Raw genomic sequence first — 72089 nt, forward strand, 5'->3', positions numbered from 1 at the left:
GGTATGAAACATTGTCTCAACATCTATTAGACAATAGCTTTGTTTTTGGAACCGTTGATTGTACACTCTTCACAAAGGAAGTAGATGCTCATTTTCTGATAGTCCAGGTCTACATGGATGATATCATCTTTGGGTCGACAAACGATGTTCTGTGCAAAGATTTTGAGGAAGTTATGAAGTCTAATTTTGAGATGAGCGCTATGAGAGAATTGAAGTTTTATTGGGTTTGCAAGTCGAACATATGTCTGATGGTATTTTTATTCACCAGACAAAGTATGTCAATGATATCCTCGAACAGTTAATATGGCTAACTCAATGCCAATCAACACTCCTATACCGCTAAATCGAGGAATTGGTCATGATCCCACTGAGGAGAAGGTTGACGAAACACTATACCGTTCTATGATTGGTTCCCTCATGTACTTAACTGCTTCCAGGCCAGACATCATGTATCCAACTTGTTTGTGCACCCGATATCAATCCAGTCCAAGGGTCTCTTACCTAACGTTGGTGAAGCGGATACATCAATATCTTGAGGGTTGTCCAGGGGTCGGTCTTTAGTATCCTCGAGACGATGTATTTGAGCTGAGAGCGTATTCTGTTTCGGACTATGGTAGTTGCAAGCTGAATGCCAAACCTATCACCTCTGGCTGTCAATTATTTGGTAGCAGTTTGGTTACATGACAGTGTAAGAAGCAGACGACTGTGTCGCTATCTACCTGTGAAGCCGAGTATGTAGCTGCTTCCAGCTGCTGTTCTTAGGTTTTATGGATACAACAACAGATTTCCGACTACCGTTTGAAATTTCTTACTCTCCTATTTTTTTTTTGATAATATTGTTGCTATATCCACAATGAAGAACCCGATAATTCACTCTAAAACTAAACATATTGACATACGATATCACTTCATCCGTGATGGCTATGAGAAGAAGTTGATTAACGTAGACAAAATTCACAATGACGAACTGATCTTTTTACTAAAGCTTTCGATAAAAACAGATGTTTGTATTTGTTGGGGCTTAACGGTATTAAGACCATGGGAGGTGGGAAAGTGAGTGATCCCGAGGTTATGGATTCCGACGTTTGAGTATCCGTTCACTAGGTCAAATTTCTTTGTAAATATTTTTTTTAAATGGTTTTTGATTTTAGGGGGACAAATGGTTTAGGAAAATACAAAAACATTTGAAAATCCTAAAAAGCTAAAAACATTTGAAAAAATATAAAATCCAAAAACATTGAAAAATGTGAAAAATAAAAAAACAATAGAAAATGCTCCTCAAAATGAGTTTTGAAGCATAAAAGGAAAATGATAGTACATTGATCATATCGTTCCAAGTACCGGAAACACTAAGTATAAAAATCTATTGATTTTCGGTGCATTGGTAAGCTTTTAAACAAACAAGTAAGGGAATAAGTGATATAAACATAACTAGCCTAACTGAAATATGGGTTAGCATTCTAGCAAAAGTCTTGGTAATGAAAGTAGAAATGTAATAGTCTGTCATACTTAAGCCTTATGTTTCGGTAGATCACAAAAATAAAGTGTTAATAAAGTGTTTTAAGAATCTAGTACACAGTCTTCATTTCAATGGTGTATGGTTCTATGGCCTTAAATCATGTATTGATGGGATGCACTAGGTTTCTGGAGCCATTGAGGTCTTTGTGCAGTTTATCATCTGGGTATTCATTTTGGTGAATATTTAAAAATGTGCTCAAAAGAGCGAACCCTGAAAAGTCACTAAACTTTGATAACTTTGTACTTTGTACAAATTTTACTACTGACTTGATCAAAACATACTGTCAGTCATACATTGTTCCTCCCTTCGTCTTTATACCAACAAGAAACGGATCCCAAGAAATATAATGTCTGCAATCCGACTTATGAAATGGTGCATACTCATCCTTGGTAAAAGAAACTTAGGGCATGCCTTGTTATGGAAAACTGTTTCTATGATTGCCACATTAAAAATTTTAAATGTTTTGATCTGCTGGTTCTAAGATTTAAGTCAAGTTGGGGTGACATGATAAAAATCAAAATAAGCCTGAATCAAGATTAGAATCTAATAATGTTATGATATTGTGTGCTTAATTGAACCTTAACCATATCACTGATTTCTCTTAACCTTTTGTAATAAAAGTTTAAGTGGACAACAATACTAATGACCGGCTTAATATCAGACATAATAAAACTGAACTAAAAAACTGTGATGGAAGAACAGATCGATCAATAAGATTCCTTGCTCAACTCACACAAATATGTTTCTTTATATTCTTAGTTTTTAATATTTTAGTTTTGATTACAACATATAAACCAAAAAGATTGTACATTTCTGTATTATTTTTGATTTTGGTGAATGGTGAATCGGGTCTGGATAGCCGAGAATCTGAATCGAGTGGTTGTTTTTGGCAAAGATATTCAAAATTGGGATTTAATGTTCAAGTGAATTTATCAAGGTTATTAATCTGGACTTGTTTAAGTTCGAAAATATGAAAATGGTCGTCTATAATCAAAATTGTTCAAAATTGTGGTCAAACTATCAAGAGATTTCATCAAGGTCATTAATTTGGACTTGATTGAGATTGAAAGTGTGAAATTTGTCATGTTTAAATGTTGTTTGAAAGTTTCAACGTATAAGTATTTAACTTATACGGCGTATAAGTCAAATAGTTATATGGGCGTATATTATGGTTTATAATATAATATTAGTTAGGTGGTTCTAGTGGGTTATTGTAGACGTGCGTCTCGAGATGTGCCTACAAATAAGTAGATTGTATTAATACTCAGATATGATTGATGAAACTCACAGTTTATATCTTCTACACCTTGATCAATCTTTAAATAAACTTCATATCGGTTTCAATTACAAGTAACATCTTCACTGAACTGTCTATATCGAGGTATGTTTATCCGATGCATTAATCATATATTACATTTCACGTGTGATGAATCATTGAAATGGGTTTTTCGGAAGTTGGAAAGTGAGGTGTTAAAGCTGTAATCATTGTTTGAAAAATTGATGTAGTGCAGTTCTTGTTGATTTTGTTGAAAATAATTGTTAGATCATATATTCAACAGCTTGTGTATTAGTCAAAATAGGGTGAAATTTTTCTTTCTTAACTGTGTAAATGTAAAATTTAGTTACTTATTGTGTTTGTTTGGAACTGCAGATGGCTATTGATGATTCAAATGATGATGATTCGGATGATGATGAAGATATGGTTTACTTAAGGGTTTGCAAGGAAAGGAAGAAAGGATGGTTACTAGAATCCGTTTCAATTCTAATATCCACAAGATGGTGGATTACTTCTCATAATATTATCTGTTCGAGTATTGGATAAATGATCTGAATCTATGATGGTGTTTTCTTCAAAATTTAGTTCTCCATCACCACTATAGATTCGACCAATGTCAACAGAATGAGTCTTCGGGTTCCTAGGGTGCTGTCAAGAAGCAATGGGTAATTTGATAGATCCAAATTTTGAATTTGATATGACCGAGGTCTACTTTATCTAAAAATCTTAGAAATCGGAATTAAAATTTTGGAATGCAGTTATTAAGATCTAGCATTATCCAAGGGGGAGTTTGTTAGAGCATTATTGTATAATGCTAGGTCTTATGGGCTTAATCTGTCATTATTGAATTGTTAAAGAGTTAAAAATGTCAGTATTAGAATTCTATTAAAGAGCCATATAAGTAAGCTAATGTAGACTTATACTCGGCATATAAGTCTTATACGCCAGGCAGCTTATACGCCTCTATAGGTTATTGTGTAAATAGTCTTTAACTTGTCATATTTGATAGAGTTTTAGAGAGAAATCAATTTGTACTTGGAATGTTATATCAATATAATGATGTTTATGAATGAATGTGTTAGCAATTCCTTTATTATATGATTCCGCAATATGATATAGTATAGTAAACACAATATTATCGATCCGTATCGTATTATTTTACACGTATATGATGATGCATATGATCCAGAACAAGGTCTTTCACAGATGATTGTCTATATTTATCTCTCACTGAAGCGAGTTCTTTCAGAAGTGATTCATTTTGAGCATGAATTAAGACATATTTCGACTTAAATTCCTCACAAACATCACAAGATGCAGTTTCGGATAATTTAACTTAATTAGCTAGTACATTTTTAGAAACAGTAGAGACAGAGATAGGACAAACCTCATCAATCTTGGCTATACATGCAAAATTTGTTTGTTGCATGTTGCATGAGATAACAGAATCTGAATCAGTCTCTGATTCGCTCTCGGTAATCAATCCATCTCCTTGAGCATCTTTAAAGTCCTAAGCAGGTTCAAACATGGAAAGATTAGCTTGATTGCCACTACCCAACAGCCTTTGAATCCAATCAATCTCTTCAGCTGTGAGCAGAGCTTGTGAACCAACAACTTTAGAAGAATCACCCCCATAAGCTTTTTCTTTTGACTTGTTATATGTCTTACCCGAGCTTCTATCTTGATTGCGGGGTCCATTGTATTCCTTCTTTGGCTTGTCACACTCTTTGGCAAAGTGACCAAATTATTGGCAGTTATAACATCTCACTTTAAGCTTATCAAAACCAACACTCTTGTTCAAAGTAGGTAGATTTTTACCCGTTCTCTGCATGATCTTCTTTACCTTACGCGCTATGCCATATTCCAATTCAAATCCATTAACTCCAAATCATCTGGATCGATCTGGTCATAGTCTTCAACAGTAAGTTCACCTGTGGCAATTTTACCACTCACCAAGTTTTCATAAGAACTCATGAAAGCAAAATGTTGGTCAGCTTCCTTCATGTTCTTGAGCTGAAGCATTACCAATACCACCAGAACATTTGTTTGACCCAGATGCCATGAAAAAAATATTAGCCATTTGTTCATTTACTGAAAATGGCATTTCTTGTGAAGTCTGAGATAGGAAACCAGTGATTAGAGCTGTAGAGCTTCTTAAAGGTAAAGATCCTCCATACAATGATTGCATTTGGATGATTTCTGACACTTCATGTCATATTCCATTTTCTCTATTTTTTGCATGAATTCCATTCCCGTTAATTCCTCAGATTTAAAGAATGCATTCTCTTTTAAAACAAGTACAAAAGTGGAATAAGAACTCGGCAAAGCGTTCTAGATAGTGTCAATATGGTTAGACTGAGAAGGTTCCATCTTTTGTTTATTCATCTCAGCAATAAGATGATTAAACCTGGTCAACATCTCTTCGACCATTTCACCCTTCAATAAACTAAAGTTCCCGAATTGAAACTTTAACATGGCCTTCTTACTCTCTTGTGTGTTACCCATGCTTCTCATTCTGATGTGTTGAAGCAACGAAGCACAGCTTTTAATACTTCCCACCTAGTGGAAAATATTATTTGGTAAGGCCATTGTCAAAGTCGAATAAGCTTTGGTTTCAATTTCTAAGGCCTTTTTCTCTTGTTGAGTATAAGAAGAATAAGCCTTTCTTCATAACCGGTAGTTGCATGACCAATAATTGGATATAGACATCATCAAGACATCTTGAACACTCAGGATGCAAGGATCCCAAATGTGCTCGAAATCTTGGTTCTCGCTTAGCAAAATAACTGAATTTCATAAGTCGAGGACACTTAGAATGAGAACCAATCTCATCATCTAAGTGGAGCATTTGTTGCATCACCATATTTTGAGATGCCAATGCGTAATAGTTAGCCATGTAAAAAATATAGGTTAAATGATCAACAAATTCAAGTTTTAGGTTAAAATGTCCAAAATGAAAACCTAAGGGTTTAAAGTAACACGAATAAATAGGTCTTGGTAACGAATGAGGAACTGTAACATGAATGAGTTATAAGGCTTTGGTAATGAATGGAAACGATTACGGTAATGAATGGTATCATGAATCACTGTAACGAATGACACCACTGTAGTAACTAATAGCTATAACGAATGATGATTCAATTGTAACGAATCAGCATACGAATAATGTGACACCCGGTAATTATTTCACACTCTAATCTATATACTTGATTTAAATTATGTGTTGATTATATAAGTTATATGACGTATAAACCATAGTATACTTGAAATGTGAACGAGAACAGTCGTAATGCCTATAGGATTGTATAAAGTGCCGATGAGAACGACTATATGATAAAGACAGCCTAGTAATAGTCAGAGGTGACAAACATATCAAGCTAAATATATACCTATGATCCAATATAAGGGGTAATGGTAAGACCATGCCCAGTAATGTTCTAATACTCTAATTAGGACCAAAACGCCATAAACGTTTAAATAATGGAATATAGTCGCCGAACCAGCCAAATCAATGATACATTATACAGTGAGACGACCAAGATATGAAACTATGAAGGAATTAAAGGTATACTAGTCAAAAATAATATGAAGTTAATAATTTAAACAATCCATAAAGGATTACAATATGGAGCACTATTTAACCAAATATAACTCCGGGCTAAATTTAAATATACATCATACCGGGAACCAAAATAAATACGGGTTCCATATCATCTATAATATACCCAAAGTTCAAACAGAAGAGTGGAAAAACTCTGCGTGACATTGGGAAACCCGTGGGAAGAATCCTTGCGAAAAACCCTAAAAACCAAAAATCCTTTTCAAAGACCCTGTGCTCAAAGACCCTGTGCTCAAAGTGCTCAAAGACCCTGTGCTCAAAGTGCTCAAAGACCCTATGCTCAGACCCTGCGGGAAGACCTGCGGGAAGACCTGCTGGAAGACCTGCGGGAAGACCCTGCGGAAGACCCTGCGGAAAGACCCTGCGGGAAGACCTGCGGGAAGACCCTGCGGGAAGACCTGCGGGAAGACCTGCGGGAAGGGAATACTTCCGCCCAAAATGAGCCAGTCTATGCTTTTGGAAGATCTTATCTTTTACCTACCAAGGTATGGGCACAATATTGAAAGTACTACAAGATCAAGCAAAATCTTCCTAACCATTCCCTATGGCCGCCTACCCCCATTCCATCAAATAAACAACAATAAAAACCATGCTTTGACCAACTATTTCACTTTATGGTGTAAGATTTGACACCCTTAAATCAAGGGATTGTAATCTTTTGGATCCCCCAAATCAAGGGATGTGTTCCCTTGGGTTTGCCTATAAATAAGACCAATTATTTTGATGAAAAACACCACACACAAACTCATACAAACCCTTAAACACACTCCAAATTTCTCTCTTTTCATGGCTGAAGAACAGCAGCAGCGCAACACCAAGCAACCGCCTCTTTGCAACCCAATTTCTCTATAATTCTGCCCTGAACCCTCTGAACCCTATATATCGTTGGAAAGCTAGAAGAAATCCTTAAACCGTAGTGGAAAGCCTTGAACGGATCTCTGCCCGGAAAACTCGGTAAGAAGCTTTGAACCTTCGAAGGTCACTGCTGGGAAACTGCATTTTCCAGCAGTACCCACCTCTCTTCTTTTGTTCATATCTCACAAACTACTTGGTATTTTTCGGTGATTCTTGTTTAGAAATCCAAGGAAACTCGTAAGGATCACGAACCATCTTTCGAATATCCATTTCCGGCTTAATTTCAGCACTTGGTAAGCCTAAAAGTCTAATTGTTCTTCATAAAATACTTGCTGGAAAATGGTTCTTTTCTGTCCAGCCAACACACACTCGTTTCCTTTGATTTTAACACTTGTGTTCATGTTTAATAAACATATTCTAGAGCCTACACTACAAGACCATCATCCAAGAGCCTAAACACGCTCAAGAACGTCTCGAAAAACCAACATTTCCAAGGTAATAAAATCATATTATGTTTAATAGAAAAACATGGATTAAGCCTAAGATACATATATTTAATGAGGTGATAAATCATGAATATAAACTTGAAGTGTGACATATAAGTAAGGATAAATCATGTTAAGTAAAAGATATAAAGGATTTAAATGGGTGTTTAAGGAAGGTTAAGGTAAAAATGATCTTCAGTAGTAAAACCCATTTATAAATAAACAAGATGATCTAAATGTAAAAATGGAATTTTGGTTATGTTAAACTTTACAAAGGATATAACTAACGTATTAAAAACCGTATCGGGTTCGTCATAAAAGTAAAAATAATAATAGTAATAATAATAGTAATAATAATAATAATAATAATAATAATGATAAAATATGAGTACTAGTAAGATATATATAATATATGCTTATAAGATTTAAAAAGGATATTAATAATACTTATAATATATACATAACAAAATAAGTATACAAGTCATACACATATATTCCTATATATGTGCAATAAATATAAAATACGGGTTTTTGTGATGGACATTGCGAGTAACTGGAAGGGTGGAGGTGCCGGTAGTCGGGACGTCCTGTCTAGGCTGGTAACTGAATATATCATAGATGGGCCCGTTACCTACCTGGGGACTAACGATGAGAGCTCCAAAACCTATTAGGCCAAAGCATGTCACGAACGTCATGATTACCGACTAATAATTTGTATCGAGCATTCCCTAATGCTCGAAGGATATATATATAAAGAGAATATAACGGGCATATATATAACAAGTATAAGACGTTGTCTAACGTCCATATCGCTAAGGTATAAAAATACATATATACCGCCACCTCATAAGTATGTATCGGGCTAAGTATTAATAGTAGTATAAGTATTATGTACTGAAGAATGTACGTATACGATATAATACAGGAAACTCACCAAGTATAACGGAACATTATTCCTCGATTTAAGGTGAGTCTCACAGCCCCTATTTTCACTATTTTCACTATGTTTTAAACTGTTTTCGGGGCGAGGGACACGTGTTTAAATATGTTTTATCATGGTGTATATCTTGATTTACAATGTGCGTGTACATGAGATATTTGGCGCGCTCATGGTACATAAAGACCCCGGTATATATTGTAACCATAAACTATAGGCAACTATAGCCGAGGAACTCTACGGGTAGTACTACTGGTCTGACCAACCCACTCGTAAGTGGTCGCGCCACTTTATAAGACGGGTGCTTAGTTTTCCGATTTATTTATTCCCTCGTGGACTCGTGGGATGTTATGTGGGGCTTTATGGTGTATATATATAGTCAAGGAATGGTTACGAACTCATGTATTCACGTTACACTGCAAGTCATGGATATTGCATTCAAGACGTTATGAGAATTATATTAGAAAGCATTTTATCGAGTCACAAAACTTGTGAACTCACTCAGTTTATACTAATTAAATTATTTTACGTGTCTTTCAGGTATTTAGCCACGTGAAGAGGTCACGGTGTCTCACTACGATTTTATGTTTAACTATGAAAATTTCATGTATGAGGATTTTATATTTTGGAGTTTTCATGGTTTTATTCCCCCTTCGGCGGGACATAACTGTGAAATCTCAATATGTTACATGTAAACTTTATTATTTTGTAAAACTTGTATCATGAATGAAATCCTCATGTATTTTTATCATATAGTTGTTTGCTTAACCGCGCTCTCGAAAAACCTTTCATGAGTCGCACACCGGTTGTTTCCGCCTATGGACCGGGTGTGACAGACTGGTATCAGAGCCAAGGTTTTAGCGAACTAGGATTCAACCATGAGTCTAGACTATAACCCCTTAGATTCCCTCGTGAAAACGTTTTTCATGCATGACATGTTTTCAAAACTTGCATTACACGAGAGTGCACGTGTCTTCACGACACCTTTATCGCAATTAATGGTCTAGTATGGGAATGACCAAAATAAGGGATAGGAAAAACATAAAGCGATATTATCACTAATTAAACCTTAATCCTTTCAGCGATGGCCTTCCCGAACAATGATCCATATCATGGCCTAGCCATCACTGACTCCGACTCCGGCTCTGACTCTAACACTGATAGCAGCAGTGTCCATATGAGCGACGTTGTTCCAATTCCTGATGATCCTATAGAGATCTCCGATGACGAGCCTACCGAGGTAATCAGGCTCGATGAGGACGACAAGGTAACCTATGAAAACGACGACCTTGAGGAGATGGAGGAGCTGGCTGCAGTGCCCTCCGAGGAGATACGAGCCGCCGGGCTGAAAAGGTATGCCACGGACTCCGACGATGAGGTGCCCCGGACTATACATGAGGTAGGCGAGTCCTCACGCCCCCAAGGGCGCGCTACCTCCGATGATACAGAGGTCCCCGTACCACCGACCGCAGCAGCCGCCGAGGCTGAGAGAAAGGCCCTTAAGGAATGGCTCATGGATTGGGAGCAGAGGGTCGAGGTGTTTATGGAGAGCGTGAAAGGCAAGGCCTGTGAGACCAGTCTCCGCCTTGATAATCACTATGACTTGATCTCCGATGCAAGGATGAGGATACTGAAGTTGGAGCATATGGTAGGGGATGCATTGCACTTAGCTGATGTGGGAGCGAGGCGGGCCGCTGCCGCCGAACAAAGAGTGATGAGATTGGAAAATGAGGTTAAGACGATTCAAGCCTTTTTGGGAGACGTGTTTCCACCACCGCCACCACCGATGCCATGAAGCGACTATAGACTAGTATTAGCGGGTAGTAATCATATGTATGGGAAGTAATATATTACGGGCTACGACCCGATCTTTTGGCAAAACGCTTGTATGTTGTAGGAGTTTGTAGTAGACTTAAACATAAACTTATGTAATCAAATCTTTTGATGTAATGAAGTTATGTTTATGATATATGAGTATGAGTATACGATGTGGTATAATGAGATGTAATAATAAAATCTATGTATGCGAGTATATGATTGATAAGTATGACTATAAGCAAATATATGGGTGTGAATGTAATAAGTATCGAACCCTACAACTACTTACATACAAGCGTGATGCCAATACTAACCGATCCTTCTTATTCTCAACTTGAAGGAAAATGCCAAGGAGAAGGAACGACAGTTTACCTAATACACCTGCGCAATTACAAGAAGTCATAGCGCAAGCGATAGCCGCCTACGAAGCCAGTAGGGGCGACTCAAGTCAAGAACGAAGGAATTCCGCAAACACTGAAAATGTAGTTCCAGAGACTGGCGGTGAGGAACGAGGATGTTCCTACAAAACTTTCATGACATGCAAACCGTGGTCCTTTAAGGGAACGGAAGGAGCCATAGGAGTTATCCGTTGGATCGAGAAGACAGAATCTGTGATAGCAATCAGTGGATGCACAGAAAAACAGAAAGTGTTGTACGTGACATGTATGTTTCAAGATGAAGCCCTATCGTGGTGGAATTTACAAGTACAAACCCTAGGCCGAGACGTGGCCTATGGTAAGACCTGGAAAGAGTTAAAGGAGATGATGGAAAAGAAATATTGCCCAAGGACTGAGATGCAGAAGTTGGAAAATGAGTTTTGGACGCTCACCATGAAGGGAGCCGACATCACAGCATATAACACGCGATTTCACGAGCTATGCCGAATAGTTCCTCATATGGCCACCACTGAAGAAAAGAGAGTTGAAAGGTACATCTGGGGATTAGCAACAGTTATCAGGGGACCAATCACGGCCACTAGGCCTGCGACCATGGCCGAGGCTGTTGAACTAGGTCTGAGTCTGACAGAAGATGCAGTACGAGCTGGCACCCTAGGAAAGCCAACTTAGAAGGAAGCAAGCCAACCATTCTCCCAACGCAGCAACAGCCGCCATAGCAATCACAAGAGGAGCTGGGCCTCTCGTAATCAAGGGTCAAGTTCCAAAGAACCCCTGTCAAGAAACAAGAAACTGTGAAATTGTATGCCGCCCAGACCACGGATCAACCACGGAAGACGTATAGCGGGTCAAACCCGTGGTGTGACAAATGCAAGTATTATCATGTTGGTGACTGCTCAAGTATTGTGTGTAAGCATTGTCACAAGAGAGGACATGTGGAAGCTAAGTGTAGAATTAAGAATAGTGCAGTAGTTGTAAAGCAAGAACCGGGGAAAACGACACCACGAGCTTGTTATGGGTGCGGAAATACGGGTCATTTTATCAAGAACTGTCCGCAGATGAAGAATACAGCTCAAGCTAGGGCTTTTGTTATCGGGGCGGGTGAAGCTAAGGAAGACCCAAATGTCGTCACTGGTATGTTCCTACTTAACAACCACTATGCGTCTGTGCTATTTGATACTGGTGCGGATTTAAGTTTTATATCCACTGAATTTAAAGACCTACTTGGTTTAGCACCTAGTAAATTAGCAACGCCCTATACTATAGAATTAGCTAATGGCAAACAGTTACGATCAGACGATATAGTGGAAAGTTGCGTACTAGTGATGGGAGAACATGAATTTAACGTAGATCTGTTACCGATAGATTTAGGAAGTTTTGATGTCGTTATAGGCATGGATTGGTTAGCAAAGAACCATGCTGAAATTATTTGTTATGACAAGCAAATCCGCATACCCTTGGCAAGTGGTGAAACGCTGACTATTCAAGGGGAAAGACGTGGCACTGTGATGAAGCTAATTTCGTGTATGAAAGCACGAAAGTGCTTGCGAAAGAAGTGTCAAGCTTTCTTAGCCCACGTGGTGGAGAAGAAGGATGAAGAAAGGAAGATAGGAAGTATACCTATAGTGAGAGATTTCCCCGAAGTCTTTCCAGAAGATCTACCAGGGTTACCACCTCAAAGACAAGTGGAGTTTCGAATCGATCTAGTACCAGGAGCTGCGCCAGTAGCGCGAGCACCTTATCGATTAGCTCCCTCGGAAATGCGAGAACTATCGAATCAATTACAGGAGCTACTAGACAAGGGTTTCATACGCCCGAGCTACTCACCTTGGGGAGCCCCGGTACTATTTGTCAAGAAGAAAGACGGTTCGTTCCGTATGTGTATTGATTACAGGGAACTTAACAAACTGACCATCAAAAATCGGTACCCTTTACCGAGGATTGATGATTTGTTTGACCAATTACAGGGATCTAGTTTCTATTCCAAGATAGATCTACGATCCAGGTACCATCTGCTGAAGATACACGAGGATGATGTACCAAAGACTGCGTTTCGAACGAGGTATGGTCATTATGAATTTCTAGTCATGCCTTTTGGGCTAACTAACGCACCTGCCGTGTTCATGGACTTAATGAACCGAGTGTGCAAACCTTACCTAGACAAGTTCGTGATAGTGTTTATAGATGACATATTAATTTATTCCCGAACGGAAGAGGAGCACGAGCAACACCTTCGATTGATTTTAGAATTGTTGAGAAAGGAGAAGTTGTATGCAAAGTTTTCAAAGTGTGATTTTTGGTTAAGAGAAGTACACTTTTTAGGCCATGTCGTCAACGAAAAGGGAATTCATGTTGACCCTTCAAAAGTAGAGGCCATTAAAAACTGGGAAGTGCCGAAGACACCGACGGAAATACGACAATTTCTAGGGCTAGCAGGCTACTATCGGCGATTTATTGAAAATTTCTCGAAGATAGCACAACCCCTTACTGCGCTCACACAGAAGGATAAACCTTTTAATTGGGGAGATAAACAAGAAAAGGCGTTCCAGTTGCTAAAACAGAAGCTTTGTAGTGCGCCTATCCTAGCTCTACCTAAAGGGACGGATGACTTCGTAGTTTATTGCGATGCCTCGCATCAAGGACTTGGTTGTGTCCTTATGCAAAGAAATCAAGTCATCGCGTATGCGTCACGACAACTCAAAGTGCACGAGAAAAATTACACCACTCACGATTTGGAATTGGGCGCAGTGGTGTTTGCACTTAAGATATGGCGTCATTACTTATACGGCACCCATTGCACAATCTACACCGATCATAAAAGCCTACAACATATATTTGATCAAAAAGAATTAAACATGAGGCAACGACGGTGGGTTGAATTATTGAATGATTATGATTGTGTGATCAAGTACCACCCTGGAAAGGCGAACGTTGTAGCAGACGCTTTAAGCAGGAAAGAAAGGGTGAAGACATCACGTGTTAAAGTCTTAGGGCTAACTATAGGTACGAACCTCACCACCCTTATCCACGAAGCCCAACGAGAAGCTTTGAAACCTGATAATATCAAAGACGAGGGTCTCCGTGGTATGGTTGACAACTTAGAATCCAAAGAAGACGATACCCTGTACTTTGTCAACCGAATATGGGTTCCTCTCGAGGGAGGATTACGTGAAAGAATACTTGATGAAGCCCACAAGACGAAGTATTCCGTGCACCCCGGTGCAGATAAAATGTATAAAGATGTAAAGGGATACTATTGGTGGCCTAATCTTAAGGGTGAAATTATGTGGGAAAATGTTTAACTTGCGCAAAAGTCAAGGCGGAATATCAGAAACCATCCGGATTATTACAACAGCCCGAGATTCCCATGTGGAAATGGGAACAAATCTCGATGGATTTCATTACGAAGTTACCTAGGACTCCAGGAGGTTATGACACCATATGGGTGATAGTCGACCGGCTAACCAAATCCGCGCATTTCTTAGCTATCAAAGAAACGGATAAGATGGAGCGGTTAGCTAGACTATATATAAAAGAGATCGTGTCAAGACATGGAGTCCCAGTCTCGATTATTTCTGACCGCGACAGTCGATTTACGTCTCATTTTTGGAAGTCGTTACAAAAAGCTTTGGGCACGCGATTAGATATGAGTACCGCCTACCATCCCCAGACTGACGGCCAAAGCGAACGAACTATACAAACATTGGAGGATATGCTAAGAGCGTGTGCAATTGATTTTGGTGGTAGCTGGGATGTTCACCTTCCTTTGGTGGAATTTTCATATAATAATAGCTACCACACGAGCATAAAGGCTGCACCGTTCGAAGCTTTGTATGGTCGTAAGTGTAGGTCGCCCTTGTGCTGGGCGGAAATTGGCGACAGACAAATGACGGGTCCCGAACTAATTCAAGAAACAACTTACAAGATATTTCAAATAAAAGAACGACTGAAAACGGCCCGCGATCGACAGAAAAGTTATGCGGATGTGAGACGCAAGCCTTTGGAATTCCAAGTGGGAGATAAAGTTCTTTTAAAAGTCTCGCCATGGAAAGGAGTTCCAATGTTTGGAAAGCGGGGCAAGCTCAGCCCAAGATATACCGGACCGTTCGAGATCCTGGAAAGGATAGGTCCAGTGGCCTATAAGTTGAAGCTACCGGAAGAACTTAACGGGGTACATGACACATTCCATGTGTCGAACCTTAAAAAGTGTCTATCCGATGAATCTTTAATTATACCTTTAGATGAAGTACATATTGACGATCGGTTACATTTTGTTCAAGAACCGATAGCCGTTACCGACTGGAAAGAACAAAAACTACGAAGAAGTCGGATTAAGTTAGTGAAGGTACAGTGGAAATCTAAAAGAGGACCCGAGTTTACCTGGGAAAGAGAAGATCAAATTCGAAAGAAGTACCCACACCTTTTCCCGGACCCAACTATAACGGATAACTAACAACAAATTTCGGGACGAAATTCTTCCAACAGGGGGAGAATGTGACACCCGGTAATTATTTCACACTCTAATCTATATACTTGATTTAAATTATGTGTTGATTATATAAGTTATATGACGTATAAACCATAGTATACTTGAAATGTGAACGAGAACAGTCGTAATGCCTATAGGATTGTATAAAGTGCCGATGAGAACGACTATATGATAAAGACAGCCCAGTAATAGTCAGAGGTGACAAACATATCAAGCTAAATATATACCTATGATCCAATATAAGGGGTAATGGTAAGACCATGCCCAGTAATGTTCTAATACTCTAATTAGGACCAAAACGCCATAAACGTTTAAATAATGGAATATAGTCGCCGAACCGGCCAAATCAATGATACATTATACAGTGAGACGACCAAGATATGAAACTATGAAGGAATTAAAGGTATACTAGTCAAAAATAATATGAAGTTAATAATTTAAACAATCCATAAAGGATTACAATATGGAGCACTATTTAACCAAATATAACTCCGGGCTAAATTTAAATATACATCATATCGGGAACCAAAATAAATACGGGTTCCATATCATCTATAATATACCCAAAGTTCAAACAGAAGAGTGGAAAAACTCTGCGTGACATTGGGAAACCCGTGGGAAGAATCCTTGCGAAAAACCCTAAAAACCAAAAATCCTTTTCAAAGACCCTGTGCTCAAAGTGCTCAAAGACCCTGTGCTCAAAGACCCTGTGCTCAAAGTGCTCAAAGACCCTGTGCTCAAAGTGCTCAAAGACCCTATGCTCAGACCCTGCGGGAAGACCTGCGGGAAGACCCTGCGGAAGACCCTGCGGGAAGACCTGCGGGAAGACCTGCGGGAAGGGAATACTTCCGCCCAAAATGAGCCAGTCTATGCTTTTGGAAGATCTTATCTTTTACCTACCAAGGTATGGGCACAATATTGAAAGTACTACAAGATCAAGCAAAATCTTCCTAACCATTCCCTATGGCCGCCTACCCCCATTCCATCAAATAAACAACAATAAAAACCATGCTTTGACCAACTATTTCACTTTATGGTGTAAGATTTGACACCCTTAAATCAAGGGATTGTAATCTTTTGGATCCCCCAAATCAAGGGATGTGTTCCCTTGGGTTTGCCTATAAATAATACCAATTATTTTGATGAAAAACACCACACACAAACTCATACAAACCCTTAAACACACTCCAAATTTCTCTCTTTTCATGGCTGAAGAACAGCAGCAGCGCAACACCAAGCAACCGCCTCTTTGCAACCCAATTTCTCTATAATTCTGCCCTGAACCCTCTGAACCCTATATATCGTTGGAAAGCTAGAAGAAATCCTTAAACCGTAGTGGAAAGCCTTGAACGGATCTCTGCCCGGAAAACTCGGTAAGAAGCTTTGAACCTTCGAAGGTCACTGCTGGGAAACTGCATTTTCCAGCAGTACCCGCCTCTCTTCTTTTGTTCATATCTCACAAACTACTTGGTATTTTCGGTGATTCTTGTTTAGAAATCCAAGGAAACTCGTAAGGATCACGAACCATCTTTCGAATATCCATTTCCGGCTTAATTTCAGCACTTGGTAAGCCTAAAAGTCTAATTGTTCTTCATAAAATACTTGCTGGAAAATGGTTCTTTTCTGTCCAGCCAACACACACTCGTTTCCTTTGATTTTAACACTTGTGTTCATGTTTAATAAACATATTCTAGAGCCTACACTACAAGACCATCATCCAAGAGCCTAAACACGCTCAAGAACGTCTCGAAAAACCGACATTTCCAAGGTAATAAAATCATATTATGTTTAATAGAAAAACATGGATTAAGCCTAAGATACATATATTTAATGAGGTGATAAATCATGAATATAAACTTGAAGTGTGACATATAAGTAAGGATAAATCATGTTAAGTAAAAGATATAAAGGATTTAAAGGGGTGTTTAAGGAAGGTTAAGGTAAAAATGATCTTCAGTAGTAAAACCCATTTATAAATAAACAAGATGATCTAAATGTAAAAATGGAATTTTGGTTATGTTAAACTTTACAAAGGATATAACTAAGGTATTAAAAACCGTATCGGGTTCGTCATAAAAGTAAAAATAATAATAGTAATAATAATAGTAATAATAATAATAATAATAATAATGATAAAATATGAGTACTAGTAAGATATATATAATATATGCTTATAAGATTTAAAAAGGATATTAATAATACTTATAATATATACATAACAAAATAAGTATACAAGTCATACACATATATTCCTATATATGTGCAATAAATATAAAATACGGGTTTTTGTGATGGACATTGCGAGTAACTGGAAGGGTGGAGGTGCCGGTAGTCGGGACGTCCTGTCTAGGCTGGTAACTGAATATATCATAGATGGGCCCGTTACCTACCTGGGGACTAACGATGAGAGCTCCAAAACCTATTAGGCCAAAGCATGTCACGAACGTCATGATTACCGACTAATAATTTGTATCGAGCATTCCCTAATGCTCGAAGGATATATATATATATAAAGAGAATATAACGGGCATATATATAATAAGTATAAGACGTTGTCTAACGTCCATATCGCTAAGGTATAAAAATACATATATACCGCCACCTCATAAGTATGTATCGGGCTAAGTATTAATAGTAGTATAAGTATTATGTACTGAAGAATGTACGTATACGATATAATACAGGAAACTCACCAAGTATAACGGAACATTATTCCTCGATTTAAGGTGAGTCTCACAGCCCCTATTTTCACTATTTTCACTATGTTTTAAACTGTTTTCGGGGCGAGGGACACGTGTTTAAATATGTTTTATCATGGTGTATATCTTGATTTACAATGTGCGTGTACATGAGATATTTGGCGCGCTCATGGTACATAAAGACCCCGGTATATATTGTAACCATAAACTATAGGCAACTATAGCCGAGGAACTCTACGGGTAGTACTACTGGTCTGACCAACCCACTCGTAAGTGGTCGCGCCACTTTATAAGACGGGTGCTTAGTTTTCCGATTTATTTATTCCCTCGTGGACTCGTGGGATGTTATGTGGGGCTTTATGGTGTATATATATAGTCAAGGAATGGTTACGAACTCATGTATTCACGTTACACTGCAAGTCATGGATATTGCATTCATGACGTTATGAGAATTATATTAGAAAGCATTTTATCGAGTCACAAAACTTGTGAACTCACTCAGTTTATACTAATTAAATTATTTTACGTGTCTTTCAGGTATTTAGCCACGTGGAGAGGTCACGGTGTCTCACTACGATTTTATGTTTAACTATGAAAATTTCATGTATGAGGATTTTATATTTTGGAGTTTTCATGGTTTTATTCCCCCTTCGGCGGGACATAACTGTGAAATCTCAATATGTTACATGTAAACTTTATTATTTTGTAAAACTTGTATCATGAATGAAATCCTCATGTATTTTTATCATATAGTTGTTTGCTTAACCGCGCTCTCGAAAAACCTTTCATGAGTCGCACACCGGTTGTTTCCGCCTATGGACCGGGTGTGACAAATAACCAAATGAATAGCATAATGATTGGCTTAAGGAATCAGATAACGAATCAGTCTATCACGAATGATGTTTCTGTAACGAATGAGTTTATCACGAAAGGGATTTTGATGACGTATGGGCTATAGTACACGAACGAGTAGTTGTAATAACCTGCCACGTGTCAATATACGGTTATAGGTTGATAACGAATGACAACTACTGTATAACGAATGGATCGACAGATCATTACATGTAACGAATGGTATCTTCAAATCTTCAAACATAATTTCCAGATCTTCAATTACAGATCCAGACTTGAATCCAAACAATCAATTTACCACTTAATAGCTTAATCAATTCTTAAAATCCCCGCGAACAAACCCTAATAAATCCAAACCCCCAGTTCTAAACCAAACTTGTCTGAAATCCAATTAAACTTCAATCAGAAACCTTTGTTTCATACATTACCAATTCAACTCAATTATGCTCAATTCACCACTCATAATCAATTAAAACAAAAACGGAGATTTCTGATCTGATTACGAACTGAATAGTAATCAATTTAGCCTCAATTATCCATCTCACCAAGATAAATGATTCAAAATCAATTCAAATAGTTTTAGATCTTGATCTATAACAATTACTCAATTTTTTTTCATTAATTCATCATAACTAACACTTTAATCACCTTAAAAATCGAACGCTCATCTCCGATACCATTTGAAAAAGCTTGATTGAACATATACGAATCAATTCATATCGTTATACATATGGATCTAGTTCTTGATATGTTAAAGGTGAGTGAACGAAGAGTGTGTGTGGGTTGAGAGGGAAATTCGGCAGAGTAACGGCACATAGAAATAATAATAAACACACTTGTTAACTTATGTTTCAGGATACATCTATATATAAAAGACGAAGTCCATTCGTTATACAAGTCATAACGAATGGGACTCATTCGTCTTCATTCCCTAATTTAACTTAACAGTATAATGAATGACTCATTCGCTATACCTCATCCGTTAACATTCCATAACGAATGGTACAATTAAAAATAACGATTAGGCTCATTCGTCAAACATCCTTTACGAATGGCTAATAAAGATAACGTATGACTTCATTCGTTAAACATCCTTAACGACTGAGCACAATTACATAATGCATGGATTGGTGTAAAGACCAAAATGCCCTTTACAGTAATAACATAAATTACAATAAATACAAAGACCGAGACGACTAAACCAATGCACTAATAGTGAAGCACTAAAGAAGGGTTGATCTCAAGCACTATTGGTCTTACTTCTACATGGAAAGATAATTTTTCTTTTTTTTCATATTCTATGTTGTCGTTTACTACAATGTGGAGAAAACATGAGCTGGCTTTGAATCCTGCTGAGCCTAAGGTTGAGGAGCTTGATGCTACCTTTCTTAAGAACCTTCGTTCTGTGTCAGTTAGGATGCGGACCTTCCTAAAAGAGTTCCTTGTTTATCTAGGTCTTAGCGTAAAGTGGCCTAATCCTCATATTGAGCCCAAGATTTTTAGGTATGAAGAAGGTATGTTATAAGCTTCTAATGTTGCTTAGGTTTAAACTCTTCTTCCTTTTTGCAGAAATTGGTGCTTCAGAATTTCTTGATCTTGATGATTTTTCCTCTACGACTTTCGTGTCTACTAAAGTTTCTCCTGGCCATCCCAATATTGTTGAAATTACCAATTATTTTCAACAACCAGGAAACTTTGTGACTTCCTCGGCCTCTGCTAACCTTCCTCTCAAAGGTGTTGTTAGGAAGGCCACCACTGCTTTCCACCGTAGTCGTAAGAGGTTTAAAGCTACATCTGATCCTAGTTGCACTGCTACAAATCATGTTGATTTGGATGAGGATGATACCCTGGTTGTTTCTATCACTGGTTTCGCTTAGTTTGGGGAGAAGCTCCCTAGGTGTTCTACTCCTTCCCCATTGAAGGTTCCTATGAAGCCAAACATCAAGAAGGAGGCTGGTGATGCAAAGCTCAAGAAGATTGCTAAGCATATTGTTAACCAGTCTTATGCTGCAATTATTGTTAAAGTGGTAGAGAAAAACAAGAAGTCTGTTGATGTAGAGCCGCATGCTAAGGAAACTATTGTTTTAGAGAAGGTAATGGGGAAGGGTGTTGCTTCCCAAGCTACTGATGTTGAGGGTGCCTCTTTTGACGAAGGTACTTCTGTGTATGTTCCAGCATGGAAGGTTCGTAATTGTGATACTTGAAGAGGGCACATGTTTATTCAGGACTTCTTCTTCATTGTATTCCCCTAGCAGAGTAAAAGATTATTGAATGGCTAACTGATGGCGAATGATGGGGGGAGATTGTGCAATATCTTGCTAGATTGGTTGGTCTCATTCCGGATAGTTTGGGACGATGGAGTAATGCTCCAGGAGATATCAAAAAGCTAGTGGATGAGAAGGTAAAGTTGGAGAGCACCTTGGCTGAGGGGATCGAGAAGGTTGTGACCTAAATTTTTCATGAATAGAGTTTGGTTCATGATCTTGCTTCTGCTAGGGTTTATGCCGAAGATGAGTGGAACAAGGTGGAAACTATGCCAAGGACCTTAAGGAGCAACGTCTTAAGGTTAGTCACGAAAGGAATTCTTTGGTTGAAGAGGAAAGGAAAATGGTCGATGAGCAAGGGAAACTACAAACATGGAAGGCAGAAGCTTTCCGACGAGAAGCTTGTTGCCAATGTTACCGTTGCTGATCTTCAAGCACATGTCATTGAGCTTCTTTAAGACCAACGCTTATTGTTTAAAGAAGGTAGTCCTCATGTTTTTTCTTATCTCTTGCATAGTGGTGAATTCAACTCTGCTCTTGGTGAGGTGTATACAAGGGTGGTTGCTCATGGCCTGTCCATTGAATTCGAGGCAGGTCTAGCTGGTCGTTCCCTTGAGGGACTTTCAGCTTACCAACCACATGTTGCTGCTGACTTTGCATCTTCCGTGAGAGCTATGGAAATGAAAACCTTTCCTTACCTTGAGATTGTTGCTCGTTGTTATGATCTGCCTTTTTCAACTTTTCAAGGTATTGAGCCAGAAGGTCTTAAAAAGGAACTTGTGCATAAGGTAATTCAAGACATCGTTGACACGATTTTCGGGAAGGTCAATTCTGATGGGGACCATCCAGAGGATGTAACTGATGACGGGAAAAATGCTGAAGGAGCTACTACCGTAAATCCCATTGACCAGCTCGCTGATGATGAAGGTGGGGAAATTGAGAATGCTTCTTCTTTGAGAGAATTTGAGAATGCTTCCTCTCCCACCCACTCTGAAGCTTACCCTGATGCGTTTGATGCTGAAGTGAACATGCTGTACAGGGACGATTTTGGTGAAGCTCCTAAAGTTCCTTGGGAGGGGGATACTACTGTTGATAAGTAGCTTTGTTGTTTGTTATTACGCTTCATATGTGACGTTTCTTTTATATTTGGGTGTGTAAGCCTTTGTTTGCGTGAACAATTAATGACTTATTATGTATGGTGTTCGGTAGCACCTCCTAAGGTGTCTTTTTGTTTGAATCTATTTCGTTGTTGTTTACTTTGTTTTACTTGTGTTTTTCATGCTTGTTTGTTGTTTTTCCAGTGTCTTTGGAACTTTTCTATGGAGTGGTGCTACATACACCCTTCCTTAGCTTAGTAACTAAGAACCAATGCAAAGCATACCCTATCTTCTTATTAGTCCACAAAGTTTACTCTAACTTGTTTGTGGAATATTTCTGCATTAGTCTTTAGCTTTTTGAGCTTGTCAACTTGATAAGCTTCTAGTACTTATGGAGCAAGTTGATAAGAGATGCTCAGTCTCGTTTCATGGATATAACTTAGTTCTAAATGTTCCATGGAGTTGTATTGTTTTTGGGACTCAACCTGTATATAGGAAGATATAGCGTCTTGTTAACTGTTGAGCGCTATGGCCTAGGATCTCAACCCTGTACATGAGTAGGAACTACGCCGGACCTCACGCAACCTAGTTTGGAGGGTCTCACCCTTAGATAGGATAGTAAACAAGTTTGTTACTCAAAATATGATATCATTCATCGATTTTCTACTTTCATTAAACCCAAACAACTATTACAAGGACCTTAAAATGATATCCTAAACTAAAAACATCTTGAGGGGCTTGTCATTCTAGTGATTTGGCACCTTTTTCCCTTCCATGTCATTGTGCTTGTAAGATTTGCCCCTGTGGGCCTCTTTAATGACATAAGGACCTTCCCACTTGGGTCCCAATTTTCGCATGTTGGATTGCTTTCTGGCCTCGTTTTTTCTGAGGACCAGATCTCCAGGTTTAAACACCTTCTTTCTTACCTTCATGTTGTAGAAGGCTTCTAACTTCTTTTTGTACTTGCCTTCTTTGATGGCAACCTGATCACGAGCTTCTTTTAGGAGGTCAAGTTTAATTAAAACCACAAATTCGTTGGCTTCTTGATCAATGCTTCTTTCCCTTCTTGTATTTATTTCTAATTCGATAGGGATGACAATTTCTGAACCAAAAATTAAGCCGTAGGGCGTTTTTCCATGACTTGTTTTCTCCGTTGTTTAGATAGCCCATAGAACGCTTAGGATCACTTTTACCTATTTTCTAGTCATGCCTGCCCATCATGCCTTAATGCCTTCCATGATGCTTCGGTTCATTCGTTCAACTTGGCCGTTGGACTGGGGGTACGCAACTGAGTTGAACACTTTCTTGATTTGCTACTCCTTGCACCATTGGCTGAATGGCTTCTCAGCAAATCTCTTCCCATTGTCGGTGACTATCTCCCCTGACAGCTCATATATGTAGATTATAGTTTCCCATACGAAGTTTATCACATGTTTCTCTGTTATGGAAGCTAGGGGCTTAACTTTTGGCCACTTTGTGAAATAATCTACGGCTACTAGCAAGAATTTCATCCTTCCTGCCGCCTCGGGGAAGGGACCAACAATGTCCATTCCCCTTTTGTAAAAGGGCCAGACAGAAGTGACATGCACCAAGTTGTGCTTCGAATTGGTTTTAATGGGAGCATGGAGCTGACAGGCTTCACATTCGTGTATTACCTCGGGAGAGTCCTTTTGCATCATGGGCCAGTAGTATCCCAGGTTCATCAGCCTGGCTAGCACTGACCTTGAGCTAGAATGGGTTCCACAAATGTCTTAATGAACTTCCTTTACAAGATAATTGCTTTGATCTGGTCCCACGCATTGCAACAGAGGGCTCAAATACCCTTTCTTGTAAATGACATCTTCCTCCACAACATACTGCCTTGCTTTGATCCTCAGCTTCATGGCTCTTCATATTTTTGCTGGAAGCTTACCATCTTTGAGGAATTCTAGAATAGGGGACATCCATGTGGTTCCCTCTTCTTCAATGATATCTTGTATCTCTAGTTCCTCAATAGAAGGGCTTTTTAATACTTCTACCAGAACATTCTTTGTCAAATGAGCGAAGGCAGCTTACTAAGGGCGTCAGCCTGCTTGTTACTAGTTCGAGACACTTGAGTTAAGGAGCAGCTTTTGAATTCCTTATGAGCTCCTTGAACTTATGCTTGTATTTCAACGTCGAAGGTTCTTGCAATGAACTTGTTGTTTACTTGGTTAGCCACCAGTCTTAAATCAATAAAAGCACTTAGTTCCTGGATCTTCATTTTTTTTTTGCTTAACGGAGCCCTGCGATCAAAGCTACGTATTCTGCTTTATTGTTAGTATATGGAAACTCTAATGGGAGCGCATAAGTACATTCGGTTCCTTGGGGGTCTATAATTATTAGACCAGCTCCGGAAGCTTCTATACTTGAAGCTCCATCTGTGTAGAGTGTCCACTTCCACAAAGGTATAGCAGTTTCATCTTCTTCCAACCCATTTACTTCCATAGGCTCTTCTAATGTTTCAACTAGAAAATAGGCCAGGATTTGACCCTTGATTGTCTTTCTGGATTCATACACTATGTTGTGTTCACCTAACCCGATTGCCCATTTGGCTAGCCTTCCTGCGATTTTCTGCCTTTCCAAAATGAATCTTATAGATTTGTCAGTGACTACCTTCATTTGATGAGTTTGGAAGTGTCTTCCTTGCCTTTTGGCTATGTGAACGAGTACTAGGATTAACTTTTTGATGGGCGTGTAATTGAGCTCAACTTCTCTTAGCGCCCTGCTGATGAAGTACACTGGAATTTGGACTTTGTCACATTCCACAATAAGCACTAAGCTAATAGCTTCCATTCTTGCAGAGAGATAAATTGTTATTGAAATACACTGGAATTTGGACTTTGTCACATTCCACAATAAGTACTAAGCTAATAGCTTCCATTCTTGCAGAGAGATAAATTGTTATTTCTTTTCCTGCTAGAGGAGCTGCTAGAGCAGGCAAGGAAGCTAGATGCTCATTTAGGGCTAAGAAGACAACTTATGCCTCACTAGTCCATTGATAGTCTTTTTTGTCATTGAAATTCTTTAAAATTTTGAAGAAGGGTAAAGATTTTTCTGCTGATTTTGAAAGAAATCGTTTAAGTGCAACAATCTTACCATTGAGGCTTTGAACATCCTTCTTTGTTTTTGGAGATTTCAAGTTAAGAACCGCTTGTACCTTACTTGGGTTAGCTTTTATGCTTTGCTTGTCAATTAAGTAACCCAAGAATTTACCTTCTTCGAACCCAAATGAGTATTTAACTGAATTGAGCTTCATGTTGATGCTTCTAAGATTTTGGAATGTTTCTTAAATGTCATCGATCGTTTTTTCCTCACTTTGCTCTTTATAACCAAGTCATTTGTCACACCCCAACCTATGGCGGAAATGACGGGGCGCGAACTGATTGCTCACAGCTTTTCAAAGGTTACTATCAAGCAATAATATAAGTTTCAGTATCTGTTAATTAAATTACATGTAAAACAAAATCCATACAATATTCAAACAAATATAAATCATAAATAATATTGTCTCGTTAATATTTTCTTCTAGCATACATCATTAAGTGATCTTCCAATTACTTCACATCACATGAATACCGGCATATGCGTTGAAAATAAAGTAGTTTTGTCAACAAAAGGTTGAGTGAGCAACACACCAGCTTAGATGCACATATAGTATATATAAAAATAAGTAATTGCAAAAAGTCATATGAGTATAAAAAATTAACCAAATGAGCAAGTATAACTGAGATGCCGAGAAGCACAAAGGCTATAACTACTGGCGTATGATCATACTATTTTGCGATTATGTTGGACCTCTCCGAATGCAGAAGCATATAAAGCAAATAAGCACATAAACAAGTAAGGTATAAGTTGTTAACACATAAAACAATAGTTGCAGTTTTGAGTATTAAGTATATATGAGAAATATAATTTACGCATATGTCCCCAAAACGTGGAAAAAGAAGTAAAATAGGGGAATGTGGTACTAACCTCAATAGACGAACAAGAGTGAATAGATAACAATAAGAATGATGAAAGCAGATCACGCGCATTGACGATAAAGCCTAATAAGGAAAACAGAATGCGGATATGCTAAGTTAATGAACAACATCGGATAAGCGAGTTCGATAATTATAATGTTATTAAGTCATATTATATTCTTTTTAAACATAAATAATATTATTGGAAACTTAAAATACATTTAATATCCTTATTATCAATAAAGATTAATTTTGAATAATAAGTTAATAATAATAATATAAAGTAAAACCGTTTATAAAATACTTGAACTTAGACTGTATTCCAATATGTTAATTAGTGTGGTAAATTTTAAATATATTTAATAGATTAAAACCCTTTTTAAACTCCTTATTATGTAAACCTTTAACAATTTTTAGTAACTAAAATATATACATATATATCTATGTATATATATACGTATATATATACGTATATATATTTAACTTAAGTTCGGTAAGATAACTAGTTAACATGATGGTTTTGTAAATATAATGATTTATCAATATTTATAATATAGTTTAAATAGTTAAATACATTAACATAAAGATTATTTGAGTATTTAACAAAAATAACAAAAACAATCGGGTCTGTAGGGGGTTTGAACCTGCGACCTCCGGCCCCAACGTTTTGCACAAAATCACCCTAGCCATCTGGGCTAGGGTGTTAATCTGATCAAGCCCGATTCTAAAGTTAAATAAACAGAAACAGACACAGCTTATAAACAACATAAACCCTAGAACATCAAATTGATCAAATCGTTCATAGATTGCTCAATTAACGTTAGGGGTTTTGTTGATTAACGAACAGCGAACATAATAGTGTGTTTAATTACCATAGTTGAAGCTTAATCACAGGTATACGGATCAAAAAACCCGACGGCAGGGGGGGTCCAAGAACACGATACAAACAAATATTATAATTTAATTAGATGGGGGGTTATTGACAGTGATGGGTAGGGGATAGTTACCGGAAGATTAATTGCATTATTATGGATGATTATGTGTATATGATTTAGGGTTAGGGTCGGTTGAACGAATAAGTAATTCATAAATATCTTGTTGCTGATTTCCCTAATTATTCATGTTGGTTAGGCCGATTTACCAAGATTAACAAAGATCACAAATAAATTCCAAGTTAAGTGCGAGAATTAAGGTTCAAGAAACGTAATCGGGTCATGGGTGGCTATATGGGTTGGGTTTGGGTCCTGGATAACCAGTTTGATGATATGGATTATAATAACATTTACAAAAAGAACCCTGGAGTTAGAAAGTGGGTACATAAGAGGCAAATCTTTATGTTTTGGGTTAAATTTGTCATAATGTGAAAGTTCTAAATATATATATATATATATATATATATATATATATATATATATATATATTATATATTTAGTTAAACAATAATATTTTAATAATAAATTACACTCGATAAACGCGATAAAAAACTTCCTGGACATCGAAATGAGTCGGGTATTTTAATAAAAGTATTAATTCGGAAAACCCGAGTTGTTACATCATTAACATAAGCTTCCATGTTCTTTTCTATTTGATTGGAGAAGGTTTTGTGGATCAGACGTTGGTATGTGGGTCTAGCATTCTTCAAGCCAAAGGGCATCTTTTTTAATAGAAGATTCCCTATCGGTGTGGAATGTCATTTTCTCTTCGTCTTCAACTTAATTAAGAATTGGTGGTAGCCCTTGTAGGCATCGAAGAAGTACTTGTATTGGAAGCATGTAAGGGAGTTTACCTTCTAGTTGATTTTTGGCAGGGGGTAGCTATCCTTTAGACAAGGTTTGTTAAGATCCTTGAAATCCACACACATTCGCCATGATCCATCAGATTTTTTTAACCATAACTTGGTTAGCTATACAAGAATGGTACATTACCTCTCACAGTATGTCGGCTTTAACGAGCTTATCTACCTCATTACATGAAGTTAAGCTTCTTTAAGCAGCCAGGCTTCTCTTCTTTAAAGCGAACGGTTTATGTGTGGGTGAGATATTCAAGGAATGTTCAGTGTATCCCCTAATAACACATGTCATATCATTTGGACACCATGCAAAAACATCTTTACTTTTTTGTAATAAAGTTATGATATTACTCATGGTTTGTGAGGGAAGCTTACTATTGACTTTGATAGTTTGTTCAGGGTAAGCTGGGTTAATGCTTATCTCCTACACATGGTTATCCTCCATCTCTTCGTTAAGCTCCCATGACCCTTCTGCAGTAGCTATGAGTAAAGCTTCGTGTGTTGGTACCATCGTAGCTATTCCTCCCGTGATTGGGAACTTCACCATGCCATGAGCCGTAGAGACTACTACATCGAAAATAACAATCCCAGTTCTTCCGATGAGTATGTTATAGTTAGATGGGTACCTGACCACTATGAAGGTAAGCTTCTTAGCTCGAGAGAGATCCTCGTCTCTCAATCGAACATCTAAAGTGAGCTTCCCAAGATGAACCACCTTCTCTCTAGTGAAGCTTTTAAGAGAGTTGTTGGTTTGTTGGAGTTGATTCTTGATTTCTTGAGGGAGCTTTAGGAAACATTTCTCATACATTACCTCCGTTATTTCCCCCACAATCCATGTAAGCTCCGTCTATGAGGAAGCTAATAAGCTCAGCTTCTACAATGATTGGAGTCGTGACTTTTTTGTGAGGGTTGGTTGGAGGGAAGCACATGCTTTGTTGGTTCAAGGCGAGCATTCGCTGCCTCTTATTGCAGATTTGAACCATGTTTATTCCAAGAACCTTCTTTCTGACCTCTTTTTTTGGGTCTTTGAGCAGGTGAACTAACTCACTACTTTAAACAAAGTCTTCAATATGCTTCTTCAATTCGAAATAATCATTAGTATGGTGTCCAATGTCGTTGTGAAAGGCACAAAACTTTCTCTCATCATGTTTGCTTTCGACCTTTATGCTCATGGTGATTCTGAGGGTGTTTCTCGACAAAAGACTGGAAGCGAGGTTTCTTTCCTTCTATGGAGTGGTTTCTCCATATTCTGTTGTCATGTTTCCTTGTTTCATGGTTACCCAAGGCTGCCTCTTCTCGAAGGTAAGCTTCTATTCTTTCGAAAGCTTCCTTCATGGTTTAAGGAGTATTTTCGTGGAACCTTATCTTTAGCTTCTTGGCTTTTATGGCGTTCATGTAACCTGAAACACGCATCTTTTCCGAAGCACCACCGTAATTTAGGCATTCTTTCTTGTATCTATCCATGAAGACTCGAAGGTCTTCATGTTCTCTTTGCCTAATTTAATGTAGGACCGCCGCGTCCTTGGTGCACCTTCTTTGCTGAGTGAAGTTGGTCAAGAAGCTTTGGTATAGATCATCAAAGGAAGCTATGATTCTTGACGGAAGAGAGTTAAACCAAAGTTTAGCAGGTCCTATCAGGTGTTGCATGATCATGTTCCAACACTCAGTGTTGTTCTATCTTTCTACAGTAGCTGCTCCCATGAAGATCTGAAGATGATCTTCGGGATATCCTGTTCCATCATATGTCTTTACATTATCCGACGTCTTGATCTTCGTTTGGAACAAAAAGTTTGTTGTCTGTTCAATGAAGCATGACAAGGTTGAGGGCTTGTAAGGTTGGTAAGGTTCCAAATGTGTTAATTCACTTGTGCTAGTAGTGATAATATTTGGAGCTTGGGTTACCACATGATGGCTCATGGCTGGGAAGCCTTGCGAAGCTTGCTATTGTAAGCTTTCCGTCCATGGTTGGCCATATCGAGACATCATAAGTGCAGCCAGCTTAAGGGTGCGCCATACCGGACAACATGAGACCTGGTTACATAAGCTTGAGGCATGGAGCATGCAACTTCTACCATTGGAAAGGTCACCATGTTTCTTGCAAGAGGTAATGACATCAGGGCTTCTGCTAGAGAGGTACTCATTGGGTGAGATACCACAGCAGGTGAGCTTTGAAAAAGTTGTTCCATGGTGTACTCTCCTATTCCATTGGGGGTTATGGGTGAAGCTATGAGGCTTACCCTTTCCCAAGGAGAGATTGTGTTCTCATATTCTCCTATCTGCGAGCTATTGGGTCCCTTAGCGTTTTTTTCTCGACGGAGAAGGTGTACTCGTGTTTATTGGACCAGACATGGGGGAGAGTGTGACCTCAAGTTCCTCTGCGTAATCTAACCTTATTTTCTCCCCCTTAGCTCGCTCTTCCTGTGCATAAATTTTTATCAGCTCCCTGAGCTGTAGGGAGTTCCATTTAATACCCTCTGGCTTCATATCTATTCTCTCAACTGGATGTAGAAAATCATTTCTTGGAGAGAATGTTCCACTTTTAGACGAGAGTGGTGTTCGGAACTCAAAAGATTGTGATGACGTGACCAACGGCCTGCTCATTTCTGGCGAACTACAGCCAATGTTTTCCTCCGGCAAGGATTTATTTTCCGACCAATCATCGTTCATAGGAATACTTTAATTAGGATTACTCTTTTCAGCCATAAGAGAACAATACTTGAGAATAATGGAGCGCTAGCACCATGGTGGGCGTAACTTTTTGCTACAAGTATAGCGGACAATAATCGTATGGTGGTTTTTAGAGTATGTGCCTAACCAGAGCATCCTAACCTGCTAAGAATCAAAGAAAACACGAATGGTTAGTCTCCCCGTAGGAGGGGCCTCCTACGATCAACCTCCAGCGTGAGAATCAGCTATATGATACAATAAAGAGATTTTATGAGTATGAAGAGATCGTAGAGAGAAAATATAGTGAATGAGAATAAGACAGAATTACAGAAATTGTCCTTTATGTTTGTACACAATTTCACTGATTGTCCTTTATCTTCAAAATTGTTTTCTTTTCATTCTTTATGTTTTCAAATCCTACAGTGTTTGTCCTTTGACCCCAACCCCGTTAAATTTCATCGTTAAGTTAGGTCATTAAAGATCAAGTGAGGGCATAACTGTATTTTCACCTCCCTTTCTCTTTCCCCCTCTTTATCATCACACCATCGTCGTAGTTAACCAATTTCTCCCCCAATCACAACACAATCAAACCTACATAACACACCTCAATTTCTTCGGCTTAAACAAATCCATGGCTCCTAATGTATCATCGCCTAACTCAATTTCTCATTATTAACCGCCGAAAGAATCTCGAGACGGTAATTAACCCGAAGCTGGAGTGTGTGAATGCAAGAAGCAACATAGACTACGACCTTCCCTCCATATCCACTTCGTCATCAATTGAAGAGTCTTATTCATGACGGTCATCGGCGTTTTGAAGTATGCAGTTACTTGACTCCGACGAGCTCTGGATCGACGGAGTGATGACGGATCTTATTCCTGTTGAACCATGGTAAGCTAATAGATTTTCTCTAGTTCCGGTCTTATTCCGATTTCGAATGTAACTCCACAAATTGATCATGATACGATTGGGATTCAACTTCATCATGTTTAAATTAGGGATTCGGATTATGAAGTTGAAGATATTGTTGTGGTTAAGGCTAGTGGCTGTAACAGAATTGGGATTGAACGATTGGGTATTTAGGGTGTTATATTCTGGTGAAATAACAATTGAGGGGATTGTTGATATTGATAATTGAAACATGGTTAGATTTGATGGTAAGGTCCATGGTGGTGGATAGTGGGAGGTCAGAGAGAGACAAATAAGGTATTATGTATATGGTGTGTATATTAATGAAATTATTTAATTTTATTTTTGTTTGCTTTTTAAAAATATTTTTTAATTAATAGGGTAAAATGACCTGTTTGCCCTCTTGTGCATGTCACATGATCTGAGTTAACGAGAAAAATTAAATGAGTTAGGGTCAAAGGACAAACACTGTTGGATTTTAAAACGTAAAGGACGAAAAAAAATCAATTTTGAAGATAAAGGACCATGAGTGAAACTGTTTACAAACATAAAGGACAATATTTGTAATTCTGTCATGAGAATAATCATACCTTTGGCTAGGATGTTCCTTTTATAGACAGGTTGATTCTCTGAGGGATACTTAAGTTTTTTAATGGAAAATGTCAGCTCTACTTTCAGCTTATGCAGACTGGGTGCATTCCATTTTAGTGCAACATTTGTCCAGCCCTCATTTGTCATGTTGCTACTTTTACTTTATAGTAGTCATGTCTTTTTGGCGGTTATGACGTTTTCTGCCATTTACTATAGCAGGAGCTTCCTGGTCAACTTAGGAGTCTTGCTCTCCAAGTTTCAAGCTTCCCTGCCTGGCAGCTTGTGCCAGCAGATTCTTTATTCCTGTGCTTCCTCAGCTTATGAGCTTCGGCTTGTGGGTGGGTAAGGGTACCCACGCCATTATAGTTAAACCTTAGAAGTTTCTTTTGCAACAAGGCTTCCTAGATGGTTGAAACATATTACAACTTATATGCAAACTAAGAAAAAATACAGCCCAAAAACTTTATAAAAGACTACAAAAGGCAGTAAACGAACAAAACAGTGTCATATTTTTAGTAAATAAACACAAACAATAATAGTTGTTTGTTTAGTGTACAGCTATGAGGTACATCAGATAAACAACCTTCACTTAATTAACCTATTTTACTGGTTAAAGTTAAGCGAACAAACACAAACACCCATTTTCTTAATGAACGAACACGAAAAAATTCATTTTTCCTAATTAACGAACGAGCACGTACTTTTTATTAACAAACGAACACGAGCACATTCATTTTCTTAACGAACGACAAGAACATGTTTATTTTTATCACGGAAGAACACATTTATTCTTTTACAAAACCCTCTGAACTAGTTCCTATAATTAACACCTGATGCAAAAAAATAAATCTTCATTAGCTCACTAATTATTAGGCCTGAAAGCAAACTGGTCGTAAAATGTCCAGCGAGATGTTAGTTTACATTCGTCTAACTAATAAAAGAATGAACATGTTTATGTTTGTCTAACTAATACAATGTAATTTATTTTTAATAACGTTTTAGGTCCAACCCACTGTGGTTCACATCTACTTTAATCTTTAAAAGTAAATGAGATTGATAAAATTCAACTTTAACCTTTAAAAGAAATGAGAAACCTTGAGGTTGTAACATCCCATGAAAGCTCGTGTACTTGTGGATCGTTAGGTTGTTTGGTCAGCACCTAGCGTGTTAACGAAACTCATTTAGGCTCATTAGTCTACTCGAGCTTGATAAGTGAAGTTCAGGTTTAGACTCAATTATTAAACAATCTATTTTTTTGTATAATTCATAGTTTTTAAAAATATGTAATTCATATATTTTTTATTTTATTTTATTTTTTATTTTTTAATTTTTTTATAAAACTTCTTTCATTTTATAGAAACATAGATATTATATAAACATAGCAGGTAGGCGGGCAACAAGCTGCGCCACCACCCCTTTCTGAATTGCAAACCCTAACCTGCTAAAGACATATCCCTGCCCCTTTGGAGTCGACACATTGCTATGCACAACCCGTTGAACCCTGGTTAGGAAACGGATAGCTTCCGGTGCCAAGGAGGCAAAGGTATCAAAAGCCAGAGGGACAAAAACATGTTGGTTCTCTTCGCAGGCTTTAGCATGTTTCTCCACCTTCTTCATATATGTAAAAAAAATAAATAAATAGTATCCTAGTTCAGGCTCGTGAGCTTACTTGAGCTAGATAAGTGAAGCTCGGGATCAGGCTCAATATTAAACAAGCTTATCTTTGTATAAATCATTACCTTCACGAGTACGTTCTCCAACACCAGCAAATACAGAAAAGCCTGTTGGGTTCCGGTGGTGATCATTAACGGTTTAACAATTAAACCCGGTTCTAATAAATGTTTCATATTTATTACTCCCATTAATTATAATACGCAGCGGGATAAATAAAATGAGTAATCATCACCTTTATGTAGGGATGACAATGTGCCGGGTTTAGGTACTCCCAAACCCATACCCGGTTATAGCCCGTCCCAAACCCGTCGAATTATTGTCGGGTTTCAGTTTTCCAATCGGGTTTCGGGTTTTGACAAAAAAAACACGTCGGGTATACCTAGACAAATCCCGTCGGGTTTCTATTGGGTTTTGACAAACTTATTGAATACGTAGAAGTTATAAGCCAAACAAAGATATTGAATATGTACTCATGTCTTAACGCACCGAATTATTGCTTGAATGTCTGATGTGTATGGAAAAAGCCGCCAAGCAGAAAACAGAAGATAGTAAAATCAATGTTTGCAAGAGAAGGTTGGATGAGTGGAGACCGGTGTTTAGGTTTAGAAACACAGAAGGTCGGAGCGGTATTGAGAATTGATATAATGAGATTAATATAGTATATGTGATAGGCGTGATTTTTGATAGACACAGATTTAGAGAATCTAGAATGGAAACTCAAAAATCTTTACTTTTTTTATTAATCGAAATAAGTTTGGTATTTACAATATAACAAACATATTATATATATATATATATATATATATATATATATATATAATATACATATATAAAAAATTTATGTCGGGTATATAATCAGATACGGGTTAAATGTTATCGGGTAATTAGGGAGGGTAATCAGGTATTTTCGAAATCCCAAACCCGTCTCAAACCCGCGAAAAAATTCAAACCTAATCCCAAACCCGTCCCAAACCCCAATGGGTCGCATATTAAACGTTCCAATCATGTCGGGTTTCGGGTTTTCCCATCGGGTTCAGGTTCAGTGCCACCCCTAATTTTATGGAACCTAATAGGATCCGATTACAAACAATACGAGAATAAATTAAATAACCCGTTAAATATAAATAAAACACGACAATATTTAATTTTACCTAGGATAATAACTTACCGTTTGAGACCCGATGGATGACAAGTTTCGCTAGGTAACAATACGAACGAGACCCGGTGGTGGCGGTGGTCAGCGGAGGTGACGGCAGTGTGGTGGCTGGACAACAGCGGACAACAGAGAAGGCATAAGACAACGGCACGACGAACTGTAGCGGCAGTGACCTCTTTAGGTTTCCGACATGTATGGTGGCCGACGGCGTGGAGTAGAATGAGAGATAGTTTAGAGAATTTTGGTGGCTAGGGTTTTTCTTATGATTAACTTATCATTAGGTTAACTAGTTATAATAAACTAGTTTATCCTAACCGAGCCACCAAGCCCATCTCTAGCCTAGTCCATAACTAATACCATCTCGTTATTATTATTAGTTAATACCGGCTAACTAACTTAGGTGGATTGTGTTCGTTACCCATGGTGTAACTCTCATTGGGTCATTACTCAGTCGGCCGTATTGACTTAACCGAACCGGTCCACAATATCCAACAGTCTTCCACTTTGACGGGTTCTGGTTAAGTTCCTCAACACTGACAGCCAGCGGTGCTTTAGCTATACATGGTTGTGCCCAACAAGTTATGACACTTTTAAAGTCATTAACCAAAACATATTGGAATACACTATGCAAGGTAAATGAGCTTATGACAATCGTTGCCATCTATCCTCTATGTATAGGATATCAGTGAGACAATGAGTCATGGATCATATTTAATCTCATATGGCGTTCAATTATTATTGTTCTTGATCTAGAATCAAAGTGGTCCAATCAGACACATATTAAGTTTGGGTGAGGCCTCACACTTCTCCAGTTTGAATCAACGAGGGCGCCACAATGTCTAACTATTACATATAATGTAAGAGTACATAATCCCATCTTGATTACATACAACTCCCAAAACTTCGGAATATTCCCAACCAATGCCTTTATAGCCGGCAGTTACACGACAGCGGTTGGCACTGATAAAATAATAGCCTTTAGTAAACGAAAGTTCTAATATGTATCTCACGTCTAAGGATACTAAATGAGTATAATAATATAAAAACATCTTATGACTAAGATCCATGAAGATGATTTGATACGAGTTACATCTTACGTCATTCATAATGAGGTTTGTGAGTTTGGAAGTCAACTCCTTGAGTCCAAATTCAGAATACTCTTAGTTCAGAATCGTTCCCACGAGTCTGACCGACTACGGATAATTTAGAATACAATATTCATGGATTAAACCTATTAAAATGAACACAATTATAATATTCAACGTTTGCATATAACTATTAAATCAAAAGTGAACTCAAAGGTATAATTGTTTAAATGTTCATACATCTGAATACTAAATCGATTCAAATGACTAACTAATCTGATACCGATAACATCCCTGTGTTGATCATGCTTGTCCTGAGTTATCGGCTTAGTGAATGGGTCTGCTTGGTTTTGATCTATCTCTATTTTGGTTATTACGATGTCTCATTGTTCTAGTATTACCCGTATAAAGTGGAACTTCCTTAGAATGTGCTTGGCTTTGTGGTGAGATCTGGGCTCTTCGGCCTGATCAATATCACATGTGTTATCATAGAACACCTCGACTGGTTTATGACATCGAGGTCAGTGATGAAATTCTTCATCTAAGCAGCCTCCTTTGCCGCATCTGATGCGGCTATGTATTTAGACTCAGTGGTATAATCCGCCACCACACTCTGGTTGGAGCTTATCCAGTAACTAGCTCCTCAATTGAGAGTGAATACAAATTTTGATTGTGAGCGAGAATCATCTAGGTTAGTTTGGAAGCTAGCATCAGTGTAACACTTTATAGTGAGCTCTTCTTCCACTCCTCCAAACATTAAGAACATATATGTGGTCCTTTTCAGGTACCTTAGAATGTTCTTAACTACAGTCCAATGGCAGCGCCAGGACTTTGCTAAAAACGACAAGTCATGCTTAAAGCATACGAGAGGTCAGTTCTAGTTCATAACACAGCGTACATGATATCGCTGAATCATATGGAATAGCTTGCATGTGCTTAGTTTCAATGTCTGTTGCCGGAGATTACGATTTGTTCAACACGGTTCCTTTATAAATGGGAACACCTCCTTTCTTGGAGTTATCCATTGATAAGCGTGCCATTATTTTGTCTATGTATGTACTTTGACCTAAACCTAGAAGCCGTTTAGACCTATCTCGGTAGAACTTGATTCCTAGAACATAAGCAGCTTCACCAAGATCTTTCATTGCGAAATAAGATTCCAGTCAGTGCTTAACTTCTTTAAGCATAGAAATATTGTTACCAATGATCAGTATGTTATCCACATTCAGGATGAGAAATGATATAGTGAACCCACTAGTCGTTCGGTAAACATAAGGATCATCTTCATTTTTTGATAAAACCAAACTCTTTTACATTCTCATCAAAATGAAAATTCCAAATGTGAAATGATTGTTTGAGTCCATAAATGGACTTGCTCAGTTTGCACACCCTATTAGGATATTTGGGATCAATAAAACCTTAAGGCTGAACCATATTGACATCTTCAGAAAGGTGTCCATTAATAAAAGCGGTTTTAACACCATCTGTCATATCTCTTAGTCATAACACACGACTATGGCAAGTAATATCCTTATTGATTTAGTCATAGAAACGGGAGAGAATGTTTCATCATAGTCAATACCCTGAGTTTGAGCAAAATCTTTCGCAACTAGTCATGCTTTATAGGTTTGCGCATTTCCATGCATGTCGGTTTTTCTTTTGAAAATCCATTTGCTCCCTACTGCCGACGTTCGGGGGTCACTCAACCAAGTTCCATACTTGATTATCATGCATAGATTGCATCTTGGCATTCATAGCTTCTTGCCATTTCTCATATTCCGGATCTAAGACAGCATATTTGTAGTTAGTAGGTTCGTGATTTGACTCAGATACTAATAGGACCTCAGGATCATCTAGATGCCATAGGTATCTATTTGGTTCTTTGCGTTTCCTAATACTTCTGCAATGCTCGTATTTATGTCTGATGTATCGACAACAACATCTTGTTGATTAGGCGTTCCAACTTCCTCAAAGGTTGTTTGTGGTTCTTGATTTTCTTCAAGATCGACTGTTATTTCCAATTCTTCGGTCGAGAATTTCCTTCTCGAGGAAGTGACCTTTCCTTTTTATATAAATTGAATTTTTATCAGGAAGAAATAAATAAGTATCCGACGAAAACAACTTTTACGCCAGAGGATCAAGTTTGTCACCAAAATTATTGGTGACAACGCATCACATCCCATACTCTAAGGTAATAAAAATTGGGTTTACGCCCATCTCATATCTCATATGGGGTTTTGTTTACCTTTGTTGTTGGAGCCAGATTGACAATGTGGGTGGCGATCATAAGAGAAAAGCTCCAAAAGGAGGTAGGTAAGTTAGTTCTATACATCATCGATCAGACCATGTTTAAAAAGGTTTGATTTCTCCTCTCGCTCACACCATTATGTTGGGGTGTACCGAATGGAGTGAGCTGTGAAACAAATCTACGCTACTCTGAGCTGAGATACTCTCCACCTCGATCTGATCGAAGCATTTTAATAGTTTTTCCGAGTTGATTTTCCACTACGTTTGGAAACCCTTGGAACCTTTCAAAATTTCATGCTTGTGCTTCATAATATACACATAAGCATATCGGCTGTAATTGTCAATAAAAGAAACAAAGTATCTTTCATGATTTATTGACATGGTTTTGATAGGGCTGCAAACACCAGTATGTATGATTCCTAGCCGATACTTTGCTCGTTCACTTTTATGAGTGATGGAGCCTTTGGCGATTTTGCCAACTAAGAAAGACTCACAATCGTCAAAAGACCCTGGTGCTGTTGATTCAAGAATTCCTTCATATTGGAGTCTCTTAACTCGTGCCTTGCTTATGTGACCAAGTCGGCAATGCCATAGAAATATATCATTGATGCCAGAACACGTTTTGAAAGATTATATACATTATTGTTTATTTGAAGATCAATCTCATAAATACCATTTCGTGGTGTAGCCTTAAAAAATAAAAGACATCATTCAAGTAAGCAGAAAAAGCAATACCATTAAAAGCGTACTTAAAACCTTGTTCAAAAAATATAACTGAAATCATGTTTCTGGTCAAACCATGTGCAAACAAATAGTTATTCAAAGTAACTACAAGTCCATATGGATATGCAAAACGAAATGTGCCAGTTGCAAGAACTAGGACTCTCTTCTCATCACCAACGATGAGCTCCATGTCGCCTTGTCTCAGCTTCTTCTAGTTTCCAGGTTCCTGCAAGACATTAACGATGTGGTATCCACTTCTGGTATTAAATACCCATGTGTTGCTAAAACAGTGAAAAGTTTAATAAAGTAATTAGAAATACCTTTAGAGGAGCTTTCACCATTGATCTACTTGTTCTTCAGCTCGACAAGATAGTTGGGGCAGTTACATTTCCAGTGTCCCATTTTGTTGCATTTGTAGCATTGTCGCTCCTCAGGAGGCGGCGGTGGTACATTTGCAACATTTTTGTTAGACTACTCCCATTCATAACCTAACCCAACCAAACTATTCATTAAATAACTAATTTCTCTCTCTTCCATCTACACAACCCAACTAAACCCAAACTTTCCACTCCCATTAACAACCCAACCAAATCATTTTTTTTTTATAGAATATAATTGAAACTTCAATGTAAGGTATAAAAAAATATAAAATTTTAAACTATAAATAAAAAGTGATCGAACCCGAACGTCAACCCCTTACTCTCGAAATACATATTCATGTGTTCAAATATAACTTTAAAAAAGTTACACTTCAAATTCAAGCACAGTGCGGTCATCCTGCACATTTGATAATCCAATATCTCCTTGTAACCTTCTTTATGCTGACCTAAACAATGAACGATCACATGATCCAAAAACTTATACGGTCTCGATAATCCAGTCTTCAAATAAGCAACCCTATTCAAATCATTCTGATAACCCATTCATAACAAGCACCCCTTGACCATCCTTTCATCCAATGCTGTTGGGTTAGGTGATTCATCACCAATCTCCAGTACGTCACGTAAGACTTGTTCTGACACAATATATTCCTTCTTTTGTACCACATAATTTATACATTCTTCCTCTAGTTTGGCATTCTTCCAAAACTCCTCCACAATCTCCTTTACAACAACAGTGTTTGCTATTATCATCTTTAAAATTCTTGATCGTTGAAAGAATATGTAAAAATGTGTCATTTGTTAATCTTAGTCTAATGACCACAAAAGCAAATAATTTCCTAACAATCTAACAAGTAAGATATCGATCTGAACGGTTCCATCTTCTTACTTGCTCCGTCAAAAAATGCACATATGTTGTGATTCACATCATAATCATTCACCATCTTCACACACAATCAAGCAATCATCATTTTAGAAATTTTAGAAAAATTTAACAGTTTAAAAAATATAGTCCGTATAAGTATTTCTCAATGTGTATGTGTACATTAACGTGTGAGTGTTTATGTCCGTATATGTATTTTAAACGTGTAAGTTAATTAACAACGTGTAAGTCCTTTAAAAACGTATATGTTTTAAAGTGTAAGTATTGGATGTGTAAGTCTTGAACAACGGGTATGTTTTATAACATATATGTTCGTGTAAGTATTCAACCCGTATAAAATTTGCAGTTTTGTAACCTTTTAGAAATTATACGCCGACTTATACGCCGTATAAGTATCTAACCACTTATGCGTTTGAAGAAACAATTAGGTCAATCCCAATTTGACAAAAACAAACAACAACTGATTGTCAAACATGGACAACATGGTCGTTTAACCCCAGATAAGGTTTGTAGATCAAAAAAAACCCTACGATATTATGTCCAACACAAGTCCAATTATGAAGTATATGTCCGACACTGTTCATCGGCTATAAAAGCTAAAAAAAAATCCAATAGATTTGAAGCAATTGATTACCTTCAATAACCTAGGTGGTGTGTAAATCAACCAAAAGAGTTAACAATTTTAATTATACGGAGTATAGAAAAAGTTATGCGGGCAAAAGATCAATACCAGTTTCGGCGTATATGTTGCTCTAAGGAACGTATAAGGTTTGTTAAAGAACAGTCAGCGTATAAGACTCCTTATATATACACATGACTTATATGCCCGTATAAGTCTTTGACTTATACGCCCGTATAAGTTCTAAAACTTATACGTTCATATAATTTGAAGAATTATACGCTGTTAAATTCAAACAACGTTCAAACCGACAAATTTCACACTTTCGAAACCAATCAACTCCAAATTAATGACCTTGATTATTACACTTGGATTTTAATCCTAATCTTGAAAATTTTTTACAAAAACAAATGTACGATTCAGGTTCTCAGATATCCAAACCCGATTAACCATTCACTAAAGTTAAAAATAATAAGTAATGTAAAATCTTTTTGGTTTATAAACGAAAGTTGTTATGAAAACAAAAATTAATCAATATAAAACTATTTACAAACACTAATATATGAACAATAAGAAAAATATTTTTGTGAGTTAAGCAAGGAATCATATTGATCTATCTGTTCTTCCATCACGGTTTTATATTTCAGCTTTATTATGTATGATGCTAAGCCAATAATTGGTATTGTTGTCCACTTAAACTTTTAAACAAAAGATTCAGAGACATCAGTGATACCAATAAGGTTCAATTACGCACAAAATATCAGATAGTGATCAGATTCTAATCTTGATCAGGCTTAATTTGATTTTTTACCATGTCACCCCAACTTGACTTAAACCTTAGAACTAGCAGATCAAAACATTTTTAAACTTTTGATTTGGCAATCTTAGAAACAATGTTCCACAACAAGGCATAACCTCGTTATCAAGCAATACCCTAAGTTTCCTTAACCATGGATGAGTATGCATGATTTTATCTGTCGACTTACAGACATTGTGCCCTTGTGGTCCGTTTCATCCGTCGGCTTAATTTAATTTTTTACCATGTCACCCCAACTTGAATTAAACCTTAGAACTAGCAGATCAAAACATTTTTAAACTTTTGATTTGGAAATCTTAGAAACAATGTTCCACAACAAGGCATAACCTCGTTATAAAGCAATACCCTAAGTTTCCTTAACCATGGATGAGTATGCATGATTTCATCTGTCAACTTACAGAAATTGTTCCCTTGTGGTCCGTTTCTTAATGGTAATAAGACGCTAGCAACGGGACAACTTATGACTAACAACATGTTTGATCAAGTCTGTAGTGTAGGTTGTACAAAGTACAAAGTGATCAAGTTGAATGACTATTCAGGGTTCGCTCTTAGAGCACATTTTTTAATATTTACCTAAATGAATACCCAGATGATAAACCGCATAAAGACCCGATGATTCTAGAAACCTAAATCATCCCATTAATACAGGATTTAAGGTTATAAAACCATACACCGTTGAAGTGTATATTATATACTAGATGCTTAAAACACTTTAATATTTCTTTATTTTTGGTGATCTACTGAAACATATGGCTTGAGTATGACAGAATTCTAACCCATCTTTCAATATGGCTATTTAGGTTTATATCACTTATTCTCTTACTTGTTTGTTTTAATGCCTACCAATTCACCGAACATTAAGCAATAAACTTTTATACTTCATTTTTCCGGTAATTGAAATAAGATGATCAATGTACTATCAATTTCCTTTTATGCTTCAAAACTCTTTTTGAGGAGCATTTTCTATTGTTTTTGTATTTTTATGCTTTTTTTATGTTTTTGGATTTTAAGATTTTTAAAATGTTTTTGTATTTTCCCAAACCATTTCTCCCCCCTAAAACCAAAAACTATTTAAAGAAAGAATACTTACAAAGAAAAATGACCTTGATGAATGATTACTCAAGGTTGGAATCCATAACCTCGGGATCACTCTCTTTCCCACCTCGAAAATTCTTAATGCTATTAAGCCTTAACAAATACAAACATCTATTTTTTATCAAAAGCTTTAGTAAAAAGATCAGATTTTTGTTCGTTGGTGGGAATTTTGTCTACGGTTATCAACTTCTTTTCATAGCAATCATGAATGAAGTGATACCGTATATCTATATGTTTAGTTTTAGAGTGATTTACCGGGTTTTTTGTTATGGAGATAACAACAATGCTATCTACATATATGGGAGTAATAAGAAATTTCAAACAGTAATCACGCATCTGCTGTTGAATCCATAAAACTTGAGAACAACTGGATGCAGCCACGTACTCAGCTTCACAGGTAGAAAGCGATACAGTTGTCTGCTTCTTACACTACCATGTCACCAACCTACTACCAAAAAATTGACAACCGGCGGTGGTAAACTTAGCATTCAGCTTGCAGCTTCCATAATCTAAATCAAAATAGACTCTTAGCTCAAAAACATCATCTCTTGGATACCAAAGACTGACCCGTGGGCATCCCTTTAGATACCGAAGTATTCTCTTCACTAACGTCAAGTGAGAGACTTTTGGATTGGATTGATATCGGGCGCACAAAAAGGTAGGATACATGATGTCTGGCCTTGATGCGGTGAGATACATGAGAGAGCCAATCGTAGAAAGGTAAAGTGTCTCTTCAACCTTCTCCCCGGTGGGATCAGGACCAGTTCCATGATTAAGAGGAATATGAGTGCTGATCGGCGTTGAGTAAGCCATATTGAACTTCTCTAATATATCTTTGACATACTTCGACTAGTGTATAAAGTTACCATCAGACATCTGTTTGACTTATAAACCCAAGAAAAACTTCAATTCTCCCATTGCGCTCATTTCAAACTTTGATTTCATTACATCATCGAATTCTTGCACAGAACATCATTTGTCAACCTAAAGATTATATCGTCAACGTAGACCTGTACTATCAGTAAATGTCTATCTACTTACTTTGTGAAGAGTGTACAATCGGCGGTGCCACGAACAAAGCTATTGTCCAACAGGTGTTGAGACAATGTTTCATACCAAGCTCTCGGGGCTTGATGTAATCCGTAAGAGCTTTGTCGAGCAAGTACACATTGTCTTTGTGGATCGGATCGACAAACCCCGGTGGTTGTCCCACTTAGACTTCTTCACCCAGTTTTCCATTAAAGAAGGCAGACTTCACTCTAGCTGATAAACCTTGAATCCTTTCCAAGATGCAAAAGCCAAGAATATTTTGATTGCTTCAAGTCTAGCCATGGGAGAAAAGACTTCATTATAGTCGATTCCTTCCCGTTAATTAAATCCAATAACCACCAATCTAGCTTTGTTTCTGACAATGATTCCATTTTCATCCCGTTTACACTTGAAAACCCACTTGGTATTTATACACCCTTTGTCGTCAGGTAGATCAACAAGTTTCCACACACCCGGTTTTTCAAACTGCAATAACTCCTCCTGCATCGCATTGACCCAACTTTCTTCTATCAACGCTTGCTTATAGGTTTTTGGTTCAATTTGCGAGATAAAACATATAAACGCAAACCGATTTTGTAGAGTTGTAACTTGTGAATGTTAACAACGGATACTCTGTTCGATTTCACTTCAAGTTTGTACTACAGTATTAAGTTCACCAATTATGTTCTCCTCCGGGTGATATGACAATATTCGAGGAGTAACTTCAACAAGAACCACCACGTCAGTTGGAAGATTATTGACATTTTCTTCTCCAACCACTTAATTAGAATCAGTCGTTGGTTGAACCAAAGATTCAATCACATCATCGTGATCCTCACAATCATCATCAAGGATGGTGTAGCTGGTGTATCTTCAGAAGGTTCATCAAGATATGGTGTCGGGTCTTCAGTGAAAAGTGGAACTTCTTATGATGTAATTTCTTCATTAAACCCTTCACCCAAAAGTTGTTGAAATAATAGTGTGGCGACTTCATCAGTGATTTCCTCTTCAGGAAATGAGAAACAACTCCACAGGCTGTCATAATCAAACATCCACGAATTGCCCTTTCGTTGAATTGGAGTAGCATAACATTGACAATTAACATGTTGTACTTGCACAATCCGGTTAATGCTAGGTAAGAATACTCATGTTAATGGACTAGCATAACCAACAAAGAATCCCTCCACGAAATTAGTACCAAATTTACCATTTGGATCAAGAACGGTACATTGTGACCCAAACGGTTAAAGCCACTTCAAGTTCGGTTTTCATCGATTAAGCAGCTCGAAACAAGTTTTGCCATACTTCTTTACCGTTAGAACGCGGTTAAGAGTATAACAAGCCGAGGAAACTGCTTCTGACCAAAAGCTAACTGGTAGTTTAGAGTCAACCAACATAGCCCTTTCCATCTCAATCAAAGTCCTATTCTTTCGTTCACCAACCCCATTCTGTTGTGGAGTATAAGAAGCGCTGAATTCATGCAGAATTCCACGCTCATCACAGTATTGAAGCATTCGGTTGTTCCTAAATTTTGTACCATTGTCGCTTTTTATTCTTCTAATTGGCAGATTATATAACATCTTGAGTTTCATGAATAGGATCATTAAGTTGCCGAAGGTTTCATATTTCGACTCAAGAAACATCATCCACGAGAAGCGTGAGTAATATCAGTAACCACCAAGCAATAGAGTTCCCCAGTGATACTTTTGACATTCACGGGACCAAATAAATCCATGTGAAGCCTCACGAAAGGTAAGCTGATTGAGTTGATAGACTTCGTCGGGTGAGACTTCTTCTTTTGTTTTCCCTTCTTACAACTCAATCAATTTGTACACAAATTAATCCCTTTGACGTTTACTCATTCAACAAGCTAGTTGTGAACTAGATAGTTCATCTTACGAATGTTGATGTGACCCATCTGTCGATGCCATAACACAGATTCCTTTTCTGATGCCTTGGTGACAAAGCACTAAACAATACCTTGAGTAGATGATGCCACACCCATATTTAGAACATATAAATCGTTCTCTCGTGGTGCCTTCATCAGTAACCATTCATCTGGTATCTTGAATCTTGGCTTCAAAATTAAACATTCTTGACTGGTAAAGTGAGTTGAAAAGCCTTTGTCACAGATTTGTGAAATACTCAACAAATTATTCTCCAACTCAGTGATGTAGTTCACCATTTCAAACATCACCTTCCCGTTTGACAAAGTACCCTTACCTACAATTTGACCACCTTGATTTCCCACAAACCCCACATAACCTCCCCAAATAGATTTGACTTTCTTCAGTAAATGGAGAGTTCTGTTCATGTGTCGAGAGGCTTTGTTGTCCATAATCCAACGTGAGTCATTGGATCTTGGAAGCCCCTACAAAATTATTTGATTAGTGAAACAAGGATACCCAAGCCTTCTTGGTCTTGGGATGTTTTATTTTATTATAAAAACAATCTTAAAAGTTATCATGCTCACAATCAGTCAATGATTCAATTGATGAGCATGATTTAAACAAACTAGATTTTGTAGACTCAACATCTTTCTTAATGGTTGAATTAAGAGGTTTATCTTTTGTTTTACCATTTACCACTACGTTCTGCCCAGCAGAATTGATTTCTTGTAAAAACTATCACTGGTTTTCTTTATCTTTGATGACTCACTGACCTCAAAATTGTTTTTGAATAGTTCCTTCTCCAAAACCCGTTTTAAATCTTTATGGGTGGAGATGTGGGCCTCACAAATGAAACATTCACATGTGGTTTCTTGTTTACCACAAGCCTTTACTTTTTGGAATGAGAGAATCGTTTTGGACACGAGTAGAAAAAATGTCCTTCCTCATTACAACAAAAACATTTCCTCCGGTCAACAAACTTGTTAACTGGAAGAACTTGATTCTCTTCCTGATCTCTCTCAGCCTTAAGTCTATAAAACTCATCATTAGATTGTTTTCTAAAGATGGCCTCTTTCTCTTCCTCAGATGTCTCACCTTTAACAAAAACCATATTTTGAAAACCAATTTTCGGTTTTACAGACTCTTTGTTAAATCCAGTGGATTTAACCTCTTTTTACCCAATACTTTGTTCTTTGTGATAAAAACTAGTTATAGCAAATTTAAACTTTTGATTATCAGTTTTATCACTTGATTGAGTTTCTGATTTTGCTTCAGACAACACATATTCTGCAGCTTGATTACCCACCTCACACTCACACTCAGAGCTGTGGAGGGACTTAACAGGTTGCTCTCCACAAGAAATAGATGATGAAATATCATTATGTAGTGAACTGGTCACCACATTCATCGCCTTGAAGAACCCTTCCTGTTCTTTTGGAACATAAGAGCTCTATATAGGAGGCGGTACAGAATGATATTTCGGATCATCCTTTCTGTCCCTTGAAATATCAACAGATTGTTTTGGTAAAATATGATCAAGGTCATATGATAAGGCGGAATAACTTTTCAGTTTAGTTTCAACCCTTTCAGTTTAATTTTAATCATTTGAAGTTCCCTTTTAAGTTCTGCTTTCTCATCAATATGCCTATTAATAGCAATATGTTTATCCTCAATCGTGGGTTGAAGCATATAATTTGTTTTCTCATCTTGTAGGATATTCACCCACAAGTTTTTCTTACACTTTTGAAGCTTGTCGTAAGCTTCTTTAATACTTTTATAATCATGACACATATTATTGTAGTCGGTTTTAATGAGTTAATAATAAAATCTTTTTCATCACATGACTCACAAATATGTTTAACCTCTTGAGTAGAAAATGTTACGTTCCCCGCCCACATAAGCATGATGAGTGGACTCTACTTCAACATCTTCATTACTCACTTCATCAACTGTCGCTGGAACACATTCAGCTGACATAACTACACCACTCATTTCCTCAATGTTTACAGTCGCTTGAATTTCATCAGCTGTCATAGTCTCATCTTCTTCATAAACTCCAAAATCAATTTTTACATGAGGCACTTCCTCTCCATTAAACCAACCTTCAAAACTTTCAAACACATCAGGTGGAAAAAATGATTTGAAAATTTCATTTGGAATTGAATCAAAACTCTTATGACATTCTGTTTCCTCAAGATCACTTGAAATTTCCTCAGTGTTGTTCTCCTTTTGATCATCACAGATTCCATCACACTCTGTCATTTCACCATTAGTAAGAAAAGCTTCTTTGATCTCATCCTTTACGGTTGCATCTTTAACATCATTTTCCACGTCTTCCACTGCATCACCTGCATTCATAACATTTATCTGTTCTCTAGCTTGTTGATCCTCACCAATTACCTCAGCCACATTTTCCATGTGAGTGATAAAGTTTCTGTTGAAACCTTCATCTAGTTGTGCGTGACAAGCTTTTGATGTCTAGGTCTCAGGTTTCTTTGATGATTCAGCTGGTGCAGGAAAGCTTTGATGATAAATCGCCTGTCTATTGTTGTCCCAACCAAATGGATTAGGACTATTTTCTCCAACTTCTTAATTAGTGAATTCTCTCTTAAAATGCCCTTTCTCCTTATATCGAAAACATCGGACCTTTGACTTGTCAAATCCTCAGAAGCTAGGGACAAGCCTTCATCCATCCTATTCAATAGCCTATCGAGCCAAGCCAGATCTTCTTTCTAGTAATTTCCCTAAATCTTTGAGCTCTTCGGACAACACTAGCCATGCACCAACGGATATCCAACATCTCCATTTCTTCTGGATTGATTTGATCATAATCCTCCTTTTCCATGCCCACAATTAATCAATCATATGACTCGAGAACGGATCCTAGAACAGCCATTTGTTCTTGAACATTCTCAGCAGTAAGTCTATTGATGTTCTTGATGTTAACAGTTATGTTGCATTGCATAACATTGGATGATGGACTCATAGGTTTTGAGGATTGATCATATGAAGAGTTGGTTCCAGTGTAGGTGCTTGTGTAGTGTGGTATGTTTTCTGGTTGAAATTGACTTGGTTGTGAACTACCACCACATCTACTTTTAGTGACAAAAGCAGTTTGAATTTTTTGGCTAGGAGCCACCACAGATTGTGATGAATTGAAGTATAACCCGATATCTTGAGTTACCGCAGTACTCTTTATTTTCAGCTTATTGCGGACTTCGAGCTCTTGGGCTTCTAATTTTTCAATAAACCGAGCGACAGTCAACCTGACGTATGTAATTGGGTTTGACTGTTGAATCATGATGAATGTGTCCCATTCGTCAGATACGGAATCAACAAGTTTATCAATATACTTATACTCTTGCTTCTCAATCCTCAATCTCTTCATTTCATTAACAAGATGGCAATATCTCTTGAATAATTGTGCCATTGTTTCTCCTTTGACCATGGTGAAGATATCAAATTCCTTTTTCAACAAGGCCATTTTAGACTTCCTCATATTTGGATTCCTTCTCTCTTTATCAACTAAAGCTTCCCAGATCGAGTAGCACGAGCCATTGTGCTGTAACAGTTGGAAAATCTCGGACTTATTGGATTTTTGAAAGAGATTCATCGTTTTCTTTTCTCGAAGAAATATGGCTCTATCACCCTCAGGGATCTTGGATAAACGATAGTTGGTACTATTCTCGTAACGTGGAATGATGTACTCCACTTCCACCGCTTCCCATGCATCGTAATTAACAGCTTGCACATATGTCTCAAATTTATCCACCCAACTCGGATAATCCTCCATTCTCAAAAGCTTAGGTGGCTTAGTATACGTGCCCATATCATTCTCTAGATTGAGATTTTGAAGTAATCTCGAAGGTTGTGACACAAAAGCAGTCATTTCCTCCATAGTTGCACGTAAATCAAGAAAATCAGTATATGTGGCGTATAAGTATGTTAAACGTGTAAGTATTAAGGCCGTATAAGTATTAAGAAGTGTGTAAGTATCTTATACTCTATACAAAAGTTAAACGGCGTGTAAGTCTTAGATGCTTTTAAGTGACTTATATGTGTTAAAACTTATACTCTTTAACATGATATTATACGTTGAAATACTTATACGGAGAAGAATCTTATACGTAGATCAGGCTTATACGGATCAGTAACGTATACGGAGAGATGCTGACATATACGGAGATCACACATATACGCTGTATCAGCAAAACTTATACGCTGCACACATATGTGGAATGAATTATGATCTGAAAATTGACCAATCTGATAGAATTTGATGTGTTGACTATTGCAGAAATGATCACCAGGTGTATACGAACATGAAACTGAGGTTAAATTTTGTTTTAAACTACATTTGAGTGTTTAATTGAATAAATAAGTTTCGTTGATAAACTTTGAGTCACAAATCTTCGACTTGATACGAGTTGATGTGTTCAATTCAGTAGTAAACACGAACCTAAAGCTCTGATACCACTTGAAAGACCGGTTGTCGGATCATAAGATGTCATCGTATATGTGTAGCTGCAATACGATATAGACCGAATACGTTGTGTTACTGTACTAAGCTATAAGGCGGATACATAATAGAAAAGGAATCAAACATATGTCAACTCAATGTAGTTATCATTATTTACATATAACAATGTCAAAGTACAAGTGATAAGTTTTTCACCAAAAGATTAAAAAATATGACAACATCAAACCTATTTATACAAGAACATCTATAGCCTTATAAGTCATGCATCGTATAAGACTTATATGTCGTATAAGTCTTATACGTTGGTAATCCAATCTTATACACCCTTAACATAAAATCTAACAATTTCAACTCATTTAAATATACAAGACCTAGCATTAGACATTTTGCACTAACAATAACTCCGGTTCTTGGGGTTAGACTTTTTGACACCAGTATATCTGACCATTAAAACTTGATAAGTTTTTTTTGTAATATTCAGCTCAGCCGTTTTGAGCATATCATGAAGATCTGACATTGTCTTCACCCATGCATGCATATTATAATTCATTAAGAATTGGTCGTAAGAGCTGGGGAGATTGTTCAAGATGAAATCCACAAACATTTCAACAATATGAAATCCACAGCCATTTCATCTGATAGGGGATAATCAAGATTCTTTAACTAGTCGATGTACCCTTTCATTTTAACGACATACGCACTATAAGAGGATCCCTGTTCCATTATGCAGTTAATAAGATGTTTCATAGTATCGAAACGTTCTTGAAATGCTTCTTTCTGGAACATGCCCTTGAGTTTCTCAAGAACCTCGTAGGCACCAAGATCTTTCAAGCCCTTAGCACGCTCAAAGGAAAAGGTGGCTAGCATAACGCAGGCGACTTCAATAGAGTCGTCATTATGCTTTTCAATAATTTTTCTTGTACCAGTTTTGGTTTAACGCTCGGTTCGAAGTGGTACATCGAGAACATAATGCTTCTTTGCCATTATGAGAACAAGTATCATATTACGATGTCATTCAAGAATAAGGTAATAGTCTCCCTAGTATAGTTACTTGTGAAAGAGTCGGATGTGTAAACGAAACCCTTTCACCTTGAAGGGATAGGCTAAAAAAAGTGTGGTGTTGTGGCTCCAAACACTTGAAGTTTTAAAGTATGCCTCAAGTGTAGCTTATAGTAGGATGACATAGACTATTGATTTCTAATTGGGATAAATTTTAAATTTTTAATAGAGCAAAAGTCCAGTTTTACAATATTAATCGAGACTTCTTGATGAGCCCTTTCATCTCTCAGGACACTTAGTTTTAGATTACCTAATAAAACCTAGTTTTTCGTGATATGGATAACCAATTTTAAGTGCCACACCCTCAAATTCCACTAACGTAGTTTTACCGTCAGAGGGTGTGAACTAGCAGGATCGGAATCATTAGTTATATCAAACACCACAGTTAAAGTTTTTAAAAACAACCAAGACATCAAGTCTTAAGTAGAAATGCGGAAGCGTAAACTGTAAAGCAAATAGTTGCGCCAAACAGGAAGACTTAAAACAACAGTTATCATGACAAAATTTAAAGAAAGTTTAAAACAATAGAGTTCAGTTAATGCATGTCCTATACCACTCGCCCGCCTCGACTACCTAAGAAAAACATACTAAAAGTGTCAACACCGGGTTGGTGAGTTCACATGTTTAAGTAATTAAGCATTGCGTTTTAGCATTACTAGATAGTGTTATGTCAATTTGATATATCAATAGGTAGCTAACCTATCAAGCATGTATTACTAAGTGTTCGAAACCGAAGCTGACTATTTATACGATTGCCTTGCCACCATGTCTACCACGACCATGGTAATGTGTTACCCAAAATTACACCCACTCGACCTACAGTCGAGTTTAGAGTTGGGTGGGGTTTGTCAAACACAGTAGTACTACTCAAAGGTGACTCGCTATTATTATATATTAACCGGTTCGATTGTTCAGAAGGACTTAGTTGGTTTGTTGCCACTTAGCGTTACAAGTGATATATAAAGTATAAACAAAATCTAAAGGGTTGGAGTAAGTTATCTCCCCCTAATAAAACGTTAAAGAGTAAAAGGGGTCGTGAAACTCACGGTTTGCAAAGTTATAAAAAATCTGAGAAAATCGTGCGTCAAAGAAATCCTCACTAGTGCTCTAAAAACAAAAATGAGTTTTCTAAGTGTTTGAACTACGAGTGAGTCTCTAGACTTGACACATAAAAGTTATGCATGAGGTGTGCTCGTGTTACGTTTGTGAAACAAGTGCGACTCGAAAAACACGTTGGTGATAAGTTAGATGTCTGAACAAATATAGTGTTAAGTGTTACTATGGTATATCATCAGTAAAATATCTACCAAAAGGGCTAATATGTCAAACACATAGCAAACATCGGTAAAATAATCACTTTTCATGTTAAATCAAAGAATTCAGCAGCTAAGTTACCGAGACAGATTTTTAACACATCAATATTACTCTAATTCACTAACCATACATGTAGATAAAATCACCAAAAATTCATCACAGAAGCACACGTCAGTTAGGTTTCTACAAATATTTTTATTATATTTTAATTACATACGGTTTTCTCACAAGGATCAAAACAAAACAGTAAGCATACAGCAGTCATTATCATGCGCAACAGAACTTTCTTTACTATTCCCGTTACATGGTTAATCCAATTAATGCAAGGCCAATTGGATTAAATTCCACACTCAATATATTAACTTTCAGAAGTGCAATCAACTCAATTGGTCTTGTCGTTTGTAGAAATACTATTTACAAAACAGCCTACAAGAAGGCTTCCCGAATCAGACTTGCGCAACAGATTTGTAAATTAATAAAAACTAACTTCCATACGTCCAGAAATTACAAATTCAGACTCTCTAGAAACTAGACTCGACCTACTACATCATAGAATCAATAATCACTTCGAAACACATAATTAACATCAAGTTACAGTCGTTGTAACATGCAATTATGATTCTGTCGAGCATCAGTTTTCACCAAAAACTCAACAAACTACTAATCTATGACCAAAAATCATGCATACAACCCTAACTCATCAATAATCAACATATTTATCATTTAGGGTTTATGATCATCATTTTTAATCATGCAAACACATCAATGGAATGGATTAAGGGAGTGCTTAGTTACCTACTTAATACTTTAACCCTTCAATCAATCTTGTAGATGTAGCGTATGTGTGTGTGTTGTTTGTTCGGCCGATCCAAGGAGGGGGGGGGGGGCTGCCGATCGCAAGTGGGAGAGGGAATTAGGGTTTTGTGTTAATAACATGTTTAAATATTATTACTTATAATACATGTTACACTTTGCACCCTCCACTCCTAATTAGTTTAATTCTAGCACAACTAGTTTATTTTCTCCATGAAATATGTTACACAATGCAAGCACACAGTCATATATAAACATAACATGTATTTATACCAAGAACTTGTTTATATTATTTATTGTTTGTTCACCAACGGTTTGAGTCGACTCGTGTGTGATTCGGTGAAACTCCGAGAGACTACTTGTGTAATGATTGTCATGTGTCATTTAACTCTAATTAAATGCAATTTGAACTGCTTTAATTGGAATGACATAGTTCGTGTGATCTTGCGTTTGAATTAACGGAGTTCGGATTAACGGAGTTAACCTGAAATTAACCAGTGTCGCATCATTCCCATGTTGAAAGAATTTTCGTCCCGAAAATTTATGTCACGTCTCAATGGCCGTCTGAAAAAGGCAAAAATTTTCAGTTGGTCACATCATCCCCCTGTAGAAAGAAATTTCTTCCCGAAATTTAATTCATACCTCCGGTGTTTTCTGACGGTTTGTCGGCTTTCGTGGATTTCGTTGCTTGGTCAACCCTTCGAAAAGGTGAGGATATTTTTTCATCATTTGATCCTCGCATTCCCAAGTGAACTCTGGTCCACGTCTCGAGTTCCAACGAACTTTAACGAAGGGAATCTTGTTGTGTTTGAGTGTTTTGGTCTCCCAATCCAAGACTCTGACTGGTTCTTCGATGAAGCGTAACTGTTCATCAACTTGAACTCGCCCAAAGAAACTGCTAGTGTTACGTCAGAAAGGCATTTCTTCAAGTTGGATACATGAAAGACATTATGTATGCCACTGAGTTCTGCTGGTAAATCCAATCGGTACGCTACCGGGCCAATACGTTCGGTTATTCGAAATGGGCCAACGTATCGTGGATTGAGTTTGTTTCGTTTCCCAAAACGAACTACACCTTTCCAAGTTGAGACTTTCAGTAAAATCTTGTCATCCACTTGGAATTCTAGAGGTTTTCGGCGCTTGTCAGCGTAACTCTTTTGCCGATCCCGTGCTGCTGCCATGCGATTCTGGAATTGGACAATCTTTTCTGAGGTTTCAAGTACTAATTCGGGACCAGTGATTTGGCTATCACCCACTTCTGCCCAATAAAGAGGCGATCGACACCTTCGTCCGTACAACGCTTCAAACGGCGCTGCTTTAATACAGGCGTCGTAGCTGTTATTATACGAAAACTCTACCAGGGGCGAGTGGGGTTCCCAACTCTTTCTTAAATCCAATACACATGCACGCAACATGTCTTCCAAAGTTTGAATGGTGCGTTCACTTTGCTCATCCGTTTGAGGATGGTACGCTGTGCTCATATCAAGGCGGGTGCCTAGCGCACTCTGTAGTGACTTCTAAAAGTGCGAAGTGAAATGGGGATCTCGATCGGATATGATTGAGACAGGCACTCCATGTCTAGCCACTACTTAATTCATGTAGATGCGAGTCAGTCTTTCCATTTTGTCTGATTCCTTGATCGCTAGGAAATGCGCAGATTTAGTCAACCGATCAACAATCACCCAGATGGTATCGCATCCTGTTAGTGTTTTGGGTAAGCCTGTGATGAAGTCCATGGAAATGTTTTCCCATTTCCACGTTGGGATTTCCGGTTGCTGTAATAGACCAGATGGTTTCTGATATTCCACTTTGACTCTTGCACAAGTCAAACATTTGCTCACGTAGATGGCAATGTCGGCTTTCTTGTTTGGCCACTAGTAGAGTACCTTTAGGTCATGGTACATTTTATCTGAGCCAGGGTGAATGGAATGTCGGGATTTGTGTGCCTCTTCCATCACCAGATTTCTCATGTCTCGGTATCGAGGGACCCAAATCCAGTTTTCGAAATATCGGACCCCGTCCGACTTGGTTTCAAGTTGCTTATCCATGCCCCGCAAGAGTTCTGATGGGAGGTTTTCGTCTTTCAAAGCTTCGATTTGAGCATCACGAATCTGATCAGGTAAGTTGGCATGAATCATGAGTTGTAATGCCCTCACCCGTCTAGGCTTAACGGTTTCCTTTCTGCTGAGAGCATCGGCCACTACATTGGCCTTGCCAGGGTGGTACTTGATGGCACAATCATAATCCTTAACTAGCTCGACCCAACGACGCTGTCACATATTCAACTCCTTTTGATCGTAGATATGTTGGAGACTCTTGTGGTCGGTGTAAATGGTGAATATGGTACCGTACAAGTAATGTCACCATATCTTAAGGGCAAACACCACAGCTCCGAGTTACAAGTCATGGGTCGTATAGTTCTTCTCGTGTATCCGTAGTTGTCGAGAAGAATAGGCTATAACTTTCTCAAGTTGCATTAGCACACAGCCGAGACCCTGTATCGATGATCACAATGTACTGCAAAAATTCTTCGTTCTCTTGGGGAGGGCTAGGATAGGCGCGGTACAGAGTTTTGTTTACAAAAGTTGGAAGGCAGACTCCTGCGCGTCACATCAATTGTACTTAGTACCCTTGTGTGTCAGTGCGGTGAGGGGTTGAGTAATTAATATAATGCTAAATATATATGTTTCCTTTCTTTATTTTATTTAATATTTTAATTGTTTTGTTTCGTTTTTATTCAAGATTTGTTTACTACTAACGTTTTCGTGTGTCGTAGGTTCCGGGATTTGATCGTGATTAAAAAGGGCAAAAAACGAGCTAAAACGAGCCGAAACGGAGATCCGGAACTCGTCAGGAAGAACCGGAACAGAGAACCGGTCAGACCGGGCCGGTCAGACCGCCCCCTTGGAGAAGCACGCCGCGCCGCGCCTAGGGGAAAGGCAATAAGCCCTTAGCGCGGCGCCTAGGCACTACTGATAGGTTTTTAATTCGTTTTTGGTTATTGTCGGGCCTTGTTTTCGCTATTTAAACACCTTTAATTTAAACCTGACATAACCTGAAAGCCACCAGACGATTTTGGAGAGTTCTTGGAGCTATTTTACGCTTTTGTTGGTGATTTTGAAGGCGAGAGAACATCCGGTGAAGAGCTACAAGTTCACGTTCGAGTTTACGGGTTTTATCATCTTCGATTCCCCGTTTCTTATACTTTCACCATGTTTTCGTTATTATTCGTTTTGTTTGATTTAGACCTTAAGATGCTAGGCTAAATTCCATAGACTGCCTAGGTCGTGATGAACCTTAGTTCGGTTTGATTTTATTTGGATTTTCATTGCGTTATGGATATTATGTTATAAGTAAACGGTTGAGTTTTATTTAGTTGATGCGTATGATTGCTTGGTTTTGTTTATTTGAATTTATTGTTTCACATTGCCCTTGTTGATTGTTTCATAGGATAGGGTTTTGTTAGGTCATTTACTGTGTGTTCTTGACTAGTTTATGATTGATATCGATTAAGATCATAGAAACAATAAAATAAATTAAACAAATAAAAGTGAGCTGCTAGTCTAAAAAGCTGTAAGGTGATAGGCTATTGATAGATCTTTGCTTGTCGGGATTACTAGATTTAGTTCTTCGTAAGGAGTCCGTCTAGGTTTGATTGTCAGCTTAGTCTATTAAGTTAATTGAGTCTGCTTGGCTATCTTTGAATTCCGCGCTGTAAGGTAGGTTTTCGTCATAAAGATACTTAGACATAAGTTATTAAATAACCGTAAGGAAGTTTAATTAATAACTGGCGAGTCTTAAAACTTGTTAGAAATCCATTGGCGTCTTCTTGAAGTTCAAGGGTCCTGTTCGGGTTTTCTCTCAAGGGTCTATTTCATGATCCCAGTTCCATAACGTGAGTTTTCCATTTAATTAATAACCGTAACTTTGGGGATTCTAGCCTAGGTAGTTATCTTTATCATCTGAATTAATCTAAGTGTTTTAAGAGTTTATTATATTTAATTAATTAGGTTTTAAGTAATGATTAGGTTTTATTATTATTTTAATTATTTAGGGTTACTTTTAGTTTATTAATAATTAGTTTTAAAACCCCCTTAAATATTATTATTAAATTGTCGTGTCTCGTAGTTGAGTCTAATTTGCTAGTTTCGTAATTTAAAGAGTCTCGTGGGTTCGATATCCGGACTTACTTAGCTGTACTAGAGTCGACCGGTTCACTTGCCGGTTAGTAGTTTTAGTTAAGTTAAGAGTCTAGAATTATTACTTAGTGTCTAGATTAGCATAATTTAGTTAATAATTATTTGACTACTTCAAGCATATAAGTTTTTGGCGCCGTTGTCGCGGACTTTTGGCGATTGCGTTGCTATCTTTTATTGGACTTACTTGCTAATTACGTGTTTATTTATTTATTTATTTATTTTTCTTTGAGTCGTAGGTGTCTAGTTGTCCGTGTCTTTTGCTTGTTTAGATTTTTGTAATTATGTGTGAAATTTGTAATGGACCTCACTCTACCATTAAATGTCCATACAATAGTAACCTTAATTGTGATACGTGTGGTGATCCTCATTTACACTATGATTGTCCATACAAGGGTTCTCGCTTTATTTTTTATAGATGTGCTGGTTGTCATATGACTCGTGCATGTCCATATAATCGTACTAACCCTTCTGTGCAGCCGGTGCAAAATTTTTCACATGGACCTTTTCCGTATTATTTTGATAATTCGTATCAGCAACCTCCGCAAAACCAGGAGCAGTGTTATGATCAATTTTCTAAAAGCCTTTCTTATGAGGATGTAGCTGCTATGGGTAGGATAGAAAAGATGTTGGTCCAATACATGGCTAAAGATACCCAAAAGATGATCGTTGAGCATGATACCATCTTCAAAAATCACCAGGATATTATTACAGATCTCCAACGTCAAGTAGAAGAAATTTCTAGGAGACTGGATGAAGAAGATGAAATTGAGAGGTTGAGATCCTTGGAATATGTTGAGCACTCAGATGAGGAGATCATTCAAGTAACGGAGACAAAAATGGATGTTGAAGTCCCACCTCCGGTTTCACATGCTATTATTGATTTTTGGAGTGACTTTGATGATGAGATAAACGAATAGGAGAGTGTGCAGCTGGAGGAGCAACCGACACCTGGTTATAAGTATGATGCGGAAGGAAACTATTTGGGATACATGAATCGGTTGGGCCAGTTATTCCCGAAGTTTCCAGAAGAAGGGAAAGAGCCAATCATGGAATATGTAGATGAAGAAGAGGAGATCATCTCGGATACGGAGACACGAGTGGTTGATGAAGTCCCACCTCAGGTTTCACAGGTATATGTTGCTAATTGTACTGAGTTTTGTAGTGACTCTGATGATGATTGTGACGAGGAGGAGTGGGCTGCATATCTGAGATCAGTTATGGTGAAACCTGTGTTTGAGGAAGAGATAGAATTGGGAGAGAGTCATTCGAGTTAATGTTTGGTGTTGAGGATATGGTTAAGGTTGATAATGAGCTTAATAAGGAAGATAAATTCTTTAATCTGGAGTTGGATGGATTGTCGGATTATGACGGGGGAGACACATTAGACGTTAATGAGGATGTTGCGTTTTTCGAGGCCCTCCTTGTAGAGGATAGTGTAGATGAGGATGTGGTGTTAGAGGAACAACACTATAACCCACTCGTGGATTGTGTTTTGAATGCTTCTCGGGAATTAAAACCACGGGAGAAAGTCAAGGATGATAGGTTACCTGAACACCGAAGTTGCATTTACTTTAGAAGATGGTCTACGGGAATGAAAAAGCCTTTGCATGTCAAACGCGACCAGTCTTCTCGATACTTACAACGCATTCGGCTCTTGCCAGGTAAGTTTAAATATAGGTGGTCTGACCCGTTACTGATTTTTAATTCTAAGTTAATATTTTGCGGTTCCATCATTGATATATTACTGTTTGATAAATTCCGGGTAGAACTAAACGGGTTAGATAGGGTCCAGATTAAGGAGAAACCTCCTGATTAAGTTCAAGTGTGGGGAGGTTCCACGGAGTTTGTATAATTAATCGAGTCACTAACGTATTTTTTTGTAGTTCTCTTTTGTTTTTGTATTTTTGAGTTTTTCTATGTAAAAGAAAGATTGAGTGAACTAGAAAGACGATCCCCAAGGAAGAGTATATTAAAAAAGATAAGTGTGGGGATGGAGCAGTTGAGCCGTATACTTTATATTTATTTAATTGCTGCTCATTATTCATGATTTATATATTTTTGGGTTGGTGAAGTACTTTGAATGCATAATATCTATCAGCTTGATAAGATATACTATTAGATATTGTTGAATTTTTGCCGCTTATGTTCGTGGATGAGGAAAGGAGTTACAATTGCTGAGCACGTTCGTAGTTTGAAGGCATTCATGGAAGAAGACTTTGGCATCATGTTTCATGCGCAAATTACCAACTAAGTCTTTTCCTTTATGTAGCTTGTTAACTTTTTATTTTGCTTTAGTTTTTATTTTTTTTAAGTCTTTAGTTTTTTGTAGTACGACTTTATTTTATTTTATTTTTGTTTTTAAGTCGTCCTTATCCTTGCATTGAGGACAACGCAAAATTTAAGTGTGGGGATAGGATATTTAAGTCATAGTTTAAATTTAAGTTATAAAATAAAAAAAAAATAAAAAACTGAAAAATGTTTTAAAAATGTCATTTGAATATAGGTTTTTGCGTTAAAGTGGGAGATGATGATATTTATCGGAAATTGGTTTTTCAAACTACTAATAATATGAGATAAATAATAGAAAACACACTTAACATGGGATGTGTCGGTAGGCTCAGCCTTAAAAATAAAATGACAAATTTGATAAAATGGGTCGGAAATCTCTTGTGGGTAAAACGTTTTGTCCGTAGAAAATAAGTAATGAAAGGTCAGCCATACTCAAGCCTCATTTATTGGTATGAAAAAGTGGAAATATCAAAAAGTTTGGAAAATTTTAAAAATCTGAATACGTTATCATAAGATGCTTGGATAGGTTTAACGTTAGAGTATGCCGTGTAGCCTGTGATATAATCTTGAACTGCTAGTTTAGTGTTTTACACATCATTGGCATATGGTTTTATAACCTTAAATCTTGTATTGATGGGATGCTTCGGGTCCGGAGACCATGGGTCTGTATGCCGACTATTCATCTGGGTATTCACAATTCCAAATGGGGCTGTGAATATTTTAAATTAAGCCAAAAAGGGCAAACCCTTATAAGTCTATAAACATGATCACAAAAGTACAAAAGTACAAATTCACTACAGACTTGATCATCCACGCTGTTAGCCATGTGGGGTCCCCTTGCTCGTGTCTCATTACCATTAAGAAACGGACCACAAGGGACACGCTACATGTAAGCCCTACAGATGAAATTTTGCATACTCACTTATGGTGAAGGGTTCGAGGTGTTGCTAGATAACGGGGGTATGTCATGCTGTGGGGAACACTAGCTATAAAATAATTGAACCTTAATCGTATCTAATGGCTGCTTGATAGACTTTGATGCTTAAGCTTAGGTGGATAAACAATACCCTTGATCGTTTTAGCTATTCATGAAAAAAAATAGAGCAACAAAAGTTTTAAATCTGCTAATTTTGAGGTTTAAGTCAAGTTGGGGTGGTCTTGTCTGGTAAAAGCTGAAAATAAGCTGGTCTTAATTGTGTAAACCACTGAGTAAAAAAAAATTGTTGGGTCATATTTGTCCCGGTAAAGATTAAGGCATGGGTTTAGGTGGACAACAATATCGGTGATCGCGGTTTTTGGGTTTTTCTGAGCCTTAAAATTAACATATATGTTTGTTATACTTTAATTTTCCGATTCTGATCCAACAGCATCAAACTTTTTCAGGGACGAAAAAAGAATAAGTGTGTAGATATTTGATATAATGCTAAATATATATGTTTCCCTTATTTATTTTATTTAATATTTTAATTGTTTTGTTTCGTTTTTAGTTAATGCGTATTTTATCGTGATTAAAAAGGGCGAAAAACGATCTAAAACGAGCCGAAATGGAGATCTGGAAAGCGTCAGGAAGAACCGGAACAGAGAACCGGTCAGACCGGGCCGGTCAGACCGCCCCCTTGGAGAAGCACGCCGCGCCGCGCCTAGGGGAAAGGCAATAAGCCCTTAGCGCGGCGCCTAGGCACTACTGATAGGTTTTTAATTCGTTTTTGGTTATTGTCGGGCCTTGTTTTCGCTATTTAAACACCTTTAATTTAAACCTGACATAACCTGAAAGCCACCAGACGATTTTGGAGAGTTCTTGGAGCTATTTTACGCTTTTGTTGGTGTTTTGAAGGCGAGAGAACATCCGGTGAAGAGCTACACGTTCACGTTCGAGTTTACGGGTTTTATCATCTTCGATTCCCCGTTTCTTATACTTTCACCATGTTTTCGTTATTATTCGTTTTGTTTGATTTAGACCTTAAGATGCTAGGCTAAATTCCATAGACTGTCTAGGTCGTGATGAACCTTAGTTCGGTTTGATTTTATTTGGATTTTCATTGCGTTATGGATATTATGTTATAAGTAAACGGTTGAGTTTTATTTAGTTGATGCGTATGATTGCTTGGTTTTGTTTATTTGAATTTATTGTTTCACATTGCCCTTGTTGATTGTTTCATAGGATAGGGTTTTGTTAGGTCATTTACTGTGTGTTCTTGACTAGTTTATGATTGATATCGATTAAGATCATAGAAACAATAAAATAAATTAAACAAATAAAAGTGAGCTGCTAGTCTAAAAAGCTGTAAGGTGATAGGCTATTGATAGATCTTTGCTTGTCGGGATTACTAGATTTAGTTCTTCGTAAGGAATCCGTCTAGGTTTGATTGTCAGCTTAGTCTATTAAGTTAATTGAGTCTGCTTGGCTATTTTTGAATTCCGCGCTGTAAGGTAGGTTTTCGTCATAAAGATACTTAGACATAAGTTATTAAATAACCGTAAGGAAGTTTAATTAATAACTGGCGAGTCTTAAAACTTGTTAGAAATCCATAGGCGTCTTCTTGAAGTTCAAGGGTCCTGTTCGGGTTTTCTCTCAAGGGTCTATTTCATGATCCCAGTTCCATAACGTGAGTTTTCCATTTAATTAATAACCGTAACTCTGGGGATTCTAGCCTAGGTAGTTATCTTTATCATCTGAATTAATCTAAGTGTTTTAAGAGTTTATTATATTTAATTAATTAGGTTTTAAGTAATGATTAGGTTTTATTATTATTTTAATTATTTAGGGTTACTTTTAGTTTATTAATAATTAGTTTTAAAACCCCCTTAAATATTATTATTAAATAGTCGTGTCTTGTAGTTGAGTCTAATTTGCTAGTTTCGTAATTTAAAGAGTCTCGTGGGTTCGATATCCGGACTTACTTAGCTGTACTAGAGTCGACCGGTTCACTTGCCGGTTAGTAGTTTTAGTTAAGTTAAGAGTCTAGAATTATTACTTAGTGTCTACATTTGCATAATTTAGTTAATAATTATTTGACTACTTCAAGCACTTCAGTAATCTTTGAAAATCCCTCGATGAAACGTCTGTAGTAGCCAGCTAGTCCTAGGAATTGTCGCACCTCAGTAAGAGTCTTAGCTGCTTCCCAGTTTTTGATGGCCTCTACCTTGCCTGGATCAACATCGATACCACTCTCATTGATCACATGTCCTAAGAAGTGAACCTCGCGAAGCCAAAATTCACATTTAGAGAGCTTAGCGTACAATTGTTCCTTCTTTAGTAATTCCAAGATTAGCCTTAGGTGTTGTTCTTGGAGTAGTCGAGGATGTCGTCAATAAAAACAATAACAAACTTGTCGAGATACGCCTGACATACTCTGTTCATGAGGTCCATTAATACGGCTGGTGCATTGGTTAAGCTAAAAGACATAACCGAAAACTCATAGTGCCCGTACCGAGTTCTGAATGCCTTCTTCGAAATGTCTTCTTCGCACACTCTTAATTTATGGTAACCAGATCTCAGATCGATTTTCGAGTAGTAACTCGATCCTTGAAGCTGGTCGAAAAGATCATCAATTCGGGGTAGGGGATAACGGTTCTTGACCGTCACCTTGTTCAGCTCCCGGTAGTCGATGCACATGCGGAAAGTCCCGTCTTTCTTTCGAACAAATAGGACAGGAGCTCCCTATGGTGATGAGTTGGGTCAGATGAAACCTTTATCCAACAAGTCCTGTAATTGAGTGGACAACTCTTGAAGCTCCGCCGGTGCGAGCCGATACGGGGCTCGTGCTAGGGGTGCCGCACCGTGTGCTAAGTCGATTTGGAACTCGACTTGTCGAATGGGTGGGGGTCATGGAAATTCTTCCGGGAAGACTTCCGAAAAATCTCGCACAATAGGTATATCTTGGGTCCGCTTCTCCTCCGCGGGTTTCTCAATAACATGAGCTAAAATCATCGGATGACCCTTTCGTAAATATTTATGCGCCTTCATGAGGGTGATAATGCTAGTAGTCATGCCGCTCTTCTCGCCTTGTATTGAGATGATTTCGCCGGAAGGAGTAGTGATATGAACTATCTTGTCGTGGCATATAATCTCATTTCTATTCTCGGATAGCCAGTTCATGCTGATAACAACGTCGAAACTACCAAGTGTAAAGGGTATGAGGTTGATATCTCAGGTATGACCCGACAGTTTCAATTTACATCCCGCTAGTACATGTGTTGTTTCTATAGACTTACCGTCAGCTAATTCAACAGGAAACTTAGCATCTAACGGTGTCGGGGTTAAGTCTAACAGTTTACTAAAGGATTTCGACACAAAACTCCTATCAGCTCCAGTGTCAAATAAAATAGAAGCAAAACAGTCGTTTACAGGAAATTTACCGGTAACCACGTTAGGATCGTTGCGGGTCTGGCCCGAACCAATGACAAAGGCTCTATATTTAGTACCGCCTCCGTTGCTGCTATTGCGTCTGTTGCCCTTATTTTGTTTCAGTTTAGGACAGTCCTTCCTGAAATGACCCTCCTGGCCACACTCAAAACACCCTTTTGTGGGTGCAGGCTGTTTAGGGGTGCCCTTACCCGTGAGTTTTCCTCTACAGTCCTTGGTCTGATGACCCAATTTACCGTATCGTAGACACTTTATACGGTCGCATGGGCCAGCATGGTGATAGTTACACTTGTTTCACTTTGGGTACTTTCCAACATAGTTACTCGAACCCTGTCCGCCACCGGCATTGTTGTTGGAACCCTGATTATTGAAGTTCCGAGTGGGTACGGGTTTACGGTGGTGTTGTTGCTATGGAGGGTTCGATGATGAGGACCTCGTGTTGTCAAACTTCCTATTTCCATTCCCTAAGTTGTTGTTGTTATCGTTGCTCGATTTGTCAAGGGTTTTAGAGGTGGAACCTCTATGTGGTAACGCACCTTGTGCCACTGCTTGATCCGTCAGCTTGTGGGTTATTGGATCTCTTGCTGAATAATGGTCGGTTTGGAAGATGGCACCACACCCTGAATAATGGTCGATTTGGATCTCTTGCTGAATATTGGATCTCAATTCTTTTACTTGGCGGATCTACCATCCGCAGGCACATCACCGCCAATTCGTGAGAACGGGTGGTGTAGGATTCAATTTTCGAGCCCACCCTCTTCAAAGACCAAAATTCTGACTTTAGCTTTGAGATCTCCTCTCTAGGACAATACTCTTCCTTCATCATGTTATTGAATTCTTCCCAATTCATAGCATTCGCCAAACTCCAATCCGAGTATCTGCACATTGGAATTCCACCAGGTAAGGGCTGAATCATGCAATGTTCCAGCAGAAAACTTAACCCTGCTGGCTGGTGGACAGTTTCACATCTCAAAGGCTGACTCCGCCTTCTCGGCCCAACACAGGAAACCTATGGCTCCCTCAGTTCCCTTAACCGAACTGGGTTTACAGTCCAAGTAAATCTTGAAAGTACAGACTCCGGCTTGGCCTCCGGCTTGATTTTGAACATGAGCAGCCAGAGCTGCCGCCGCATGATCGTTCAGTAAGGCTTGGAGTTCTGCTGCAGTCATGTTGATGTTACCGCGGCCACGTCCAGCGTTTCTTCCAGACATCTCCTTAAATCACAGCATAAAATGTTAGACATGAACTCTCGGTTATATATGCAACACACCATACATGTAATAATAGTTAGGAAGGAAAAAAAAACATCACATCACAACCATATAATAATCTAAACAATAATTCATGATTAAAACCATTGTATCCGTTACAAAGTATTTAAAATCAATCCTTAAAATTATAGAAAAGATAATTTTGGATGGAGACACCCCCTCCATCTAGGTGTTATCATCCTTAGATGTCGTCGTCTGAGGACACGTCCGAGTGTGCCTCCTCCTCAGCCTGCTCTTGCTCTGGTTCTTCTTCAGGTTCTTCCTCCATATCTTCTTCAGGATCCTCCTCCGGTTCTGCTACGTTCGGAGCAATTTGCGCCTCTAGTGTCTCGCAACGAGCTAGAGCTACTGCCGCATGGCCTCTCACGTCTCTAACTTCATCCTACAAATCTATCATCTCTGATTGCATCTTGATCACTAACTTCATTAGTTGAACATCAGCATCCTGAAATTCCTTCATGGCTTCAGTCAGGTAGGAAATTCTCTTCCTAGCCTCAGCTCCATCCCCTATCAATCCAGTAACATTCACTCTCGTCGAGTACATAATATCAACTTCATGATCCAGACAGGAGGCGAGTGCTGCGAAAGCGCGCTCCATTGGTTGGGTTAGGGGTGGTAGTGTGTTGAAGGACATAGGACAACACGGGAGAGGTAGTGGGGGGAACTTGCTCACGGTAAACAATCAGTTCGGTCAAACTTGGATACTAATTTCAGTTACAGTTGCACTCGTAAACGTCTCCAGATGGGCGGTGCCTCTTCGGTGCGGGGGCTGCTAGTGTTGGGTCTGCTCGAGGTGGTGATTGTTCGGGAATCTGCGGTTCCTTTCCTGGGGCGTGGGACAACGGGTCGGATGATGATGATGGCGTTGACATCCCTACAGGATAAGTCGTGTATAGTTTATGCGCGTATGAGTGAATGAGGAAAAAAAATAAGGAAAGTAAATAGTCAAATATATATCATATATATATATATACTTATATGCGGTGCGAAAGATCATAACTAATGAGTCGTTGCGGTTATAATCTAGTATGAACGCAATTCTAGTTCGCTATAACCAATGGACCTGATACCAAACTGTCACACCCACAAATTCCACTAACAGAGTTTTATCATCAAAGGGTGTGAACTAGCTGGATCGGAATCATTAGTTATATCAAACACCACAATTAAAGTTTTTAAAAACAACCAAGACATCAAGTCTTAAGTAAAAATGCGGAAGCGTAAACTGTAAAGCAAATAGTTGCGCCACACGGGACGACTTAAAACAACAGTTATCATGACAAAATTTAAATAAAGTTTAAAACAATAGAGTTCAGTGAATGCATGTCCTATACTGCTCGCCGGCTCGGCTACCTGAGACAAACATACTAAAAGTGTCAACGCTGGGTTGGTGACTTCACATGTGTAAGTAAATTAAGCGATGCGTTTTAGCGTAACCAGATAGTGTTATGTCAATATATATCAATAGGTAGCTAACCTATCAGGCATGTATTACGAAGTGTTCGACACCGAAGCTGACTGTTTATACGATTGCCTTGCCACCATGTCAACCACGACCATGGTAATGTGTTAGCCAAAAGGTCGAGTTTAGAGTTGGGTGGGGTTTGTCAAACCTAGTAGTACTACTCAAAGGTGACTCGCTATTATTATATATTAACCGGTTCGATTGTTCAGAAGGACTTAGTTGGTTTGTTGCCACTAAGCCTTACAAGTGATATATAAAGTATAAACAAAATCTAAAGGGTTGGAGTAAGTTATCTCCCCCTAATAAAACGTTAAAGAGTAAAAGGGGTCGTGAAACTCACGGTTTGCAAAGTTATAAAAAATATGAGAAAATCGTGCGTCAAATAAATCCTCACTAGTGCTCTAAAAACAAAAATAACATTTCTAAGTGTTTGAAATACGAGTGAGTCTCTAGACTCGACACATAAAAGTTATGCATGAGATGTGTTCGTGTTACGTTTGTGAAACAAGTGCGACTCGACAAACAAGTTGGTGATAAGTTACATGTGTGAAAAAGTATAGTGTTAATTGTTACTATGGTACATCATCAGTAAAATTCTACCAAAAGGGCTAATATGTCAAACACATAGCAGACATCGGTCAAATAATCACTTTTCAAGTTAAATCTAAGAATTCAGCAGCTAAGTTATTGAGACAGATTTTTAACACGTCAAGATTACTCAATTTCACTAACATACATGTAGATAAAATCACCAAAAAATCATCACAGAAGCACACGTGAGTTAGGTTTCTAAAAATAATTTTATTATATTTTTATTACATACTTTGTTCTCACAAGGATCAAAACAACACAGTAAGTACATAGCAGTCATTATCATGCACAACGAAAGGTTCTTTACTATTCCCATTACATGGTTAATTCAATTAACGCAAGGCCAATTGGGTTAGATTCCACACTCAAAATATTAACTTCTAGAAGTAGAATCAACTTAATTGGTCTTGTTGTTTATGTGATATACTATTTACAAGACAGCCTACAAGAAGGCTTCCCGAATCAGACTTGCGCAACAGATTTGTAAATTAATAAAAACTTACTTTCATACGTCCAAAAATTACACACTCAGACTCTTTAGAAACTAGACTCGACCTACTACATCATAGAATCAATAATCACTTCGAAACACATCATTAACATCAAGTTACAGTCGTTTTAACATGCAATTTTGATTCTGTCCAGCATCAGTTTTCACCAAAAACTCAACAAACTACTAATCTATGAACCAAAAATCATGCATACAACCCTAACTCATCAATAATCAACATATTTATCATTTAGGGTTTATGATCATCATGTTTAATATGCAAAAACATCAATGGAATGGATTAAGGGAGTGCTTAGTTACCTAGTTAATACTTTAACCCTTCAATCAAGCTTGTAGATGTAGTGTATGTGTGTGTGTGTGTGTGTTGTTTGTTCGGCCGATCCAGGGGGGGGGGGGCTGCCGATCGCAAGTGGGAGAGAGGGGAAAGGGGATTAGGGTTTGTGTTAATAACATGTTTAAATATTATTACTTATAATACATGTTACACTTTTCACCCTTCACTCCTAATTAGTTTAATTCTAGCACAACTAGTCTATTTTCTCCATGAAATAATGTTACACAATGCAAGAACACAGTCATATATAAACATAACACGTATTTATACCAAGCACTTGTTTATATTATTTATTGTTTGTTCACCAACGGTTTGAGTCGACTCGTGTGTGATTTGGTGAAACTCCGAGAGACTACTTGTGTAATGATTGTCATGTGTCATTTAACTCTAATTAAATGCAATTTGAAATGCGTTAACTGGAATGACATAGTCCGTGTGATCTTGTGTTTTAATTAATGGATTTCGGATTAACAGAGTTAACCTGATATTTACGAGTGTCACATTAAGTTAATAGTTAAACTATTGGGTTATTAGTTTTTGGAAAATCAAATTTAGTTTTGTTTTCTAGCTTGGGCAAAGGCTTCAGCTTCGATCCATTAGGATAAGTAATCTGTCATTCCCTACTAAAATGAAAACCATTCCTCTTGGAGCCTTTGGTACTTTGCTCACAATGTTCATTACCAATTTCATGAAAGGCTATGGAGATAAGATCAAATGGATAGGTTCAGGCCGTTGGTGAAGAATGTTGATGCGTCTTTGACAGGTATCACACTTTTGAGCATAGATCATTGCATCCTTCTTCATGATTGGCTAATAATAACCAGTCCTAAGAATCTTGGAGAACAAGGATTGGCCTCCAGTGTGATTCCCACACTCGCCTTCATGGGTAACTTTTATAATTTCTCGTATTTAAGGATCCTCTAGGCATATTAAGTATAGACCTTCAAGAGACTTTTTACAAAGAATATTGTTTAAAATAACGAATCAAGATACCTTCATGCGAAAGGCTTTAGGATTCTCATCCTTAGGGATATCGTTGTGTAGCATATATTTTTTGATAGGTTGGATCCAGGATTCCTGACTAGCTTGAGTATCCTAATCAGCAACATCCTCAAATTCTTTTAGTTCATTGACTTGGGGATCTCGCTCATCAGATTCTCTTATTACTTTCTTTTAATTAGTGAAGGCATTGACTTGGGGATCTCGCTCAACAAATTCAGCGTTTTCCTCCTGTCACACCCCAACCTACGGCGGAAATGTCGGAGCGAACTGATTGCTCACAGCTTTTCAAAGGTTACTATTATGCGTTATTAAAATGACAATATCTATTAATTAAATTAAGTTTTCAAATACAACAAATACATAATCCAAAATCATGCATCAATACAACTTATATCACAAATGATCTTGATTAATTATCTTATAACTTAAATTTTTCACTAAGTCTTCACCAACCTGCATTAAATTTCTACGATTACCTGCATATGCATTTAAAATAGAATTTTGTCAACAACACATGTTGAGTGAGAAACACACCAATTTAGTTGTTTATATAGTATATATAACAAAATACGTAGCTGCAACAAGTCATATGAGAATAAAAAATTAACCAAATGAGCATGTATAACTGAGATGTCGAGAAACACAAAGGCTATAACGACTGGCATATGATCATACTATTCTGAGATTATGTTGGACCTCTCCGAATGCGGTTCACGTAAAGCATGTAAGCACATAAACAAGTAAGGTATAAGTTGTTAACACATAAGAAAATAGTTGCAGTTTTGTGTATAAGTATATATGAGAAATATAATATATGCGTATGTCCCCAAAACTTGAGAAAACGAGTAAAAAAGGAGAATGTGGTACTCACCTTGATAGACGAACAATAGTGAAAAGAGAAGTATTAAAAATGATGATTCGCGGAAATCACGCGCTTCGGGAAAATACCGACGAGAAATTCCTAAGTAATAATTACTGAATGAATAACTATGATCGCAATAAGGAATCTAAAGCTAGGTAGACGTTCGATATTTGATAACCGAGTATAATCTTACGAAATTTAAATATCTATTATAAAAGTTCTTTCGTAAATAACATGACTTAATTATATAAAATACATAACAAGACTTAAATAATTATTTATAAAACTTTTTAGTTTATATAAAGAGATTTGTTTATTTAAATCTAAAAATACATTTAATGTGTGTGTGTGTGTGTGTGTCATTAATGAAGATCTTTCTTTAAATAATTATTGTAAAAAAATAACTAATAATATTTATATAAAATATGATATTTAGTTAAGTAACAGATTATAATTAATTTTATTCATAATATATATTCATACATATATTCATACACATATTCATATATATATACACAAATACATACATTCATATGTGGTGTTAACAAGGATTCGAAAAATATGATTGATTAATGTGTTAGTTTTATAAAAATATAACTAATTATGAGTTTTATAATATTTATAATATTAATTAAATTGGTTTAAAGGATTAACTATTATACAAGAATAAAGCTCAACAAACTAAACAAATAAAATAGTGTTGAAGGGATTCGAACCCGCACCCTCCAGCAACACAGTGCTTTAACCCAACCCAACCAGCCAACCGAACCACTTTTTTAGTTTGTAACTACCCAGATTGGAAAAATATATAACCAGACAGGCCAGAGCCCCAATACTAACAAGAACCCTAATAATTCAAACTTTTAAATCCGTTAAACTTGATTCAACTAACGATAGGGCTTTTGATCAGCATCAAAACGCGATTCAAAACATGTAATCAATTACCTTAAGAGATTACATGAGTTCGTCCAATATGAACGGAACCCGACAGCAAGAAACCTATGACAAACAATCAATAAACGATCATTATAACGCGATTGAGTATATGGGTTTTTTAGACGATTGTCTGAGGGTGGTGTCTGTGCAATGAATTGAATTATGATTAATGATTTCGTGTTCAAGGGTTATTATAATTGTCGGCTTGGTTAAAGATGAAAAACGAATCATTTTGATTGAATTTACTCAATTAGATTTTCGGTTGAGCCGAAATAGGCAAGTGTAATGAAATCCTTGATCCAATTTCCATAAAAACTACTTAAATTAAGCTCCAAGACATCCCATATGTATACGGGTTCATGAAACAAGAATACGGGTCAGGTTTGATAAATGGATTATCCAGATTGTAATAAGGGTTATAACAAAATTGTAGTTTAGTCCCTTGGAATTTAAGGTGGAAACAAAAAGGTTTAAACTATATATTTTGGGCTAGAAGGGTAAATACACTAAAGATTTATTCATAAATAATTAAATATTAATTTAATACTCAATTTAGTTTGATAAGCGCGATATGTTTAACAAAAATAACCCGAACATCGAACTGAGTTGGGTAAAGGTACAAGTCCGAAACCTGAGTTGTTACAGCCTCCCCTACTTTAGGGAATTTCGTCCCGAAATTAAAGAATACTATAACAACACTATTAAATTTTTGAGGAAAAATAAAATCTTAAATATAACTTTTAAAAATTTATCAT

General features: G+C 37.5%; 1 protein-coding gene across 1 annotated transcript; it reads right to left on the reverse strand.

Moving 5' to 3' along the window:
* Positions 1–24558: 24558 nt before the first annotated feature.
* On the reverse strand, positions 24559–25119 carry LOC143611135 (uncharacterized). Its single transcript, XM_077085422.1, has one exon. It carries the CDS (start codon positions 25117–25119, stop codon positions 24559–24561), a length of 561 nt encoding a protein of 186 aa, XP_076941537.1.
* Between the last annotated feature and the right edge of the window lie 46970 nt (positions 25120–72089).

The sequence above is a fragment of the Bidens hawaiensis genome, unplaced genomic scaffold (genome assembly GCF_021521415.1).
Source record: "Bidens hawaiensis isolate Kalapana, Puna unplaced genomic scaffold, B.hawaiensis_p1.1 tig00029614_1, whole genome shotgun sequence".
In the NCBI taxonomy this organism is placed as follows: Eukaryota; Viridiplantae; Streptophyta; class Magnoliopsida; order Asterales; family Asteraceae; genus Bidens; species Bidens hawaiensis.

What these genes read in the sequence shown, in the direction of transcription:
- LOC143611135 (XM_077085422.1), bottom strand. Translation starts at nt 25,119, where the DNA reads ATGGAAGCTATTAGCTTAGTGCTTATTGTGGAATGTGACAAAGTCCAA.